Source organism: Hyperolius riggenbachi, chromosome 4 (genome assembly GCF_040937935.1).
Source record: "Hyperolius riggenbachi isolate aHypRig1 chromosome 4, aHypRig1.pri, whole genome shotgun sequence".
NCBI classification, from domain to species: Eukaryota; Metazoa; Chordata; class Amphibia; order Anura; family Hyperoliidae; genus Hyperolius; species Hyperolius riggenbachi.
In genome coordinates, this window is record NC_090649.1 from 464,731,666 (window position 1) to 464,803,754 (window position 72,089).

Sequence of the window (72,089 nt, forward strand, 5' to 3'; positions counted from 1 at the left end):
TTTAGTACACTACTGTGTATATGTATGTGTTTGTATATATGTAAATGTGTAAAATTATTTTATAAAGCACGCACGCACGCACGCACGCACGCACGCACACACACACACACACACACACACTTAATTCTTTTCTGTAATGTACTGATAAACATTAGACTTTCATATATTTTACATTCAAATACACACAACTGAAGTAGTTCCAGCCTTTTATTGTTTTAATATTGATGATTTTGGCATACAGCTCATGAAAACCTATTAAAAAAAAAAACAAAAAAAAAACAACAACTATATCTCTATCTCTATCACACACACACACACACACGGCCCCCAACCGCCCCGTTTTCCGCGGGATGGTCCCGATTTTGGGGGGCCGTCCCGCTGTCCCGCGCTGCCCCCCCCCCCCTGGTCCCGGCCGCTGGGGAGTGAGGGGGAAAAAAAATCGATCGAGGCACCAGCCCGCCCGGTATGCGGCATGGATGGCCGCCGCCACCATCATTATCCTTCTCCCTCCTCCTAATATGTCCCCCAGTGTCCCCTTCCCCCCGCACAGTAATATAGGCAGCGGAGCGGGCAGTAAGTCTTATCACTGCCTCTCCGCTGCGTACCGGGATCTCCTCTGATCTTCCTGTGACGTCACAGGAAGCGAGAAGATCAGAGGAGATCCCGGTACGCAGCGGAGAGGCAGTGGTAAGACTTACTGCCCGCTCCGCTGCCCATATTACTGTGCGGGGGGAAGGGGACACTGGGGGACATATTAGGAGGAGGGAGAAGGATAATGATGGCGGCGGCGGCAGCCATCCATGCTGCATACCGGGCGGGCTGGTGCCTCGATCGGCTTTTTTTCCCCCCTCTCTCTGCCTGGCCACCCCCCTCCTCCTCCTCCTTCTCCTCACCACCACCACCCCGGCACCCTCCCATTTGGGAGTAATTTAATAACAATTATTTTAAAAACTTTTTTTTTTCTGGGGTGGGCGTGACTAGGGGTTGGGGGCGTGGCCAGGGGTGTGGCCTAATTGTCCCGTTTTGGGACATTGAAATGTTGGGAGGTATACACACCACACACCACACACCACACACCACACACCAACCACACACCAACCACACACCACACACTAGACACACACACCACACACTAGACACACACACCACACACTAGACACACACACCACACACTAGACACACACACCACACACTAGACACACATACACATACACATACACACATACACATACACATACACACATACACACATACACACATACACATACACATACACATACACACATACACACACATACACACATACCCCAAACGAACGGTCAAACAAGCGTATCAGAGAGCCAAACACTCCAGAAGGGAAGAACTCCTATATGGAAAGAAAAAACGGACCAGCTCTGTGGTAAGGCTTTGCACCCCATATATTACGAGGTGGGATGATTTAAGAAATATTTTGGCTAAACATTGGCCAATTCTACACACTGACCCAGTTTTGGGGAAATTCATTACAAACAGACCTGCCTTGACAGCTAAGAAAGCGCCTACACTGAAGGATCGTCTTTGTAGGAGTCATTTCCAACAACAATCTAATACACGTCTAGAAACCAAGGGAAGTTTTCCCTGTGGACGGTGTAGTATTTGTCCATTGATGAGACCTACTAAGGAAGTAGTTAGCCCCAAAACATTAAGGACCCATCGCATTGAGGAATTCATTAACTGCCAGACAGAAGCAGTTGTATACCTGTTGAAGTGCCCATGTAACTTGTATTACGTGGGTCAAACCAAAAATAAATTAAAAACACGCATTCAGAAGCACCTCTCAACCATTCGTTTGGCGGAGAGGGACTTTTTAGAGGGTAAACCTCTGACCTCGGTGGCTGATCACGCATTGAAAGCACATGGGGGACTGACAACTGGTTGGACTGTATGTGGCTTAAAACGTGTGTTTGTGTCTTCTAGGGGCGGCAACATAGTTACGTCATTACTGAGACATGAGACAAAGTGGATCTTCGATCTGGGCTCAAAATCACCGGTAGGTCTCAACGAGGATTTCTCCTTTTTGGGTTTTCTACACTAAAATCTTTTTTACACTGAGATCTTATTTGACCACTGGGATCCTGGGTGAGTGGATCCCTTGGTCTTTATTACTACACCCATGGTGTTGATTTTTTCCTTTTCCTTTCCCCCTCCACTCCCCGTTTTCTGGTGACCGGTTGGCTTTGCCCATTGAGGTTATAGTTTTATGGTCTGGAATTTGTGAGTAGTTCCAGTCATATGTATCATGCATTGGTCCGTCTGCATCTGGCGTGATTTATTCTGCTGATTTGGGGATTCTGGTTTCCTCATATGGTAGTCCTTAGTGTTTGTGCTAGATGAGGGGTTCACTACATTTCTGTTGGTGCAGTATATCTACTAACATGTGTTGTCCTATTGTAGGAGTTCTGGAGTTTTGACGTTTTTGCCTCTCTTAATATTGGATATCCGGATCTAACTTCAGTACATTCCTTCCCCTCTATGACGAATTGGAAAAAAGAAAAAAGAGAAGAAAAAAAGCTTCCTGCTTCTCATTATGTGAAATTGATGTATTGTTTTAACTGGGCTTGCAGTATTATTCAGTCTGGCCACTAGATGGCAGCATCTGATTATTGTCTATTTGCTGTGGAAGTTCTTTACCTGTTGTATGTATGTATATATATATATATATATATGTATATATATTTTTTATTATTTGCAATAATTGTACTGTCAGCCTTATTGATTTGTATTGGCCACTACAGGCATGGTTCTTCTTCTTTTTATTGTTTACCTGAGGGATTTCCCTGGTTTTCTTTAATGGGGCAATCTATCCCCGATTTATTTCTTTACTTTGTTTCCCTTGTACGCTCTGTACCCAACCGGCACTACAATTCCCATGATCCCTGAGGACAGCCAGAGGAAGCGGGGCGGCGTCTATTGACGCGGCTTCCGGTTTCTCCTTGTGCGCGGCCGCGCACACAACATTGAAGCATAGGGCTTTCCCTGTCCCCGCCCACACAGGTCCTCTAATAATAAATAGCCGGCTACTAACATAGGTCCTACAGCCCAGTCGAAGCTGCGCATTGGAGGCAGCGAATCGCGACGGCGTTCTCGGGGCACCCCGTTTCCCTTGCCTGTTACTCCATCCTTGGTAAGCGACAGCCTCATTCTTCTACTATATATTTTTGTGCACAGCACTTTTCAGTTTGTTGTTTCCATTTGCACGCTTGTCACACTTTTTCCTCTTGGATGGCTGACATTATCTGTCATCCTCATTCCTGCACCATGCACTTTATTTGCTTCTTTTTGCACATATCAGGCTGATGTCTTGTCAGAGGGATGTATTGACTGTTTCCTCTTACCTATTATCTGATTGGCATGTTTTCAACATGTTTAACTATATTTATATATAGTTGAGGAAGTACTTTACAGGCATTGTGGTTATATATATGAATCATTTTGTGTATTTATTATCATTATCATGTGCCCCAATATCTATTGTTTTTAGTGTTTTTATCTCTTTTGTGTACTGAATAAAGATTGATTATTGTTCATTATTGGAGTGAGTGGTGCGGTTTTTAGGGAACTACTTTTTCTTGGTTCAGTATACACATACACATACACACACTAGACACACATACACATACACACACTAGACACACATACACATACACACACTAGACACACATACACATACACACACTAGACACACATACACATGCATGCTTGTGTATATATTTACATAACTCATGTTTGTATATGTGTGTAGGAAGTATGTATACACTGTGTTTGTGTATATGTAGATATAGATATAAATACATATTTTGTATGTGTAGATAGCGCTGCCCATAATTATTCATACCCCTGGTAAATTTTGACTTAAAGTTATTTGTATTCAACCAGCAAGTAATTTTTTTTGACAGGAAATGACATGGGTGTCTCCCAAAAGATAAGGCGATGTACAAGAGCCCTTCTTCAGGGAGGTACAGTACTGGAAAGAAAAAACAAAGACAAGCGGGAGCCCAATTGGCGCAGTATATCATGAGTATTAAGTATTGGAAAATACTTCTATAGAAATGTACTCGCAAAGGTGGGTTGCACAAGGGGGCAACCGACCACTTTAGGCACGTGGAGTGTCTTAAAACCTGACTCCACTCAGGTTTCCCAGAGATCCTGGACTCGCTCTCTTAGCAAAAAAACCTGCGCTCCTTAGGTGGGTGCGCAAGGCCGCCCCTCCAGGGAGGGCGGGGGGAATAGTTACATTAGAAGGTAAAGAGGCGCCCAATGGATATAAAACACTTTAAAATCAATAAAATGAAAAGGATTGAGGTGGCTTACCTCATAGATGACAAACTCACTTTAGGTAAGGAAGTTTAATAGAATAATAAGCACAGGCAACGCGTTTCATGGGTCTATGCCCACTTCCTCAGGCCAAAGTGCCTTACCAGTCTATATGCCGCACTTGGGGCGCCCCAAGTGCGGCATATAGACTGTTAAGGCACTTTGGCCGGAGGAAGTGGGCATAGACCCACAAAATTTCTGTGCATTTTATTGATTTTAAAGTGTTTTATATCCATTGGGCGCCTTTTTACCTTCTACTGTACTTCCTTAGGGAGGGGAATTTTTATTACCATAATTCTTAGACGCATATATGCACATCCCTATCTTTGGGCCACTTCAAAAGTTTGAGATTTACAGTTAGGTTGGGTTCCAGCATCCATAATTTTCAGTTCCAGGCTCTTCCCTTTGGGATAGCCTCGGCTCCTCGCATCTTCACAAAGGTTATGGCAGAGGTGATGAGGGTGCTAAGGCTTCAGGGGGTCTCCATTATCCCTTATCTGGACAACATGTTGATCTATGCGCAGTCGGAACAGCTTCTGGCGCACAGGGATCTAACTGTGACAAGCTTACCTTCCAGCGACAGGTCCTGCGACCACTCCGGCGTGGTCCGGGCGAGCAGCGGGACTGCCACACTGGAATCCTCTGGCGGCATCCCTGGCTTCCCTCCGGCGGTGTCTTCCGGCTCGCGGGCGACACAAAGGTTGCAGTTCTAGTGAGCCTTATAGGCTCAGGAGGAGGATTTAGAATGACAGCAGGTGATGTCATAAGTGACATCACCAAAATGGGAGTGGCTACTGATTGAGGAGTTTTGTATTTAAAGCCAAGAGCATTCTGTGCTTGCTGACCTTGATACTAATCAGTTAGCTGGTTCTTGGTCTAGTTAGCTACTTTGAGCTACATTACTATATTGTGTAGACGCACAATATATATGTACTCCAGATAGTCAGTCTTTGTTATTTTCTATATATTTGTAATTCTTTTAATATATTTCCTCCTGATATTATTGAAGTAACATCTTACTGTATATTTATCTGTGTACTGACTTCTTGCTTGTTTCCTGACCTCGCTCTAGTCTAGTCCTTCTGTACCGCTGCCATCTGATTTACGTTTCTGACTCGGCCTGTCCCTGACTCTGTTACTGTCTGATCCTTGCAATACGACTGACAGCTGATACACGTGTGTGTGTGTGACCCCAGGCTCGTACTGAGCCGCCAATGTTTCCATCGGTGGGCCCCGTCCACCCCGCCTCCTGGGGGCCCCAGTGCTGAACAGGAGGGGGCGTAGGAAGAGGGGGGAAAGTGGGCACAAGCTTATTTATCTGACGTCTTCTTCGATTCGTCCCTCGGCGCCTCCCACGATGCGGTCCACGCATCACGTGACTACAAACACTTCCTCCTGCAACCCGGAAGGAGGAAGTGTTTGTAATCACGTGACTGCTGCATGGACCACATCGTGGGAGGCGCTGAGGGACGGACCGAAGAAGACATCAGATAGGTACGCTTGACCCCCAGCCCGCACAGGTAACTGGGTGAAATCTGGATAGCAACTATCCGGATTTCACACGAATTCATAGTTGAGCATCTCTGGTTGGCAGCGGAGCTTACACTCACCTGTCCACTGGTGTGATACCATGTGTGTCCTCTATCCATCCCAGCTGGCTACATGTTCCCCAGTGGCAGTTACATAGCCACATCTATGCTGTTAGCTCAGGGGGAACAGGTGCACCGGTGGGGATGAAGACAGGACACAGGAAGAGAGCGCCGGAGGATAGGTGACTGAAAGCTGCATTGCATTGCATTGCTGTCTTAAATGTGAGGTGAAAGCCACAGTCTTCAGAACAAGGAGTACAATTGTTACTTCAGTCCTAACAGGGACATGGGATTCTCACGTCACTAAAGAAATACAATATCACAAACTGCTATAGTGAGATCGCAATTGGTCAGTGATGATCTATGGTGACAGAAGTACAGAGGGGTGTCCATGTGACAGTAAGAATGAAAAATTACAAATAGGGGTATACAGAGGTCTTCATGTGTCAGTAAAGATGTATCGTGACAGAAAGGGGTAGAGGGGGATTTTGCATGTAATTTAAAAAGTACATAGACACACAGAAATAAAGGGGTCTTCACGTTGCATTAATGACATATGATGACAGATAGAAATAAAGAGGGTTTCTATAAGTCAGTAAGCATGTATCATGACAAAAGAACGGTACAGGTGATCTGCACGAGTCAGTAAGGATAACAGACCTAGGTACAGACAGTTTAAATGCACAATGGCAGACAGAGGTGGAGGGGGGTCTCCATGTGTCAATAGGCATATATGGTGACAAACAAGTGATGACTGATGTGTTAGTAAGGATGTATGATGACAAAATAATTTGTGTTTGATGACAGGCTGGGATAGATGGGGGGGGGGGGGGGGGGGTGTATGATGGTGAAAGTCAGGAATACCACCACAGGGACAGACATGCACAGTACACATAGTGCTCACATTAGGCAGGATATAGTATCCATGTGTCAGTAATTATTTGACAGACTGGGGGGCAGGGGGGGGGAGGGGGGGGGGGGGTAAGATGGTGACTGTCAGTGAGACCACCACAGTGACAGACATGCACAGTACATACATTATGCAGCATATTTTAGTATAGAAATGATGCACAGCATAGTCTGCGGCAGGCTGCTCTCTAGCACCCCCAGCGCAGCCAGGCTGGACAGCTTCTTCCAGGAGGAAATTGTTGCATGCAATGTCTTTAACCCGCTAAGCTGCCAGCAAATTTTCTAAAAAGCTGCAGCCCAGTAAGTAGGATTTATCCAGCAGCGAGGAACACAGTGAAGCATCCATCATTCCAGTCACCAGTGACCTCCCCCATGATACAGGAAGCACTCTGCAGCCAGCCAATAACAGTGGAACAGGAAGCACTGCACCCTCAGCCAGCCTGTGCAGCTCGGGTGTTATGTCTGATTACGCTGCCTGTGGATTTGCGCTGCCCCACATGCGCAGTAGAAGACTGTGCGGCCACATTTTCTATTGAATGTTGCTGCTGGAGGTAAAATACTAAATATCTCCACTCCCACACCTCTTACACTCCCCAAATTTTCAGGGTAGGGAGGGAACCCCCAGATCTAGCTCTGTGCCGAATTGTAGCCCCTGAGACCCGCTGGTTCCCGAGTTAGGTTTCTGCAATCTATCTCCTGAACCAACAGGTCTCGGGGGCTGCAATTTAGTATAGAGGTTGTTATGGGGATCCCCTCCCTACCCTGAAAATTTGGGGAGTGTAAGAGGTGTGGGAGCCGAGATATTTAGTATTTTACCTCCAGCAGCATCATTAACTTCACACTGAGCATGCGTGCTACTCAATGTACAAGGGCACTGGTGCACGGAAGAGGGTGTTCCGGGTGTCTGGAACACCCACCCCTGCACCGAGACCGGAAGTGGGGCTGCTGTATGTGTGTACGGCGGAGGGTCCGAGGGTCTGACGGCAGCAGGGGCAATCGAGGCCTCACGCTGCGGGGGGCCTCGCTTGCTGCACCAAAGCTGCGGGTAGAAGACTTTACACTTACCTTCCTCGATCCTGCCAGCTTCTATCTACATCCTGTCCCAGCCGGCGTCTGTCGTTATGGTAACAGCGCCCCCTATGATGACGTCATCACATGTCATCACAGGGGGAGCTCTTACCGATGCGCCGGGAGAGGATGAAAATAGAAGCTGCGTGCAGGATGAAGACAGGTAAGTGGAAACTCCTCTCTCCCCGCCTACCTATCTAATCTATACTGGGCATATACCTATCTAACTTATACTGGGCATATACTTATCTAATCTATATTGGGGGACATATTATTATTGATTTATAAAGCGCCAACATATTCCGTGGCGCTGTACAAAGTATACCTATCTAATCTATACTGGGGGGCATATACCTATCTAATCTATACTAGGGGCATATACCTATCTAATCTATACTGGGTATATACTTATCTAATCTATACTGCGGACATATACCTATCTAACCTATACTGGGGGCATATACCTATTTAACCTATACTGGGGGCAACTATATGGGCTACCTATACTGGGGGGGGGACCTATAGCTGGCTACCTATACTGCGGGCACCTATACCTGTCTCCACGTTGGGGGCGCATTTTACTCCCTCACCCTGGGTGCAGTTTAGCCTAGAAACTGCTAGTATTTGGCTTCACCCTCACCATGTTTTGGACACGCCCACACGCCGCTTTCAGGAATCCCCCCCCCCCACCCCCCCCCCCTTGGAAATCCTGGATTTGCCCCTGAAGGGAGCGTCTGGGCAGCACAATCAGACATTACAGGGGCAGCTTAAAACTACTGCATCTGCGCCTGTGCCAAACCACCATGGAAGAAATCATGTGAGTGTGTAACTCTACACGATTTTGATACTGCGCATGTGCGGCAGCGTAATTCTTAGGGCAGTGCAATCAGACACAACATAGGCAATCCTGCCTCCAGAGCCAGTGCTGTGACAGAACAGGTCTGAGAGAAGGGTTGTCTATTGCATAAGGTGGGAGGTGATTGGGGGAGGGTCAGCAGCCAGCTCAAGGGCCCAGGAGGCAAATTTGGCTGCAACAAAGGGCCTCTAATGACGCTTTTTGGTCGGGGGCGTCTGTTGGGGGGCCCCCAGGCTAATTTTGCCCTAGGGCCCAATTGCTACTTGAACTGGCCCTGCCGGGAGCACCTGAAACACAGCTCTCCCAGCAGAGTAATGATTGGTTCTCACCTCCAGTAAAGTAGCTGTATGTATAGGGGGGGGACTTGGGAATTGTAGCATCTATTTTTCTGTGACTGGAGAGGACGTGCTTGATGAATAGAGGAAAGACATTCGTTCTAGTGTTGTCCAGATGATGAACGATTCGGATCTTTGATCCAAATCTCTTTTGTGAGTCGAATCATCCGAATCATCAAAATGAGTGATTCGGATCGCAAAGGGGGCGGGGCCAGGAGCAACACGCCCCCCTCTCAGCGGGCAGCGGGGGTCCTGGAAGCAGAGCAGAGATGGATCGCTCTGTTGGAGGGGAGCCAGCCTTGCAGGGACAGGTAGATGAGAGAGGGGACATCGGTGCCACTGCCAGATATGTGTAGAGCACACGTACTGGCTATAATGTGCTGCTCGTTATAGGCTGTCTGTTCCGTAGTTGTGCACAGTGAACAAATTGGAAACTTTTGGCTCAGCTCAGTAACTTTGCAGGCAGCGTGCTGGGCTAGGATAGGGCAGGCACAGGGCATTGCTGTGCAATATGATCCTCCTGCACTGCTCTAAACAGCTGCACTTCACTTCTGGGAATGCATCCTTTCACTGTGGGACGTTTGCATTCAAAGTATACAGTCAGATGAACATATAGATGAAATATATGTAAAGCATATGATTGCAGCATGTGGGTATTGTGTGCAAACAAACATTTCTGCTCTCTGCTCGTCCCTCCTCTGTCCACTCCCTGCCCTCTATCCATGATCTTCTTCTCCCCTTCTCTGTGTCCACCCCCCTCCCCTTCTCTGTCCACCGCAAGGAAAGTCCTGTCCTGCTAGTCATTTCACCCCCGAATGCTTCCCTAGTAAAATTATCCGAGATTCGGATCAAAGATCCGGATCTTTTCAATGATCCGATTCGAATCATCCGGATCATTGAAAAGATCCGAACTTCGCATCTCTATCGTTCATTATTATATTACAATAAATTGCGTGGTTCTGATGTAACTGTGATTTATGCGTGCGCCCCGTGTGGCGGCTCTCGGTAAGACAGGCAGAGGTACTCCTCCAATCAGTGCATGGGAGTACACGTAGCCTTGGCAACGTATACCCCGCCCACCCGCGCTCATCTGCTGCCGGAGGAGGCTGTCACGTGACGCGCTGGCACAGAGGTTCCTCCGGGTCACGTGGTGCTGCTGAGGGAGCGGTGGCGGCGACTGGCGGGATGGAGGCACCGCTCTTTATCTTCTCGCTCATAGACTGCTGCACCCTCATCTTCCTCGCCGTGTACTTTGTATCCTTCATGTCTGAGAGGGCAGTTGCTGGAGAGGGAGGGGTGCTTCCTGTGTGTGGGGTTATCAGGTTCTGTGGGATAGGGAGGGATCAGTAGGCTTAGGGGGCTTCCTGTGTGTAGGGTTATCAGGCTCTGTGATATAGGGAGGGATCAGGGGGCTTCCTGTGTGTGGGGTTATCAGGCTCTGTGGGGTAGGGAGGGATCAGTGGGCTCAGGGGGGCTTCCTGTGTGTGGGGTTATCAGGTTCTGTGGGATAGGGAGGGATCAGTAGGCTTAGGGGGCTTCCTGTGTGTGGGGTTATCAGGCTCTGATATAGGGAAGGGTCAGGGGGCTTCCTGTGTGTGGGGTTATCAGGCTCTGTGAGGTAGGGAGGGATCAGTAGGCTTAGGGGGCTTCCTGTGTGTGGGGTTATCAGGCTCTGTGGGGTAGGGAGGGATCAGTGGGCTCCTGGGGGCTTCCTGTGCGTGGGGTTATCAGGTTCTGTGGGATAGGGAGGGATCAGTGGGCTCCTGGGGGCTTCCTGTGTGTGGGGTTATCAGGTTCTGTGGGATAGGGAGGGATCTGGGGGCTTCCTGTGTGTGGGGTTATCAGGTTCTGTGGGATAGGGAGGGATCAGTGAGCTCTTGGGGGCTTCCTCTGTGTGGGGTTATCAGGCTCTGTGAGGTAGGGAGGGATCAGTGGGCTCAGGGGTGCTTCCTGTGTGTGGGGTTATCAGGCTATGTGATATAGGGAGGGATTAGGGGGCTTCCTGTGTGTGGGGTTATCAGGCTCTGTGGGGTAGGGAGGGATCAGTAGGCTTAGGGGGCTTCCTGTGTGTGGGGTTATCAGGCTCTGTGATATAGGGAGGGATCAGGGGGCTTCCTGTGTGTGTGGGGGGTTATCAGGCTCTGTGAGGTAGGGAGGGATCAGTGGGCTCGGGGGCTTCCTGTGTGTGGGGTTATCAGGCTCTGTGGTAGGGAGGGATCAGTGGCCTCAGGGGGGCTTCCTGTGTGTGGAGTTATCCGGCTCTGTGGGGTAGGGAGGGATCAGTGGCCTCGGGGGCTTACTGTGTGTGGGTCACTCTACTCTAGGGTCTCTGCTTTGTGTAGGTTCATCATGCTCTGTTTGTTAGATCGGGAGGCATCAGTGTGCTCAGGGGTGCTTCCTGTGTGTGAGGGCAATGTACTCTGGGGCTCCTCCTCTCTGTGAGATGGAGCCTGATAACCCCACACACAGGAAGCCCCCTAAGCCCACTGACCCTCCCTACCCCACAGAGCCTGATAACCCCACACACAGGAAGCCCCCCTGAGCCCACTGGGCTCTTATAGCGAAATTCAGGTAAAGTGATTGGGTGGTCAGCACCCTCTCAAACTGCTAGGTTTCAGATAGCTTGTAGTAAACTGAACCCACACAACACTTCGTACTGTATAGGGTGCTGTGATCAGAAAACTGTTTCCTATGAGCTTTCCTGCTGGGTCCCTAAAGTAGACTAGCGCCATTGCTAGTAGGAACTGGGCTCTTGCTGTAGGTGGGGGGCGTACCTATAATTCAGCTGCCAGGAGATTTGGGCGCAGAGGAAAGCCGATAAACTGTTTACCCTGCTCCTGCACAAGTCGCGTTAATTACTATACTCCCATCCAGGACGCCATGGATAGCGGGGAAAGATGTAATTGCTATTGCTGGCGGCCGAATTACAGTGTTTTTTGTAGTAATTTTTGTTCTGTGTTTTGACGGCGCCCAAATTACTTACTGAGCACCACTATAGCCGTAACTCCTATTACGGTCTATGGCGGTGCTGGCTGCGCCCAAATCTCCTGCACTCTTTTTACAGCACTGCAGGTGGGGTCATTGGTCTATGTGTGAAGGAAAGTGGCCATTGAGCTGTAGGGCCCTTCCTTTGTGTAAGGTCAGTTTTATCCAGGTTGACTTTCAAGTACCTGTAATGCTATTCATGATGAGATATCTGACAACGAAAAACTTTATTCAGGATACAGGGAGACAAGTCAGGTGGATAGTTAAATTTGGATGTCCTTGCATAAAAATAATATTGGGGGGATATGAGTTTGCTGAAGGAGGTGTTTTAAAGGACATGATGAGATAGACATGGGTATGTACAGTGCCTAGCACACAAATAACTATGCTGTGTTCCTTTTTTTTTTTTCTTTCTCTGTCTGAAAGAGTTAAATATCAGGTATGTAAGTGGCCAGGGCAGTTTCTAGGCTAAAATGCACCCAGGGCGAGGGTGTTAAAATTGCGCCCCCCCCCCTGCGGAGCCAGGTATACATGCCCACAGTATAGGTTAGCCAGGTCTAGTTGCACTCAGTATAGGTAGCCAGGCATAGTATAGGTAGCCAGGCATAGGTGCCCCAGTATAGGTTAGCCAGGTAGGTGCCTCCAGTATAGGTAGCCGGTATAGTTGTCCCCAGTATAGGTTAAATAGGTAGGTGCCCTCAGTACAGGTTAGCTAGGTGGGTGCCTCTAATATAGGGAGTCAGAATAGTTGCCCCCAGCCTAGGTTAGATAGGTAGGTGCCGCCAATATAGGTAGCCAGTATAGTTGCCACCAGTATAGGCTAGGTAGGTAGGTGCCCCCAATACAGGTTAGATGGGTAGGTGCCCTCCAGTATAGGTTAGATTAGGTAGGTGCCCCCCAGTGTGGTTAGATTAGGTAGCTGCCCCCCCGGTATGGAGGGGGTAGTCGGCCGCGGGTAGGGCAGCCCGACCTCTCCCTCCCTTCCTCTCCGCGGGACGCCCTCCGTGCTCCCCCCCCCCCCCTCCGAGTGTGACTGCAGGGAAGCGCTGTGTACAGTGCGCAACTCACCTCCCTGGTTCCAATCGCAGCCGGTCTACTCTTCTCTTCATAGCCGCTGATACACACGCTGCTTCCTGTTTAGCCGGAACAGGGTGTGTATCAGAGGCTGTGAGGAGAAGACAGAAGAGGAGACCGGCGGCGATTGGAACCAGGGAGGTGAGTTGCGCTCTGTACACAGCGCTTCCCTGCAGTCACACTCGGAGGGGGGAGCACGGAGGGCGTCCCGCGCAGAGGAAGGGAGGGAGAGGTCGGGCTGCCCTCCCCGCGGCTGACTCCCCCCTCCATTACAGCGCCCACACTCCTTCAGCGCCCAGGGCGCCCGCACGGCCCTAGAAACAGGCCTGTAAGTGGCTGACTCAAGCCTCATACACATGAGACACAAAAGTCACAAGAGACCAAAAAAAAAGCATCGACAGCTCGTCGCCAGGTCCCTGTTGCGGGGACTGCTGTTGCCGGCGATTGGCCACGTCAATTGCCTGGCGACAGCTAGGACTGGCGACGGTTCGTGTTTGTGGCGACAATTGTGCCATCAGTCCTGACTCAGACAGGAAGTGATTACAGTGTGACCCTCACTGATAAGAAATTCCAACTATAAAACCCTTTCCTAGCAGAAAATGCCTTCTGAGAGAAAGAAAGAAAGAGATAAAAAGGGGCATTTCTTATCAGTGAGGGTCACACTGTAGTCACTTCCTGTCTGAGTCAGGACTGAGTCAGCCACTTACATACCTGATATTTAACTCTTTCAGGCAGAGAAAGAAAAAAAGGAACACAGCATAGTTATTTGTGTGCTAGGCACTGTACATATACATGTCTATCTCATCATGTCACTTCGGGTATCCCTTTAACCTCCTTGGCGGTAACCCCGTGTGTGACACGGGGTAAGCCGCCGGAGGTTGCCGCTCAGGCCCTGCTGGGCCGATTTTCATAATTTTTTTTTTGCTGGACGCAGCTAGCACTTTGCTAGCTGCGCCAGCACTCTGATCGCCGCCGGCCCGCTCACGATCGCCGCTATCTGCAGCGGCGCGCGGCCCCCCCCCCCCCCCAGACCCCAGCGCTGCCTGGCCAATCAGTGCCAGGCAGCGCCGAGGGGTGGCCCGGGACTCCCAATGACGTCCCGACGTCAGTGACGTCGGTGACGTCATCCCGCCCCGTCGCCATGGCGACGGGGGAAGCCCTCCAGGAAATCCCGTTCTATGAACGGGATTTCCTGATCGGAGATCGCCGAAGGCGATCGAAGCGGGCGGGGGGATGCCGCTCAGCAGCGGCTATCATGTAGCGAGCCCTCGGCTCGCTACATGATAAAAAAAAAAAAAAATTTTAAAAAAACTGCTGCGCTCCCTCCTGGCGGTATTTTTCATACCGCCAAGGAGGTTAAAGGACAACTGAAGTGAGGATATGGAGGCTGCCTTTTGCATTTCCTTTTAAGTAATGCAGATTGCCTTGCTGTCCTGCTGACATTATTGCTTGTTTCTGGTGTGATTCAGACACTACTGCAGCCAAACAGATAAGCAGGGCTGCCTGGCAACTGGTATTGTTTAAAAGTAAACAAATATGTCAGCTTTCAAATCCTCTTTACTCCAGTTGTTCTTTAAATAGTCTTTCTGTAGAAGTGACAGTACCAGTTTTAATAACTATTCTCCAGTGACACACCCATAACACACTAGAGACAGCAGGACAAATGGTGCTTGGTCGCTGCTACAGACATGTCATTTTATTGCCTTTATTTTATTGCAAGCAGATCTTCAGAAGTTGAAACTCCTTAAGGCTGTAGACGCAGTATGAGCAGTAAAATTGCCACAATCGCAATTTTTCAAAAAATCGTGATCGTGTCGATTGTACCGCAGTTCTAATGCAAGTCAGAAAGCGCTCCTAGTGTGTCTACAGCCTAAATGTCTACATTTGTCTACAGTGTGTCTACAGCCTAAATCAGACCTGAACTCAGAACTTCTTCTCTGCTCTAAAAAATGTGCAACATAATAACCTTTAAAGGGAAGGTTCAAGCAAAATAAAAAAAATTGAGTTACACTTACCTGGGGCTTCTACCAGCCCCATGCAGCCATCCTGTGCCCTCGTAGTCACTCACTGCTGCTCCAGTCCCCCACTGGCAGCTTGCGGGCCGCATTGCGTACATTTTTACGCATTTCCACTAGTGCAGGAACATTAACACATACATTTTTACGCGTTACTGGTTCAATGCGTAAATTTAGCAGAATCTGCTGCAAATCTATAAGTGTATGGCCGCCTTTTGACCCTACTGACCAGAAAGACCAGCTGCACTGCCAGGAACTGGTATTGTTTAAGAGGAAGTACATATGGCAGCTTCCATAGGTCTCGCACATGGGGTTCCTTTTGAAAAATAAATGCTATGCGTTTCTGGCATTCACTAGTGTGTGTTCCCTCCTGCAACTGTTTTGTGTGACTGACTGCCAGGCAAATACTATGCAAATGCCAGACAAGGGCTGTTGCTTAGTGATGAGCTGTAGCAATGTGGAATCGTGTGACTCCTAAAAACTGACTCTGAAGAATGGTCAAGCAAACTTCTCTAAATAATTGTATTTATTATTTTTAGGCTTGTATATTACAAATGTTGTTCCTTTTCAGTGCCCAATCCACAGACCTCTTCATTAATAAACTTGAATTCAATTTGAAGTGAATACTGTATACAAACTTATGGCATTTCTTGAGGAGTAGAAAGAGACTGGCCCTAGATGCAGCTGGCAGTATGGATGGATTACAATGTGCTGTAGAAGCATGCTCACCAGAAAAACATGTCTGTATTGCAAGCAACAGATGGGAGGCATTGCTGCTAACAATGCAATCACTCGTTACATAGTTAGTTTGGTTGAAAAAAGACATCCTGGGCAGCACGGTGGCGTAGTGGTTAGCTCTCTCGCCTTGCAGTGTTGGGTCCCCGGTTCGAATCTCAGCCAGGTCAACATCTGCAAGGAGTTTGTATGTTCTCCCCGTGTCTGCGTGGGTTTCCTCCTGGCACTCCGGTTTCCTCCCACATTCCCAAAACATACAGATAAGTTAATTGGCTTCCCCCTAAATTGGCCCTAGACTATGATACATACATACATACATACATACATACATACATACATACATACATACATACATACATACATACATACATACATACATACGACTATGGTAGGGACTAGATTGTGAGCGCCTCCGAAGGACAGTTAGTGGCAATACAATATACTCTGTACAGCGCTGTGTAATATGTCGGCGCTATATAAATACTAAATAAAAAAAATCCGTCCAAGTTCAACCAGGAGAAAAAAAACAAAAACAAACACATTCCTCAATCCACATATATACCAGTTGATCCAGGGGAAGGTGAAAGACCTTACAAGGCCTGGGCCAAGTAGCCTTAAAAGAAAAAAATTCCTTCCTGACTCCAGATGGCAGTCAGATAAATCCCTGGATCAGCCCTTCTGGGAATTACCAGTAATTATAGCTGTGGATGCCCTTTGATGCAAGGAAAGCATCCAAGTGCTTTTTAACCTCTCTACGACTGCCTAACGCTGATTGGCGGCAGCAGAGTGGCTCCTTTGTTCCTCCACAAAGCCACATGGCGTCATCTCATTTGACGTGAGTGTGAGCTGTCGTCACTGTAAACAGGTGGCTGCAGAGATCAGCCTGCAAGCAGCTGATTAGCGCTGGCAGGCTGTGTTTCGTATTAACAAAATAAATATTTATATAGCACTGGCATCTAACACCGCGCTGCACAGAGTATTGACTTGTCGCTTAACTGTTCCTCGGAGGGGCTCACAATCTAATACCTGACCTAGCCATAAGTCTCTGTATGTAATGTAGTGTAGGGCCAATTTGAGGGGGAGGGGTTGTTTCGTTTTTTTTTTTTTTTTTTTTTTTTTTTATATAAATGCAACAGCAATCAGATAACACCAAAAGAAAAAAAAAGAAAGTTTTATTGGTGAGAAGAAAAAGAGTTAAATTTCATTTAAGTGCTAAGTTGTATAACTGGGAAATAAACTGATAAAGTTGTAAAGTGCTGAATTGTAAAAATATGGCCTGGTCATTAGAGGGGTATAAACCTCTGGTCCTCAAATGGTTCGATGCAGATATAGAGTTTGCTGTAACTACTTCCTGAGGTAAGATATTCCAGGTTTTAAAGAGACTCTGAAGCGAGAATAAATCTCGCTTCAGAGCTCACAGTTAGCAGGGGCATGTGTGCCCCTGCTAAACCGCCGCTATCGCGCCGCTAAATGGGAGTCCCCTCACCCCCAAATCCCCTCCCCCCCCCCCCCCCCCGCAAGACTTGGTCGTAGATTTGGTCGCTCCTGGAGGCAGGGCTAACGGCTGCAGCCCTGCCTCCAGTCGCGTCTATCAGCGGCGCATCGCCACCTCTCCCCCGCTTCTCTCAGTGAAGGAAGACTGAGAGGGGCGGGGGAGAGGCGGAGATACGCACTGACAGACGCGTGTGGGGCAGGGCTGCGGCGGTTAGCCCTGCCCCAACCAGGAAGCGCTCCCCCGCTGCACCGAGGGGATTTGGGGGTGAAGGGACCCCTGTTAAGCCGTGGGATAGCGGCGTTTTACCAGGGGCACACATGCCCCTGCTATCTATGAGGTCTGAAGCAAGATTTATTCTCGCTTCAGACTCTCTTTAACCACTCTCTCTGTGAAGGACCCCTATCTAAATAGATGGCAAAAACTCTTTCTCCATACGCAGATCATGTCCCCTTGTCCGTAGAGACCAAACGCTAATCTGCCAAGCTTTTGTATTGTCCTCTGATGTATTTATAGGTGTTAATCAGGTCACCTCTGTCGCCTTTTTTTTCCAAGCTAAATAAGCCCAGTTTGTCCAACCTTTCTTGGTAGGTGAGATCTTCCATCATTAATTAATTCATTTTGTTGCCTGTCTTAGTACCGTTTGTAGCCTCTGAGGAAGCAGGTAACTGCGGAATGTCTGTCAGGCTCCCCTAACCGCCACTGCTTACACTTTTGTCTGTACCCAGAACAAAAAGTAGGGTTTTTTTTGTTTTTTTCCCTTGCTTGCAATACAGATTGGTGGGTGGATGGTGTTTGCTCTTTGCTCTATATATTCTTGAATGAAGTCATAAATCAGTTGATTACACAGTGGCTGTTCCACTTGTCACTGTGCCAGAGTCTTTAGCATTGCACAACAAGGCCGCCTGTACTTTGCACATTCCAACGTTCTTATCCTTCATTCCAGTGAACGAGAACTGTCGCCGTCCATAAAAGAAATATTGTCCTTCACTTTGTGTTTCAGATTATTACCCTTTCAGATTTAGAATGTGACTACATCAATGCCCGCTCCTGTTGTTCCAAGCTAAATAAGGTATTTGTCACGGTGAATGTATTCCGGTCATTCCCACCCAAAATTCATTCATGTGTTTGAGTAGTGGCTATATAGTGTACTGGTTAAAGGGAACCTTAACCGAGATTTTTTTTTTTTTAAAAAAAGTTTCACTTACCTGGGGCATCCCCAAGCCCCCCTTTTAAATCTCAGTTAAGGTTCTCTTTAGGGGCTCTGCCTCTGACACAGAAGACTAGGGTTTGAATTTCGGCTCTTCCTGTTCAGTAAGCTAGCACCAATTCAGTTGGGCAAGATTCCCTAATAGTGCAACTGCCTACTGAGCGCACCCTAGTGGTTGCAGCTCTGGCGCTTTGCGTCCACCAGGAGAAAAGAGCAATATCAATGTTATTTGTCTTGTTTTGTCAGAGGCCTCTTTTCTACAGACCGATAACCGTTTACCGAGCAGGTAAGCCGCCCAGCATCCGGATACAAGCGCCATTTGCTGCCAAACGTCAGCATTCGGTAACGTGGTGTTACCGAATGCTGACGTTTGGCAGCAAATGGCGCTTGTGGCCGGATGCTGGGCGGCTTACCTGCTCGGTAAACGGTTACATTCGAAATCGGCGCAGGATACAGCCGGTATATGGCTGATCCTGCTTCTGCACAAGTCCGGGCCGTATTAATTACTATTCCCCCTCCAGGCCGCCATGGATAGTGGTGAATGATATTCAGCTTCCAGCGATTGCTGGAGGCCGAATAATTTTTTTTTTTTTTTTTTTTTTTTTAAGCAACCTCGGCTCCGTCTTCTGACGGCGCCGACGTTACTCACTTAGCGCTGCTCAGTTGTGATTCCCTTTGTACTCTATGGTGGCGCCGGCTGTGCCCAAATCTAGCAGCGCCGAAAAGCACTGCTCCGACACCACGTGTGCTATGTTTGACTTGCAGCGGCATAACCCAGCAGCCAAAAACCATCTCATGTTGCATCTGAGCATGGCAACCGTTCTCAGATACAACTTCATGGAGGGGCGCCTGTCACCGCCTGTGCCGAGCGTTAGCCTGGCTGGTTGAGGTGAGTAGCTGACAGGCGGTGAATTCACCAGGGCTGTGGAGTCAGTTGGAGTCGGAGGTTTCATAAACTGAGGAGTCGGTTTATTTTAGTACTGATTCTCCAAAGCCTTGGAATGTACTACCTTCAGCTGCTAGTGAACAGAGGCTTAAGTTTGTCTGTTTTACCATTAAGCATGGTGGGCTCAAGTTGCTTGGGCCTCTCCAGAGGTCTCCGAGGATCTCCTTGGGGATGTCATAAACCAGGGGTGCCCACACTTTTTCGGGTCGTGAGCTACTTTGAAATTTGCCGCAACCAAGAGCTCTGCCAGTATAGGGGCCCAGTACATGTAGCAAATATAGGTGCCCAGTACATGTAGCAAGTATAGGTGCCCAGTATAGTTAGCTAAATATAGGTGCCCAGTATAGTTAGCTAAATATAGGTGCTTAGTATAGTTGCCCAGTACGTGTAGCAAATATAGGTGCCCAGTATAGATGGCTAATTATAGGTGTTTAGTATAGGTGCCTGGTGCATGTAGCAAGTGTAGGTGCCCGGTGCATGTAGCTAGTGTAGATGCCCAGTACATGTAGCTAGTATAGGTGCCCAATAAGTACAGTTATCACTTACCTCCCTCCAGTTCCAGCGTTGGTGTTGCAATCCGGTCTCCCCTCCTTCAGCCACGGCTCCTACACGGAGGGTGGACAAAACAGAGGCCGTTCGTTTCCGGCGGGTGTCAGATGTGGCTGCATCCCGTCAGATTCTGCTGCGGCCAATCAGGGAAGGGATGGAGATGGGGAGGGGAGATGGGCGGCTGAACGGAGAGGCCCTCCCCTTTAGCCGCGCATCTCCCCTCTCCATCCCTTCCCTGATTAGCCGCGAGTAGCGGCAGCCAAATCTGATGGGATGTGATCTACGGCAGCCGGCTGCCAAATTTGATGGGAAACGGCACTGTGGTTGCGGTCTACCCATCAGTCGGTCGCGATCTACCGGTAGATCACGATCGACCTATTGGGCAGCCCTGTCGTAAACCATCCAGAAAATCTAGACTGGATTGATTAAAAAATATTTGCTATTGTGAGACAAACAATAACTGGGGTGTGGCAGAAACCACTTGCTCCATTTGAGGAAGTAAAAACCAGTGTGAATAGTTTTACGATCTATGAATAAACAGCTTCTTCTTGTTAGGATAGCCATATTTAACGTTTGAGTTCCAGGTGACTAGTACTTACTGACGGGGACTGGCTGGGTAGCACACATGGGCGAGCAGCCTGCGCTCGGATGGTGTTGCTGCAGACGGGCCAATAGGATCCCCAGTTGGTTGGTCATGTCCTCACATTCCCCGGAAGAGCAAATGCTTCATATTTACCTGATCTGGTGCTGTTGTGCTGACATCCTCGTCCGGGTCCTGATCACATGATGTGGACCCGAAGGGAGGATGTCAGCATTACAGTGTCACTCAGAGGTAAAAGAGGAAAATCAATCCTGGGGGTGGAAGAGGAGACCCAGTCCAGCACAGATCAGGTAGATATCAAGTGCGCCCTGCACCACTCTGCATTAGGCTCGGACTAAGAAATAAGTTGCACTGCCGCGCACTGGAAAAAAATGCAGCTGTTAAAGTTGGGCGCAAATATAATAATACCTTTTTTTTGTATAGCGCTTTTCTCCTGTCGGACTCAAAGCGCTTGCGAGGCAGCCACTAGAGCGCACTCAGTAGGCAGTAGCAGTGTTAGAGAGTCTTGCCCAAAGAACTCCTTACTGAATTACTGGCTTACTGAACAGGCAGAGCCGAGATTCGAACCCAGGTCTCCTGTATCAGAGGCAGAGCCCTTAACCAGTACACCATCCAGCAATAAAAAAAAATCTATCTCAGCTGATTCAATCACTTTCCGTGAATCGGTAGAACATCTGTTTCCTCTCACAGTCTCTATAAGTGCTAGCATAATTGCAAACTGTTAGGCCTGGAACCCACTGAAATACGCAAACGCAAAACGCAACCGCTAGCGTTTTGTCTGAGCGGTTTGCAAGCGGATTCATGCGCGTTTTGGGTTGTGTTTTGCAACATTGTATTTTTTTCCCCAGCGGGTGCCTAGCGTTTTGCGTTTTTATCCTGATTGGTCCTGTGAATTATTTTTCATTTTGTTACAGTGTGCTGAACCGCAAAACGCTAGCAGAACCGCTCAGTTTAGGTTTTGCTGAGCGTTTCTGCTAGCGTTTCAATACTTTACATTGAAGCGCTAACGCTCCCAAAATGCTGCATGTCCTGCGTTTGCGTTTCTGGGAAACGCAAACGCTCCTGTGGAAGTTGCCCCATCCATTAACATCAGCTGAGCGTTTTGGCAAAACGCTAGCGTATCGCAGCGCTGCCAAAATGCTCAAAAAAACGCTCTTGTGGGTTCCAGCCCTTAGAGGTGATTTACTTTTTTATTTTTTATTTATTTATTTATATTAGCGATACTAGGCTTGTTCCTAGCGATTTTTTTCTTTTTACGCCTAGCGATTTTTGGAGTGTTTTGATGTAGCAATTTTTTTTTTTTTTTTGTACAGTGGAGCTGGAAGTGAACAGCTTTTGTTAGTAAAAACGCTTGGAAAATCGCTCTGTTGTAGCGCTTTTTAAAGTGATTTTCCACTTTTCCTATACTTATCATTGAGGCTGAATCGCCTCACAAACGCTGCAGGACCCGCGTTTGGGGGAAAAAAATCACATCGCTCTGGTGTGATCCATCCAATAGAAAAACATTAGCCAAGCACTTTTCAAAATGCTAGCGGTTAAAAAAAACGCTCAGAAGCGCTTTAGGTGTGCACCAGCCCTAACTCTGGGAGTCTAGCAAACCACTGTGAGGTAATGTCCAGCGCTGGTGGCCCAAGGGTAGCTGCCGAGCAAAATGACTTCTAGAGTGCCTAGAACCAGGGCTGTGGAGTCAGAGTTGGTGGCTTCATAAACTGAGTCAGATGATTTTTGTACCAAATCCACAGCCCTGGTAAGTATTAGACTAAGGAGTCGAGTTGGAACTATTTGGGTATCTGGAGTTGGAGGTTTCATAAGCTGAGGAGTTGAAGTCTGATTTTTGTACTGACTCCACAGCCCTGCTTTAGAACACTTGTTTAGAAGGTCACAGAAGAACTCAGATGAACATCTCATGCTGGGAATACACTGAGATTTTTCAGCAGATTTACTGTCCAATCAGTTTTTCCGATCATTTTTTCTGATCTATTTCCATAGAAGGGAAAAACAATCGAAAAAAATGATCGGACCTGTTGGAAATTATCTATCGAACCATCTATCTGCCAAAAAATCTTAGTGTATTCCCAGCATATGGTGCTTCAGGCCTCTCTATCCGATCAAGTCCCTGTTAATGGTTCCACCATTTATAGAGTGACAGGTGGTCTCCTCCCAAGAACTGTATGGAGAAACCATTCTCTTGGTGAAGGGGGCTGTACTTGGAGGGAGAGTAAGTGGTTGGTACATTCCATTCGCCCAGCAGTCACACCTCTGCTGCAGAGCGACCCTGGACCTGATTGGAGTAAACTCTCTGGGCTTGATTCACAAAGCGGTGCTAACTGTTAGCACGCTTGTGAAAAGCCCCTCTTCACGCCTAAACTCAGTTTAGGTGTGTTAAAACGAACTCGCGCGCAACGTCCTGTGCGCAAAACTGCTGTGCGCGCGAAACGTCGCACCGCGATGTGACAACGGTGCATCCGATGCGCCTATAAAGCCGCAATGCGACCTTTCGCGCGCACCGTGTTTTGCGCACGGGACTTTGCATGCGATTTAAATGTACAAAACTGTGCTAACCTAGTTAGCACCCTGGTTAGCACATCCAAAGTCTTTAGGCGTGCTAATTGGGTTAGCACCGCTTTGTGAATCAAGCCCTCTGTATGAATGAGAAGTCTCTCTTGTAGCCTAATGAAGCCATATTGTGTTTTTGCAGTGGATAGTGCCAGAGCTGATCGCTCACACGTTGGTAGCGGTGCTGATGTTGGTGTCGCTGCACTGGATCATCTTCTGTCTAAATCTCCCTGTAGCGGCATGGAATATATACCGGTGAGTATACATGACTTTACTATTTCACTAGAGCAGTGCTGTACAACTCCCGTCCTCGAGGGCCGAGGTCCTCACACATTATTGTCCCAGCTCAAATTCATTGAGGGGAATGAATCGGGAAAGGTGTGCTTCATCAAGTAGAACACATTTCTCTGTCCATCCTAAACACTGAAGTGAGAGTGATATGGAGGCTGCCATATTTATTTCCTGTTAAACAATACCAGTTGCCTGGCAGGCCTGCTGATCTCTTTGGCTGCAGTAGTGTCTGAATAAAGCACCTGAAACAAGCATGCAACTAATCTTGTCAGAAATGCCTGATCTGCATGTTTGTTCAGGGTCTATGGCTAATAGTGTTATGTTTGGTACACACTATGCAATTTCCTGTCAGATAGATGGGTCAAATTGATTGTTTATTTCCGACAGGTGCAATCTAATTTCTGGATAAAAGGGGAGACACAGAGAGCCCAATATAGTGTAGGATGTACTGGAATTTATGGACATGAAGGGGTAAGTATAATGTTATACTCACAAGTCTGGGTTACTATCCAGCAACCGCTGTATAGGCAGGTAGGGAGTATTAAACCTGTCCCCACTCAGGAATAAGTCGCTCTCAGTAGACTGGAAGAAAGGGGCCAAATCCCCTCCACCAGGGGTGGACACGGTAATTGTACAGAGGTGCCAGAAGTGTAAAAAATAGATAAGAACTTTAATCCTGGGGGGTTAGTGGTGGACTTGCCTCCCCACGGTAGACACAAGATGCCTTTTTTTTTTTTTTTTTTTTTTTCCCCAACAAAAAACAATTTACATACTCCAGATAAGTGCAATGCGTTTCGTGGGCATATCTCACTTCTTCAGGCTATAAAAAGGTGCATACAACTTATGCAGTCTGGTAGAAAGCTTAGCGCCTCTGTGTGCAAATCTGATTTCTGATCGTTTTTCATTGGGGCCTGTGCACTCTGCAGTGATTGGCCCCAATGACAGAGAAGTGGTCCTGCACTCAAGACATCACTTCGTATTAGAGAAGCTGCGAGCAATGGGCAGCGTGATTGGCTGTTGGGACCAGCCTGATTGGTCCATTTGTGCACAAAGGTATGCGGGACTTTGTTATGTAAAAAGCTACGGCAATACCGGGGGACAGGAGAATGTATTGTATTATACACCGGGGGTCAGCGCTGTGATTGAAGCGGCAGCGTGGGTAAGAGAATGTATTGATTGAAGACACGAGGGGACAGCACGGTGTTCAAAGCAGCCGCGCTGACTAGGGAACATATTAAAGACCCCGGGGACAGCTGAGGAAAGCTGCGGCTGTATGTAGTATGTATTCAATGCACAGGGGACACGTAGACTCTAGGACATGTAGGATGGAGGAGGACACATAGACACTGGACACAGGGGGAAGGAGGCGCAGGTACCAATAATGTAGTATTCGGACTATAAGACGCAGTAACTCCCTCCCCCCCCCCCCCCACTTTTGGGGGAGAAAAAGTGCATCTTCTAGTCCGAAAAATACGGTATGTATTCTTCATGTGTCAAACACCATAAGTTAACAATTGTTTCGGGGCCACTCAGGGTCCCCTTCCTCAGAACAGTGCAGACAAACGACACTGCACTGTCTGCACTATTCTGAGGAAGGGGACCCTGAGTGGCCCCGAAACAAATTGTCAACTTATGGCGTTTGACACATGATCGAAGAATACATAAAAGCTGGTGTGCTAACCAATCCTTCCTACTGCTTGTTATGGAATGGTGCTCAATGTCCCTGGTTATGCACCCAATCTAATACGGTAAGGTGTGCCTCTCCTCGCCCTCTAATTCTATTTTGTATAGAAGTGATTGGAAAATGGGTCAGAAAAAACGATTGGATTTCAGATCGGACCTGTCTGAAATAATCGATGCAACCCTTCCATCTGATGTGTACCAGGCATTAGAGGCAGAGCTACAGCAGGGCTGGCAGGCAACTGGGAGTTTAAAAGAAATTCAATATGGCAGCCTCCATATCCCTCTCACCTCAGGTTCCCTTTATGCTCTGTACAACCAGTAGATTTTGTTGAATATGTTCATGATTGTCTTGTGTGAAAACGTATGCAAGTTTAGGACAGTTGGAATTGGACCAATCAAATGCAGAAACATCGATTTGAGAGAGCAGCTCACTGATTCTGTTGTTGCTGTTATCCAGGTTTATCATGGTACCAAGTGGAAATTTAGGGGTTTTTGATCCAACCGAGATCCACAATCGGGGGCAGCTGAAGTCTCACATGAAGGAGGCCATGATCAAGCTGGGATTCCACCTGCTGTGCTTCTTCATTTACCTGTACAGGTGAGTCCATCTTCCTGATAGCCGTGAAGAGCTGTGGCCTGCCATGTACACTGGAGGGCGCTGTTCTGTGACTTGCTCCAGTGTTCAATAGAATTCGGTCCCTTGGGAACTGGTGATGTCACGGGGCCGCGGATTTCATAAGCTGAATTCTGGTGTACCTCACTTATGCCTGGTTACATAGTTACATAGTTATTTTGGTTGAAAAAAGACATACGTCCATCGAGTTCAACCAGTACAAAGTACAACTCCAGCCCGTCCCCCACATACCCCTGTTGATCCAGAGGAAGGCGATAAAACCCCCACCAGGCATGGTCCAATTAGCCCCAAATGGGAAAAATTCCTTCCTGACTCCAGATGGCAATCAGATAAAATCCCTGGATCAACATCATTAGGCATAACCTAGTAATTGTAGCCATGGATGTCTTTCAACGCAAGGAAAGCATCTAAGCCCCCTTTAAATGCAGGTATAGAGTTTGCCATAACGACTTCCTGTGGCAATGCATTCCACATCTTAATCACTCTTACTGTAAAGAACCCTTTCCTAAATAAATGGCTAAATGGTTCATGCTAAGAGCGCGTTCAAAAGCAATAGCGGTTCAGAAAGCATTTGGCTAATGTGTTGCTATGGGCTAGCTCACTCTGAAGCGATGTTATTCTGAGGGTACTGCAGCATTTTACGCTGAACCTAAAATTCACCGAAATGAGCAATTTTCCAGCGTATTTAGCCAAAAGCTCTTCACATCTAGATCAGTGTACTTCCTGTTTTGACCCAAGAACTACTAAATAGCTTAATGCAAATGCTCCAAAATCGCTAGGTACATGCTGAGAATCGCTTCTGCAAATTGCTACAAAAGGCGCTTTTTTGGGGGGGGGGGGGATTTGTGAACTAGCCCTTAAAGAGGAACATTACCCAAAGATAGAGAAAAAAAACATAAATCACTACATTGCAACGTGAGAAGTTTGTAAATAGAAGAAAGATGAAGAAATGCTCGATACTAGTCATGTAATTTGTTCATGTTATTTGATCCTCCATGAGCCTGCAGGTGATCATGTTTACTACTGGCGGAATAGAAAAAATATAAACACCTATTAACACCCAAATAACTGTTTTTTTTTCTGCCTGAAAGAGTTAAAAACGCAGGTATGCAAGTGACAGTTGCTGTCAGGGTTGAGACAGGGTCAGACTGTAGCGTAACACTCACTCACTGATAAGGGATTGCAACCATAAAACACTTTCCTGGCAGAAAATTGCTTGAGAGCAGGAAAGAGATAAAAAGGGTCAGTTGTTCATAGATTTTAGTTCTGGCATGCTTCAATGCATATGCCATTAACTAGAGACAATGGGGGAGATTATCAATGCATTACCAACAGTTTTACCGACAGTTTTTTCTTTATAATCTGTTTTAACAAGCAGGGAGAACAGTTATGCATTATAAGAACCTTCTTAAATCCTAGGTAATAGTGGCAATTTAGCATGAATTTTTAGAGCTGCACTACAGTTAAGAAAAGTGCAAATCCATCCCTAAACTGGCGCAAATTAAAAAGTGCTTGATAGAAGTTCTACAGATGTAGAACTGCAGGTTCTACAACCGATGAAAATAATCATAACGTGGCAATGTTTCAGCATAAGATAAAAGTAATGCGGCAATCTTTCACCAGAAAATAATCATAACGCAGCAATGATTCATCATAAAATAATTATAACGCAACAAGGATTCACCATGAAATATTCATAACGCAGCAATGATTCACTAGAAAATAATCGTATGTGGCCAGCGTTCACCAGAAAATAATCGTATGTGGCCAGCGTTCACCAGAAAATAATCGTAATGTATAATTACCTGTAAAAAAAAAAAGCATTTACTTACCTGCTGAAGACTCCTCTCCATGGGCACAGTTCCCCCGACTATCTTCCTGCAGCAGCGCAGCCAGCCTCCGAAAGTCCCATGCTGATAGGCAGAGCAGGGCTACAGGAAGATGGCGCCCGAAGCCCTGTACTGGAGACACAAATAGTCTCTAGTGCAGGGCTTCGGGCGCCAACTTGCTGTAGCCCTGCTCTGCCTGCCGGAAGACTATGCAGGCTGGAGCTGCGGGGATGAACTGGCGGACAGTTCACCACAGGGGTTCCACAGTCTGGCGAGGGAAGGTGGGCACTCCCTCCTCCCATTTCCCCCCCCCCCCCACCACTCCCGGCGCCGGCACTCCTCCCCCACCAGCCGCTCCAGGCCACCGTTTGTCTTTGCCTGGTGGCTGGGATTCCTCTGAGGCTAGACATGATTTGTGATGTGCTCCTCCCACCTGCTTAATTCCTCCTCAGAGTCTGCTGCTATCAATACAGCAGGTGTGTTGGTTACCTCAGCAACAATAATTCCCCGCACACACTGCACTGTCTGAGAGACCTTCCTAGCGCCTCCTATTTTACAACAGTGCAGATTCCTTCTAAAACTATCTAGTGACTTCTTAACCTGCTGGGCGGTCTGGACGAGCTCAGCTCGTCCAGTACCGCCGGAGCCTGCCGCTCAGGCCCTGCTGGGCCGATTTGGCTCAAATAAAAAGCAGCACACGCAGCCGGCACTTTGCCAGCTGCGTGTGCTGCCTGATTGCCGCCGCTCTGCGGCGATCCGCCACGAGCAGCGGCGAGGGTCCCCCCAGCCGCCTGAGCCCAGCGTAGCCGGAACAAAAAGTTCCGGCCAGCGCTAAGGGCTGGATCGGAGGCGGCTGACGTCGATGACGTCACTCCGCTCGTCGCTATGGCGACGATGTAAGCAAAACAAGGAAGGCTGCTCATTGCGGCCTTCCTTGTTTATTCTGGGCGCCGGAGGCGATCGGAAGAACGCCTCCGGAGCGCCCTCTAGTGGGCTTTCATGCAGCCAACTGAAAGCCTCCCGCAGCCTCCCTGGCGATCTTAATAGAACGCCAGGCAGGTTAAGATGCCTGAGACAGTTCTGCACGGATTTCTAAAAGCCTACCAATATTTTGTCTCAGACACTCGTGATAAATCTGGCCCAATGAAACAATAAAAACTTAAAAAGTCGATTTCAAAATAAAATAAAAGTAATTTTAGAAGGGGAATAGCAACAAATGTTTCTCATCCGTTTATTTTCACCTCATGTTTCCTTTAAGCATTTTTTCGTTTTTAACCCCATGTGGCCTCTTTGCTTTTGCAGTATGATTTTGGCCCTAATAAACAACTAAGACCCACACGGAGCCAAAGAGCAGGAGAAGACCCTCGGGAGGCCACTGAAGGGCAGAGCCAGGAGGAACAAGGCACACAAGAGATTTCGCACTGCTAGAAGCAAAGTATTTTCTTTTTCCTATATGAACTTCTTATTTTTTGCTGTATTTTTAACATAAAATATTTAAAAAAAGACCAAAAAAAAAACAAACTTTTCATCACTTGTGTTCAATTTTTTGGGCCCCCTCTCCTTTCCTTCCCAAAAACGTTTAGAGGAGCACGACAAGTCGTGCCTTGCAGAGGATGCTGGGACTTGATCTCTGGCCAGCTCTACCCAAAGGAAACGTTTGTTATAAGTCTATGTAAAGCAGGTTTAGCGACATTCATGGATCATTATAATCGATAGATGGAAAATATCAGAGCGCAGACACGGTGTAATATTTGGCAGTACACAGCTGATTTCATGTCTGGTGACAAACGATTGACTATCATCTTTTACTTCAATCCATGGCAGCTAACCTAGACCTCCACTATGAGGATAACGCAAATCTGTAACCGCACAAAGCGTGACCAAGTAATGTTACCTGGAGATCTACTATATCAGAAATTGCCATACTCCAGCACAAAGTATATTATAGCACTGTATCTTATTTCAATCAATCATTAGTAATTTTTTCTTTTCAGTGTGTGCACAGACCGCGGCTTAGCTAGATAAAAATGCACCGTGCTCAATATGCAAGGATTTAAATGCAATAATCATGCAACATCTTGCACAGGCAGCATAGAGCTCACCAATTAATGCAGGTACAGTACTGATAGCGTGCTCCTCTGTCCACATTTCTGTGCAGCCTGGATGATGCTGTAGAGTTGCAGCCATGCACAAGCAAGTCAAAGGTGATAGGCAATTCCTTCAGTAATCAGGCAGCAGCTTACATAGGAAGTATAGGTCTCACCAGTAGGTGCAGCTTGCAGTCTTTAGCCTATGCATCAGCTTGTGCTTTTAAGATAATCCATACGGGGCGAAAGTAGCAGATAGCGAGCAAGCTACAAGTGGCTGCCAGCCCGCTCATGGGTCTCCAACTGACAAATGACACATGTTCCCACCCACTTTTCACTATAGCCGAGTATGGAGCACCGCAGGGGCCAAAAAGCAGGTTTACGATAACCGGAGTTCTATTATATCAGAGATTACTATACCAGGTGTTACTCTCATATACTTATAATTGTGCTTGGCCATGACCTGGACATTTAGTTTACTATATCTGTAGTTCCACTTTATCAGAATTTACTATACCGAGATGATATTGTACTTCTGTCGTCAGTCATCTTCTAAACGAGTGATCTTGACAAAAAGTGAATAGGACGGGATCGATTCTAAAGCCTGGTGTCCATATCCAATTTTGATTGGCCAATTTTACCACCTCTTTGTGGGTTTGACGGCAAACACATATTTTCAATAGTATTGCGTAGATGATCTCTCATACTACATGGAGGTGGTAACATCGGCCAATTAGAATTGAATGTGTGTACGCACCCTTATGGGGAAGGAATTGTGTAACCATGGCAACCTGTGTGGCAGCGAATAGACAAACTCCATTTTCTGCAGCATCAGCACACCGGTGGCCGAGGTCTGCTGGCTGAAGCCGGCCCAGTATGTCCCTATCAGCAGACACTGTCTATTTAGCAGTTTGCCATAGCGGGTTGTTAAATGACGAATTAACCTCCCATTTGTCAACTCCTCCCCTCTCCATAAAACAGAATAGGCTGTAAGAGATCTGTAGACAAGCAGCATGTCTGTACAGTGATTGTTCCTAAGATGGTCACACAGTATAATCAATCCAGGTGACAGTAATTTAGTGTCTGTATGAGCCTCAGCACTGTGGAAGTACTCTTGGTCACGCTTTGAGGCTAACACTTTGTACACATCAAATATCTGTTTCTGTGCTAATGTCAGACCATTTCCATATATGCTGTCACTGTTACTTCAGCACTGTTCTGCATACATGTGTGTGTTGCCATATATTTGGGATGTAGTTATCCTGTAAATGTAATAACCAGGCAGTCGGGGGGTCCTGTACTGCAGCACTGAAAACCACAACTTACCAGCCTCTGCCAGGTTAAAGATTTCACTCACTTTAAAGTGTGCAATGTCATTTTCTGATTTGAAAAGAAACATCAGGTGTGTTTTTTTTTTTTTGTTTTTGTTTTTTGTTTTTTTTTGTTTGTTTTTTTAAGCAGATCTACTTACCTGGGGCTTCCTGCAGCCCCTGGCAACTTGTGTGTCGCTCGCCACAGCTCTGTTCCCAGCAGGCCGCCTGGGGTCCCCTCTGTAGCTGTGCACAGCTGCACCACCGTGGACAGGCGCGTTCTGCACAGGCGCAGAAGTACTGTGCCTGCGTAGAACGGTCCTGGTGACGGAAGAGTGAAAGCGATGTGGCTTTTTTTTTTTTTTTTTTTTTTTTTTTATGCCCCGATTTTTGCTTTTAAAGGACAACTGGAGTGAGCGGTATATGGAGGCTGCCATATTTTTTTCCTTTTAAGCAATACCAGTTGCCTGGCTGTCCTGCTGATCCTCTGCCTCTAATACTTTCAGTCATACACCCTGAACAAGCATGCAGCAGATCAAGTGCTTCTGACTTTGACAGATTTGACAAGATTAGCTGCATGCTTGTTCCTGGTGTGATTCAGACACTACTGCAGCCAAATAGATCAGCAGGGCTGCCAGGCAACTGGTATTGTTTCAAAGGAAACAAATATGTCAGCCTTCATTTACCTCTCACATCAGTTTCCCTTCAAAGGAGACTTGGAGGTTTTGCAGCCATTTGTCCTGCTGATCTCTTTGGCTGCAGCAGTGTCTGAATCACACACCTGAAACAAGCATGCAGCTAATCTTGTCAAACATCAGTGATTTTATACCACATTTATTTTATTGTATGTATCACTAAAATAAAAGAAAGTTTAAGTAGAAATATAACATTGAAACGATTATGCTTTTGGTGCTCCACCTGCACCTGGTAATGGGCTGGTTTATTGCTGCAGTAAACAAATGCAAAGCCCTCAGACTTGGTAACTGATAACCAGCCTCTGTTGTTCTGATTGTGTCCTGGCTTATGCACTGCTCATTCTGCCTCTGTCACAGGTCCTCTTTAAAGTGACTGAAACCTGTTTACACTGACTGTGACCTGGCTCTGATTATAAGCAGATTTTACAATCGAGGGGAGAGATTTTGTAGTTTGTGATATTCCTGTATTTAGGGTGCCATATTTTTGATAATGCAATGTAGTAATGTTGCACTGAACGGGCCGGTCCTCCAATCACGGCTTGGGTAGCCTTCTGTGACCTAACAGCATATTCCCTCCACTTTGATTGGATGACAGGTCCACTTTTAGGATTGTTTTATTTTTTTTCATTGAGGGGGTGACGAGGTGGAGATATATTTTTGTGTGGAGGGATGATGGGTGGAATATTTGTAATACGCAGGTGAATGTGAAAAATATTACATTACTCCTTTTTAATGTCTCTCTTGTGTTTTTCATTAAACTCAGTCTGTCTGTGGTGCAGATGCCGCCTGTTAAACCCGTGTGTGTCGTGACTGCTGTGAGATTCACTCGGCGATCGTCTGCTTCACCTGCCTGTGCGTCACTTCATCCAGCATCATTGGAAACTCGTCTGAGCTTCCCTGTCTGTATGAATGAATAAGGTTCAGGCCTGGTACACACAAGAATACCTGCCGTCAACCTTCTGGGCAATTGATCACTTTAAAGTCAATGGGAATCTATTTTAAAAAGAAACCAAATACTTACCTAAGGAGAGAGAAGGCTTTGGGTTCTATACAGCCTTTCCAGTCCCCTCTGTTAAGTGATGGCATCCTTTGAATCCTCTGCTGTGGGGGACTTCGGAAGTCTTCGGGAGCCAAGTCCTCCTGAAGATAGGCAGCGCCGTACTGTGCGGAGAGAGGGCGCTTGTGCATGCGCAGTTTGGAGTGGCCCCTCTTTGGGAGCACTCTGGCTCCCTGAAGATTTCCGAAGCCTCCTTTGGCGGCAGAGAGAGTAGTATTTCACCAGATTGGTTGAATACCACTATGGGGGAGCCAGTGCTGGAACGTGGGGACTGTGAGAGGATCGGGAAAACTCTATTAGACCCAGAGCCTTCCCTCTCCTTAAGTGTGTGTGTTTTTTTTGTTTTTGTTTTTGTTTTGTTTTTTGTTTTGTTTTTAAACCTTCCTGGCACTATGGATGAGCTTGAATTGTCCAGGTAAAAATGGCTGTAACTAGTATGGATGAGTCTGGCTTTTCCAGCAGTACTAAGGCAGAGTTTGCCTTATGGGAACATTTGCACACAAACGCAAATTTTAATGCAAAAAAAAAAAAAAAGCTTGCGAAAAACTACATATTTCCGGCCAAAATGCTGAATAGTGGGGATATTGTGGCCGGGCAGAAAGGGAAAATTACTGTCTTCTTTTTTTGGCAACCCACCAAACTATCTAAGCTACACTAACCCCTGCTGCCCCCACAAACTTCACTACACTAACACTGCCTATTAGCTACATACACTACACCTCAGTGGAACATCTTAAAGAGGTGCTGTCAGCCATACGATCGTGGAACCCCCCCCCAACTTATATAAGTAGATAAATGCATGTTCCACTTACATAACATAAGTATTGCACTGTCCATGTTCTGATTTTAGTGATTTTTCTATAGTAAAAAAAAAAAAAAAAAAAAAAAAAAAAGAATCCTTCTTTGGATTCTCCATTTTAACTGTTTATCTTCAGGCCAATCCTGATGTCATTTCCTCCCTTACTCTGCCTGATTGTGTATGCATTGCCCACCTTCCTCCCAGTCTTCAGGCACTCCTACCCAGCTCTGCAATAGAAAGTGCATTGTCACAGCATGAGAAATATTGGCCAATTAGAGAGGAACAGAGGTGTGAGAGGGGGAAAACAGGAGGGAAAGATGCTTCAGCCAATCAGGCTGCATTAACCACTTCGGGACCGGCTGCCTAACCCCCCCCCCCCCCTTAGGGACCAGGGCATTTTGCAGGAGAGGGGGGTGCGTGCGTTTGAGGGGGGGGGGGGGGGTATTTGGGCGGCCGGATCCCATCTGTGGCTGGCTGGGCAGTGCCCAGTGCCCCCCCCCCATGGTGGCAAGTGTCTCGCCTGTAGCTGGCAGCCATCACTTACCTTCCAGGCTCCAGCAATGAGCCTCAGTAGCCCCCTTCTTCTCTGGCCGGCATCTCTGCTCCAAATGACGCTCAGGTCGGGTCGCGTCTTGATGACATCATCAAGCTGGGACCCGGCCCTGACGTCAGACGGAGCAGAGATGCCGGCCAGAGCAGAGGGGGCGCCGATCGTCGCTGGAACGGCAGGGAGGTGAGTGGAGCCTCTTCTTTTCTGCCGCTGTCAGTGATCACTACGATCCGACAGCGATCGTAGTGATCACATGATCAGCAGCCATACGCGATGGCTGCTGATCACTGAGGGGAGATGACAGCTGTCATGACAACTTAATCTCCCCCTCCGGGTGTGCACGATCGCGTCGGGAGCGGTTCTTTAGCGCGGACGTTGAATCAACGTCCTGTCTGAACTGTACCACCCCCTGCCGGACGTTGATTCAACCTGTGGCGGTCCCCAATAGGTTAATTAAGTCTGAGGTGAAAGTAAATAAGCAAAAAAAAAAACCCCACAAAAACAACCCAGCATGCCCTGCAATTAATTTCCTTTGTGTGGCAATGTACTAAATAACAGGTAGACGGGCATGATCATTTATCAACAAGAAAACTAATAGTGATGTTACCTTTTGGATTGCCTGGTTAGCATCTGTATTACTTGTTTACCAGATAAAAATAAAGAATTGATTTTTATGCCTGACAGTTACACTTTAACCAAACCTGCGTTCCTCTCCTCCGCCTCGCTCTAGTCATCTGTCCTTGAGGATGAAGTACCATTCAATTCACAGCCCCAGAAACCCATGCAGAGCCATATAACAGGTGCAAAAATAGCCTACCACCATGGTCTGATTTTAAGGTAATACTGAAGGTAATTTTAAGGTGGTACTGAAAAAGACATCCTGGATATCCTCTCAAACCTTCGCCAGACTACCTGCGATCTGGACCCTGGCCCCACTAAGTTCATGTTGAAATGCCCTGAACTATTTACACCGGCATTCCACAAAATAGTCAACGGCTCCTTACAAGAAGGGTGGTTTCCCTCTACTCTGAAAGAAGCAATCGTCAGGCCTCTACTCAAGAAACCATCCTTAGACCCAGATGCTCTAAACAGCTACAGACCTGTCTCAAACCTCCCCTTTCTGGGAAAAGTTATTGAAAAGGCTGTCTACCTCCAACTTGAAGCCAGGCTCTCCAGAAACAACATCCTTGACCCTCTTCAATCTGGTTTCAGGAAATATCACAGCTGTGAAACAGCCCTCACCCAGATTTGCAATAATCTGCTCATTGCAAGAGACAAGGGTCAATGTTCCATCCTGATTTTGCTCGACCTCTCAGCGGCTTTTGACACAGTCGATCATGAAATCTTACTCAACAGGCTACAAGAGTACTGTGGCATAGATGGCATTGTTCTCCGGTGGTTCAACTCCTTCCTGGCTGGCAGAACACAAAGGGTAGCCTTAGGGCCCCTCCTCTCCAACCCTGTACCACTAAAATACGGTGTACTTCAGGGCGCAATATTATCCCCTTTACTGTTCACCATATACATGCTGCCACTTGGAGAAATCATACAAAAACATGGCCTGACATATCATTGCTATGCTGATGACACCCAGCTATATTTGTCATTCAAACCTGACGTCACAGACCCTACTCCACAAATAAACGCATGCTTAGCTGAGCTTCAGGAGTGGATGAATAATAATTGGCTAAAACTTAATGCTGACAAAACTGAGGTTCTTGTTATCGAGGGCCAGGGCTCAACAGCAAAGCAGCTCCAGTCTCAACCAACACCGCTAAGGATAGGGAGCTCAGACCTGAACAACTCAGACTGTGTGCGCAGCCTGGGAGTACTGATTGATGGGAAATTAAGCTTCAGGAATCAAATCTCAGCTGTTGTGAAACATTCCTTCTTTCACCTAAGGAATATTGCAAGGATTAAACACCTAATTCCTTCAGAGGATCTTCCAACCCTAGTTCATGCCTTCGTCACATCAAGGTTAGACTACTGCAACGTCCTCTACACAGGCCTGCATAAGAAAGACTTACGCCGCCTGCAATTAGTACAGAATGCCGCCGCAAGGCTGTTAACGAGCCAACCCCGCCATTGCCACATAACACCAACCCTGAGCTCACTCAACTGGCTACCGATAAAATGGAGAATTCTGTTTAAGATTGGCTTACTGACATTCAAATCCTTGCACAATCTGGGCCCTGGATACCTGAAGGACTTGTTGCAACTACATCACACCCCCCACAATCTTAGATCAAAAGGACGTAACACCTTGGTCACCCCTAGAGTCCACCTCAAAACCTTTGGAGACAGAGCCTTTTGTCATGCTGCCCCTACACTTTGGAACTCCCTGCCACACCCAATCAGGACAGCCCCATCCCTGGAAACATTTAAGTCTAAACTGAAAACCTACCTTTTCAGTCTGGCATTCATGAACATCTGACTATCTCCTCTGTAACACAACCCAGCCTGAAACCCTGTATTAATCTGAGACACAGCTATGTGCTTTGAGTCCTATGGGAGAAAAGCGCTTTACAAATGTTATTGTATTGTATCAGGAACCGAGCTGCCATGCTCCCCCTCTCCACAGTCTGTCTGTAAGTCCCGCAAGCTGGGATCAACATAGTAATAGGGGTACTGTAAGCAGGAAGTGCAGAGGAAGTATGCTGTAACCAGCGAGGATGGTGGCGGCTGCAGCCTAAAGTGATGGTGGTGAAGAGGAGAGTAGCGACTGGGGTCTTGATGTGCTGCATCCTGAAGGATGGATGACCAAAGCAAGACATTTGGGTTGTGTGAGCCGTTTGCTAACTGATGGCAAAACAGAGCGGTGAAACTAGACGAGCGAATTCACACTTGTCCAATGAGACTATTTATTTCTGGACGTATCCAGAAATCCATAGCTTTAAAGAGCTATGACTAAGGACTAGAATGTCCAAAAACATGTCGGCTGTGTGATGTATATGTACTTATGGATATATCCACCAATAATTTAGTATCAGACAAGTGCGGTCCATCTTGTTTTGTTGCTGGCTAGGGGTTGCTAACCAGGTCACGCACTGTCCAGGGACTTTGTGGGGTAAAGCAGTATCCAAGGGGATGACGACTACTGTGTTTTGATCCCTCTGCGGTGGTGGCTTATCACCCAGGAGTAGGAAATAGAGGTGTAGAAAACGCTGGCACTGCAGTTAGTGGACTCCTGGATAGGTGGGAGGGGGAGGAGATGGCTCAAACCACACGGTCAGGTACGGATAGGTGAATCCCAAGCGTGCTCAGGCAGCAGTAGACAGCAGTGCCGGCGCTTTCCTTTCTTCCTTACTGATGCAGACATCCCCCAGGAGTGCAGCACGGGGTGCACAATGTAAACTTTTTGTAAGAGATATATTTAGCATTATGTTCGCTTTTTGAATTATTATTTCAGGGTATTCCTATTAACCTCTGGTGAAAAGGAAAAAGAGATACAGCTTATTTTGGATACATTATTATAAAAAGGATTCATCTCTCTGCCCCCTCTGTTTTACTCCACCTTCCCAAGCATGACGACTGATTCAGGCAGGTCTCATTTAGTGATGCTCATGTCTAGAATTCATGGAGAAGCATGTGATCAGTTTGGTCCGGTGCAGAGCCATTTCTAGACTTTCTGCTGCCCAAGGACCCCCTGCCTGTTTGGAATAATTGCACAGCACCCGCCAACTGGCACTGCACATTATATCCACGGTGCAAAAAACCCCAAAACACACACTCCGTATAGGGAGGTAGCCAGCCTGTCCTCTTCTCAGTGCTCAGGGAGCTGCTAGTAATACTCTTGTATTCAAATTTAGGGCTGAGCTGTATTAATTATGCATGAGTCAGAATTGTTAATATTTCATTAACCATATATATTCCATAGTCTCAAAGGAGACAGAGGAATATATACCGTATATACTCGCAAGCAAGCCGAATTTTTGACCCCCCAAAAGTGGGCCAAAAGTTGGGGGGTCGGCTTGCTTGCGAGTCATGGGTGGGTGGATAGGTGCTGGGAGCTAGTCTACTTTAGGGGACCCACCGTAAATCCCCATAGAGAATTTGAGCTGGGCTGAAAACAGAACGAATCTCCGCTTTCAGCTCTTTTAAACCCCCACAAGCCATATATCTATGGAAAGCTGAGAATCTGCTCTACCAAATGATGTTACTTTCGGTGAGCAAAAAGTGAAACTCACCGTGTACGAGCCGCCGAACGTCGCGGCTCCGTCGGCCATCTTACATCTCTACTGCTCCTATTTTTCTCCCTCCTCATTGGAGGGATTGTTAGCTGGGGGGGCGTGCCAGAAACTGCTGACCCTTCTCCCCGGACAAGGCTCAAACCCACAAGTAGCTACTGACTGTACTTTCCCTCCCTGGAAATATCAGCAACTTCTGAATAAGACTGAATAAGTGCTAGGCATTGCTAGGATTAGAAGACTCACAAGTTACCACCTCTACCGGCCTTCAGGGCTGAGAAAATAATAGTTTGGCCGACTGAAATTAAAACTGTACCGAACAGAAGAAGTTTACATTTCACGTTTTTTTTTTTCCTCTGGCACGCCCCCAGCTAACAATCCCTCCAATGAGGAGGGAGAAAAATAGTAGCAGCAGAGATGTAAGGCCCGGTTCACACTTGCGGTTGTTTGCCAAACGGACCGGATGACCTGACCGGATCCGGATCGGAACCGTACGGTTCTGATCCGGATCCGGATCGGAACCGTACGGTTCTGATCCGGATCCGGTCAGGTTGCATCAGGTGTTCATCAGGATGCGATCCGGATCTGTTTGGCAAAAGTAACGTAAAAAACAAAAAAAATGTTGGGGTCTGGGAGGTCAGCAGAAGGGGGACCTGTGGAATCAGGCCCTCTGCTGTTTAGCACTCACCTCCACCTGCAACATGCTGCCAACATCTCCGGATCCGGATCCAGCTGTGCTGCTCCACTCCAAAATGCTTGCCCATGTGTCCCCATCCAATATCGCCGCAACAATCCGCATAGGAAGTGGGGTAGAACATCCGGATTTCTCAGCCAGTGTGTTGTGCGCTCTCCGGTTCCCATTGGTTTGTATTGGCCGGATGGTGCAGTCCGGCTCCGCCCCGGATACGGCTGCCGGAGGAGCCGGATCAAAAAATAGCGCATGTTGGAACGGAGGCCGGAGTCCGGATCCGGCCCGGATCCGGTCCGGCTCCGGTCCGGCAGAACGGACGCATGTGAACGGACGCATAGGCTTTCATTGCTATGCCGTGCGTCCGTTCCGTCCGTTCTGCAAGCGGTGCGGCTCCGGCACGGCGATTCCGGACGGCCACCGCTAATGTGAACCGGGCCTAAGATGGCCGACGGAGCCGCGATCGGCGGCTCGTACACGGTGAGTTTCACTTTTTACTTACCGAAAGTAACATCATTTGGTAGAGCAGATTCTCAGCTTTCCATAGATATATGGCTTGTGGGGGTTTAAAAGAGCTGAAAGCGGAGATTCGTTCCGTTTTCAGCACAGTTTAAAGTCTCTATGGGGATTTACGGTGGGTCCCCTAAAGTAGACTAGCTCCAGGTGCTGTCCCTCCCCGCTCCCCCCTCGGCCGCCGCCGCTGCTATTACCTTAGGCGGCGCCGCTTCCTCTATCCCCGTCCTCCGGTAACTCATTCACAGCAGCGCGCCCCCCGCTGCTGTGATGACGCAGGAAACCATAGAGAGCGGTTCCCATAGTAATGGCATCGCCGCTACAGGAAGCCGCTCTCTATGGTTTCCTCGTCATCACAGCAGCGAGAGGCACGCTGCTGTGAATGAGTTACCGGAGGAGGACGGGGATAGAGGAAGCGGCGCCGCCTAAGCTAATAGCAGCGGCGGCGGCCGCGGGGGAGCGGGGAGGGACAGCACCTACCCACCCACCCATACTGGGGCACTATGCTAGCTATATTGGGGCACTATACAAGCTATACTGGGGCACTATACTAGCTATAATGGGGCACTATACTAGCTATACTGGGGCACTATACTAGCTATACTGAGCACTTAGCACTTCACTAGCTATACTGAGCACTATACTAGCTATACTGAGCACTATACTGGGCACTATACTGGCTATACTGGGCACTATACTGGCTATACTGAGCACTATACTAGCTATAATGAGCACTATACTAGCTATACTGGGGCATTTTACTAGCTATACTGAGCACTACCTACCTATACTGGGCACTATACTAGCTATACTGGGACATACTGGGGGGATCACGCGGCCAGCGTTTCCTACCCCCGGCTTACATGAGGGTCAATCATTTTTTCCTGTTTTTTTTGGGTAAAAGTGGGGGGGTCGGCTTACATGCGGGTCGGCTTGCTTGCGAGTATATATGGTAATACTTAACCACCATTACATCTTTGCATACGGCTGCTGACCTATTGATTGCTAGTTAGACTAATGAAGTAATAGAGGTTGTTGGAATTGTTGAACAGTGCAAGTGAAAGGGGGGAGAGAGAGAAATCCCTGTTCCATCGGCAACTCTAATAACAGATGAGTTTAAAAACACAAAAATAAATCTGTGCCTCGCAGTAGAGACACTATTGTCCCTACAGATTACTATTCCTGATTTACATGATAGCTTCATCTTCTGAAGAACTCTACAGAAGACGGCAGGTTTCATACTACTTCAGATTCACATTTGCAAAACTGTGATGACTCCACATGCAATGGATGTTGGAGACTCGCATTTCTGTTTAGAAATTTTGAAAGATTGAAAATATCCAGTAAGTGATAGTTGTGTGGATAAAAATGCCTTGTTAATATTAGAGGACAATAAGCAGACTGGTTCAAAAAGATTGCGCCAGTAGCTCAAATAAAAGATGAGTGGGCATATGCTAAATGCAGGCAAAACTAAACCTGACTCTTTAAGGCTCTGTTCACATTTTAAGGAGAACTGTAGTGAGAGGTATATAGATGCTGCCATATTGATTTCCTTTTAAGCAATACCAGTTGCCTGGCTCTCCTGCCTCTAATTTAGCCACAGACCCTGAACAAGCATACAGCAGATCAGGTGTTTCTGACATTTTTGTCAGATCTGACAAGATTAGCTGCATGCTTGTTTCTGGTGTGATTCTACAGGCAGATAGCTCAACAGGGCTGCCAGGGAACTGGTATTGCTTAAAAGGAAATCAATATGGCAGCCTCTATATACCTCTCACTACAGTTCTTCAAAAACGATAACACTGACAGCAGTGATTTTTGATTTTTTGCACATTTTTTCCCCTCCCGGTGCTTCACTGCATGCTACAATTTTGTGCAAAGTGCTTTTTCAGAGAATCGGTTTTTTCACTTCCTGACATTAGTCACTCTGACCAGGAAAATAAATACAATGTATTCTTAAAATTGTGAACACAACCACCACACAAAGCGATTTTGCGCTCTTCCTATACCTTCCATTAGACCAAAACCGTCCCAAAAATGGTACAGGCACTGCTTTGTGGAGCACAAAGCGGATGAAACGCACTGATTAGGGATGATCACAGATATGCAAATAATTCTGAGTTGATGCAAATTTTTATGCAAATATATGCAGCCTGAACATTGACCTGGGTTTAAACTGATTGGCTCATTTTCAAGCTCGATACAGTATTGTTCAGAAATTTAACAGAGGCGCCAATCAGAATAAAATAATTTAAAATATCATAAAAATGGGGGGTCTTGGATGATTTACCACCCCAGAAATCAGACACTAATTTTGGTATAAGTAATTCACAATTTATTAATTTGACTCCCAAAATTTCGCAACGCGTTTCACGGGTCTGTCGCCCGCTTCCTCAGGCAGTATAAAACATGCCTGAGGAAGCGGGCGACAGACCCGTGAAACGCGTTGCGAAATTTTGGGAGTCAAATTAATAAATTGTGAATTACTTATACCAAAATTAGTGTCTGATTTCTGGGGTGGTAAATCATCCAAGACCCCCCATTTTTATGATATTTTAAATTATTTTATTCTGATTGGCGCCTCTGTTAAATTTCTGAACAATACTGTATCCACCTGTTGGATGGGTGTGATTACCTAATCCTTCTACGGAGAGCGACTTCTTAGCCTGAGAGGGGACAGGCCTAACATCCCCGCAAGTGTTTCTAGTGGTTGCCTATGCTCGGCAACCCATTTTTGTGAGTATTATCTCTCTTCGAAATTTTTATCGATTGTGTTACAGTACGCACTATTGGGGCTCTTGATTTTCTTTTTGTTTTACATTTTCAAGCTGCATACGTTTGCATAATTTCAGAATTTACATCTTATTGATCATCCCTAGCACTGAGATGAAACTTCTCATAGAGACTCATTGCAGCGTGTTGTGGACAATTTTGAAAATCACCTGCGCTTGAAAAAAAAAAAAAGAAAAAAAGGCTGAAAACCCCCTAGATGTGAATAAGCCCTCACAGACCAATGGCCAATGTGAAAGAGGAAGGTTGGAGCACACCGTTCAGAGACCGCAATGTAGGTGGGTTAACCCCCTCTTGCTGAGGCCTGTGTGAGCCAGAAGTCAGAATCAGTTGCAACTCCAGATGAAACTGCATATTGCATCCGCCTCCACATCCTTACAAATAATCGTTACAACCAAGGTATACAGAATTACATATCTGAACACATCAGACATCAAAACTTGAAGCAGATGGGCTACAACAGCAGAAGACCACATTGGGTGCCATTCATGTCGGCTAAGAGCAGGCAACAGAGGTTACGGTTTGCACAGGCTCATAAAAATTGGACAATGCAATAGAAGAGAAAAAGTGCCAGCACTAAATGTACTGAGCAGGATAGCTTCTGCAAATTCCAGTCTCCACTTGTGCTATGCTAGTACAGCAATGATCAATATTCCAGCCAAGACATTCGGGGACCAGGGGTTTTCAATTAAAATCCAGGCTGCATTAAACTTGCATCTTTAAAAAAGCTTAGGCAGACAAGGTGAAGTCAAAATAAACACACACATACTTACCTCCCATGTAGTCTGCTCATCAATCTTTTTCTCCTCTCCTGCTTGTCCACTGTGATTAATGAAATTCTCCATCCTCCATTTTGAAAAATGGCCATTACCCCATAACAGCTTCCTGGTCAGCAGGGATGCTCGGGTAGTACTTTTTAATACCCAAATGAATCCGGATCCGGATATCCGAATTTGACATTTTTATACCCGAACTGAATTCGGGTATCCGACCCTAGTATCCAACCAGATTCAGATATCCGGATTGAAAACCGGAAATGGTCTTTTCAAGGCTTCTTATCCCGTTTTAGAAGCTAAAAACATACCACCACCTCTCTCTCTCTCTCTCTCTCTGGTCTTGCAGACATTTGTATTATGTCAAAAGCAAGCTCACATGTACCTTGGCTGGGAATTGAACCCAGGTCCACTGCTTGCAGGGCAGCTATGCTCACCACTATACCAACAACCACGCACACAGCGAAGGACAGCACTTTGAAGTCTGGAAGATTCCAGAGCAATGGTGGGAAGGATGAAAAGCTAGGTGGCCATGCAACCATTCCTGCTAACCTAAAGCTTACTTATAGATAGTCATAAGAGACATGCCAGGTGCAGGGCTGTGTGGTGAGTAATCATATAGACAGTCATACGAGACACATGCTGGGTGCAGGGCTGTGTGGTGAGTCAACACATTGGCTTAACCCTCTGGGCGATACAATTAGATCGCCCAGGAAGGGGCACAGCACTTTTTTTTTATTTTTTAAATCATGTAGCGAGCCCTGGGCCTTCGGCGATCAGAGTAAGCAGGAAATCCCGTTCAGAACGGGATTTCCTGCTGGGCTTCTCCGGTCACCATAGCGACCGGGCGGAATGATGTCACCGACGTCATGGACGTCAGAGGGAGTCCCAATCCACCCCTCAGCGCTGCCTGGCACTGATTGGCCAGGTTGCGCAAGGGGTCTGGGAGGGGGAGGGGGGCGGCACGGCGGCGAGCGGAAGTTACACGCAGCTAGCAAAGTGCTAGCTGCGTGTAACAAAAAAAAAAATTATGCAAATCGGCCCACCAGGGCCTGAGAACTCCTCCTGCGTGACATACCCCGAGCTCAGCTCGGGATTATCGCCCAGGAGGTTAAAACTTTACCAAATCCAATGCTCCAATATGGGGAAGCTTTTCTGTTTTTTTTTTTTTTTTTTAAGTGTGGTGTCACAGTTCACTCATCTCTTCAACTACAAGAAAGGCCCAGGAGTAGTCTTAGCTACCGTAATGTCTGTTACAGCAGGGCCCTTATAACACTTTCTCTTACAGGGCTATGGAAACCGTTTTGCCCATGCGATAAAGCGAGGTGCAAAAATTAAATCATACATAGCAGAGGATGGTTTTGATCCATCAACCTCTGGGTTATGGGCACCGCACACTCCTGCTGCACCACTCTGCAGTCTGCTTACATTTGTATATGTTACGGCCAGAACCCACAGTGTGGCCACTTCGGGTTCTGGCCGGGCCAATATGCGAAGTGGCCGCAGCGCAGCGGCCAATGTGAGAAATGTTTTGTTTACGCCGTCTCGCTGCGGCCAAATTGATGACAAAACTTGCTTAATTTAATGAAATATAGCCGGCGGCAATGTAATAGATGAAGCCACCGGCTTTCGCACTGCCTCTCCCTGCCTCCCATACAATACGTAGCAGCCGGCGGGGACATGCAGCCGGAGAGTCGTTCGTCACGGCAGGGGAATCCTGCCGTTCCTGCAGAGCGGGTGCTGGCAGAAGCGATGTCTGCAGCCTCCCCGCTCTGCTGCCCCTGCCGCAACGAACGACTCTCCGGCTGCATGTCCCCGTCGGCTGCTACGTATTGTATGGGATCGGGGAGAGGCAGTGCGAAAGCCGGCGGCTTCATCTATTACATTGCCGCCGGCTATATTTCATTAAATTAAGCAAGTTTTGTCATCAATTTGGCCGCAGCGAGATGGCGTAAACATAACATTTCTCACATTGGCCGCTGCGCTGCGGCCAGTTCGCATATTGGTCGGCCAGAACCCGAAGTGACCGGCCAGAACTAGAAGTGGCCACACTTCGGGTTCTGGCCGTAACATATACAATCTTCAAGATTAAGAAGGGTCCATTAGTTCCCTTCACAAAACCATCCCTGGGTGGGCATGAACCACCAACCTTTTGGTTAACAGCCGAATGCACTAATCAATTGTGCCACAGAGACTAGTTGTTGCAGTTAGATCATTTTATGGGGATGTATGTGTGTCTTTTGGAGGGAGGAGGTAAGTCTGCTCCAAGAAGTTTAACACCACTTTTACCTACAACTAAGCATTTCCTTTGAGGCAGTGCCATGGTGTGCGGAGCGATCCGATAATCTGCAGCATGCTGCAGATTCTCGCACGGCCGCAGCCGTGTCCCATCTCCTCAATACACTTCCGCATCGGAGATGCGGAAGTGATGCGGCCGGCAGCAGAAGTGATACGATGCGGCTGCGTAGCCAAACTCGCACCACTTTGCAAATGTAAACCCTCCCTACTAGCAACTGATATTTCAGTTGTCAAAATCTTGTCAGAAGAACTGGAAGGAATCGTAAGAAGAAAATGGAGAGCTTCTGAGAGGAACTGACTGAAGTGTGCAATATTAATTTGCAGGTACATTGTGTGTTTATTTTGAATATTTTTACTCTGTTCAGGTTCCCTGTAAAGATGCAAATTTAATAAAAATCTGGATTTTAATTGAAACTCTGGTGCTCAAACTTCTTGGCCGAAACCAAAATTGGGCAATACAATAATGGTAAATTATTGTCTTATCTGAAAAGTCTCCATTTCACCTGTGACATTCAGGTGAACTTAGTGTAAACAAGAAAGCATGGATCCATTATGCTTCCTGACACCAGCTCAAGCTGCTGGTGGTGTAATGGTGGGAGGTATCATTTTCCTGGCATGCTTTGGGCGCCTTAGTAGAGGCTTGCACAGGTCTAATTTTTCAGACCCGCAACCCCGCTATCCACACCCCGATTAAATCAAAATGGGTACCTGAACCCGACCCACATTTCAGGATACCCGCAGGTACCCAACCTGATGCCCTGTACGAGTAATTTTTCAGACCCACACCCCTGCTACCCACCTTATGGTGAATTTGGTACCCACACCCCCGCATATTGAGTAACCAGCAGGTACCAGACCCCATGCAGGCCTCTACCACTTAGTACCAATTTAATATTTAAACAACAGACACTTAGGGCCCGTTTCCACTAGTGCGGTGCGGAATCGCCGCATATCACCGCTGACAAAATCGCATGCGGATGCGATTCCGCATGCGTTTTTTGCCACGATTTCACAAAGGCAGGGTATATGCGATTTTAACCATGTCACTGCCTGTGTCAATTTACATTACTTTCAATGCAAAATCGCACGCGAAATTGCGGGAAAACCGCATGCGATTTACCTATTAAATACATTGCCTGCGATTCGCCTGCATTCCACACGCAGGCGAATTCTGCAGGGTCTACCGTGCAGAAAAATCCTGCACATAAAAACGCAAATGAAAACTGACAAGTGGAAACAGTCCCATCCACTTGTATTGCCTATGCGAATCCGCATGCGTTGTCTGCATGCGAATTCGCGCTAGTGGAAACGGGCCCTTAGTATTGTTGCTTGGCATGTCTATCTCTTTATGAGCACAGTGTACTGACGGCTACTTTCACCATGTCTCAGATCTCACATAGGGATGCTCATTCGGATTCCGGGGAAATGCAATTTCCGAAATTCCGATCGGAATTTGCATTTCCGTATCGGAATGCGGAAATAGGTAATGCAAGTGTGTTAGGTGGATTTCCGCCGGAAATTGCGGAAATTTCCACCGGAAATCGTGGAAATTCTGCCCGACTTTAACATCGATTTTCTCAAAAACTATAAGGTCTTTTTGAAAACTTTTTTTTGCATCTTGTTCACAAGATTCAGTTTAATAAACCCTGAAAATGTGGTGTTTCTAGGACTTACGGGGGCTTTGCTATTAACCGCTAAAGTCGGTGGATTTTTACTGTAAAGTAAAATGCAGAAAATCTGCATCTGCCCATTTTCTGCATTTATATTACAATGGAAATCCGCCGACTTTAGTGGTTAAAGGGAACATCCAAGCAAAATAAAAAAATGAGTTTCACTTACCTGGGGCTTCTACCAGCCCCATGCAGCCATCCTGTGCCCTCGTAGTCACTCACTGCTGGTCCAGTCCCCCGCTGGCAGCTTTCCGACCTCGGAGGTCGGCGGGCTGCATTGCATAAGTTTTTACGCATTCCCACTAGTGCAGGAACATTAACACATACATTTTTACGCATTACTGGTTCAACGCGTAAAAATGTACGCATTGAACCAGTAACGCGTAAAAATGTATGTGTTAATGTTCTTGCACTAACGGGAATGCGTAAAAACGTACGCAATGTGGCCCGCCGACCTCAGAGGTCGGAAAGCTGCCAGCGGGGGACCGGAGCAGCAGTGAGTGACTACGAGGGCACAGGATGGCTGCATGGGGCTGGTAGAAGCCCCAGGTAAGTGAAACTCATTTTTTTATTTTGCTTGGACGTTCCCTTTAATAGCAAAGCCTCCGTAAGTCCGAGAAACACCAAATTTTCAGGGTTTATTAAACAGAATCTTCTGAACAAGATGCAAAAAAAGTTTTCAAAAAACCTTATAGTTTGAGAAAATCGATGTTAAATTCGGGCGGAATTTCCACGATTTCCGGTGGAAATTTCCGCATTGGAATACGGAAATTGGTACCAGAAAGCGGAATCGTGGCAATGGCGGAATGCGGATTTACCACGGAATCGGAAATTGGCATTTCCGACCATCCCTGATCTCACATCATCTCAAACTAGTGTCTTCAATAGGACAGTGAGTTATTAGTCTAATTGCCTCCACAGTCACCAGATCTCCATCCAATAGAGCATGTTTGGGATTTGGTGACTCGCATTATGGATGTGCAGCCAATAACTCTGCAGCAACTGCGTGATGCCATCATGTTAGTATTGACCAAAATTGGATGGTTTCCAACACCTTGTTCAGGCTGGGGGCACACTTGGCTGTGCAAAATAAAACATGAATTTTCTGCATTGTCCGGCAAGTTTACGTTTTTTCAATATTTTCCCTTTTCAAATGGAGTACCATTTTATATATATATATATATAAAAAAAAAAAATCTTCTGTGTCTCCAAATACAGTATGTGCAGTCTTACATACATTTTAAAGAACTATGCAGCAAGTACCATATTTTTCAGCATATAATGCTCCAGACTAGAAGTCAAACTTAGGTTTAGAGGGCATAAAAAAAAAAAAAATACTAAACCTGGTGCGTCCATGGTCCAGAAGTGTCTGCAGATTGTTCTTCCTCAATTACTGTCCCCCACTGCCCCTGAATAAACCAGGAGGCCGCAATAGCAGCATAGGGGGCGATATACAGGCTGGGAACGCGAACAATCACTCGCGTTCCCATCCGTCGGCCGGTGACGGCCAAACCGGAAGTGCTCGCCGGCGGGTCCTGGGACATCGGAGCGGAGCTGCGAGGGCACCGATCGTCTGCAGGGGGCTGAGGGAAGCCCCAGGTGAGTTAATCTCGTTTTTTTTTAAGTGACTTTAGGTTCACTTTAAGCAGCGACAGCATAGCTCAGTAGGCACACCTCATCCTGCAGTGATCAGAGACCTCTCCACTCCCTCACGACTCCCCTAGTGCCGGCTACTGCTGATGACACAATCAACAGAAGCCAGCACTAGGGGAGCCGAGAGAGAAGGTCTCTGATTGTCGCTGGATTAGGTGAGCCTACTAAGCTATACAGTCGCTGCTTTACATGCAGGGGGAGCAGAGGACGCAGTACAGGGAGTTCATGACATCGCAGCAGGTCAGCAGTTAGTATCAGCGGGCACTCACAAGTCTGGGACTCTGTATTTGGTATACGGGTAGAAAGTGCGTCTTATATGATGAAAAATACAGTACCGAGTCAGCTTGGTACATTGTGAATCTAGTCTGTCTTCATCCTAAAAAGTATTGCTGGCTAGGGATGGTCAATGGCATTCAAATAGTAACAGGAACGCAACAGAGCGGGAATGTTGCGCTGCACATTATCTGTGCGTTGCATCGCTGTTCACTGTTGACAGTGAAGTATGCTTCACTGTCAACGGCCTAGTGCACACTGGAGCGTTTCCGCTGCGGTTTGCGATCTGCTTGCGGGTGCAGATCCGCTAGGGCAATGTATTTCAATGGGCTGGTGCACACCAGAGCGGCAGGTGTTTTGCAGAAACGCATACTCCCGGGCTGCTGCAGATTTTGGATTGCGGATGCGTTTCTGCCTCAATGTTAAGTATAGGAAAACCGCTCTGAAAAACGGCACTTCAGAGCGGTTTGCCAGGCGTTTTTTGTTACAGTAGCTGTTCAGTAACAGCTTTACTGTAACAATACATGAAATCTACTACACCAAAACCGCTACACAAAACCGCAAAACGCTAGCTGAAACGCTGCAGAAAAATAAGAAAAAGCGTTTCAAAATCTGCTAGCATTTTGCGGATCTGCTAGCGGTTTTTGGTGTGCACTAGGCCAACATGTGCGTTTTGTGGTAACGTGAGATGCCGCACTGTGGACTTTCATTAGCTGATGCGTTCCAATGGGACAGTTACAAATCGCATACCACTGAACGTAGCCTCAATCTGGCCAGTTTTATCCTTTCTGCAAAAATGCAGCTGTATATCAAGAGAAGTGCATCATGTAAAATAAAAGTACAAACATAAGAAAAGGAGACAAGCAAATAAATAGACAGTACAAGTCCTGTTATTCATTCTGTTTATTGACTTGAAATAAAGGGAATACAAATGATTTTCTTGAGTGCAGTGCACCAACATGGAAAAAAAAAAATAGTTAAAAATATTTTTTTCTTTAAAATAAAACAGTATTTGACCTGAAAAAAAAAAAGTTTAAAATACTACACATTTATTAAAACAAACTGAAATAAAAGGGTGTTCCCTAAATTAGTAAAACAGTGAAAATAAATATTGTAGACTTAAAGTTATATTTTAATGTGGTAATATAAAGAAATTGAAACTGCGTAATATAATTCAAAAGGAAAAAAAAAAAAGTCAAAAATATTTAAGAACGCAAAATCTTTTTGAAACATTTAATATCAGTCCATAGCAAATAGTCATTAACATACCAAAAATGCTCTACGTGATAACTACTTCCACCACAACTCCATACAAATCTTGACAATTGAAAAAAATCTCGAGATCAATTAAGAGATTTGTCTTGATCCCTGCAGCTTGGTTCGAAACGTACGTACTCGACATGCTTTTTTTATGGCCCAACATTTCCCAAAACCTTCCAATTTTTTTATATCCTGTTTTTCACTCTAACGGGACTCTTTAGAGGCCTGTTCTTAATACTAAAAACGAATGACATTTTGAATAGTGTAACCTAAAAAAGGAGGGGGTACGGAAATGGGGAGACTGGGAACAAGAAAAAAAAATGTTGTAAATAAAGTTACATTTCTAAAAAAATATATTGCAGCCACTGTGAACATGTAAACATGGCAGCTGGTTCCGTGATTGCTTTTTTTTTCCTTCCTTTTATTGCACAGAAATTTTAGTTACTTGTAGGTTGGATAATCCACATTGCTTGGGATATATTTTATAAAAGGGTAACGGCGTTTTTTGGCAAGCTGTGGGGGCAGTTTTATGATCAGTAGGGCAAAAATTGAAGCCGACCTTCAGACATGCTTCATAAACTAAAGAGTGAACATTTCTGGGAGAATATTGTTGGATTGCATCGCCAGTTACCAGAGATGTAGGGAAAGTAGTAGATGGCCTGATTTCTTAGCCCGATGACCCATGTGGTCTAATCCTCGCTTAAAGGACAACTGAAGTGAGATGTATATGGAGGCGGTCATATTAATTTCCTTTTAAGCAATACCTGGCTGTCCTGCTGATGCTCTGCCTCTAATATTTTTAGCCATACACCCTAAACAAGCATGCATCAGATCAGATGTTTGACATTTTGTCAGATCTCACAAGATTAGCTGCATGCTTGTTTCAGACTGCAACTGCAGCTAAATAGACCAGCAGGATCCCAGGCAACTAGTATTGTTTAAAAGAAAATATGGCAGCCTCCATATCCTTCTGGCTTCAGCTGTCCTTTAAACTCAAACTCCACTTTCACTGAAAAGTGCCGCAAACTTATCAGGGCTCCACAAGACTGTCTTTAGAAATTCATGGATGACTGAAAATTAAAATGTAAATATTACAGACAAAGCTAAATTGCTCTTTGCAAGTCTGGAATTTGCACTCAATTTGGATTATTATCTGCCTAGAAACCTCTCTTGCTGCAAGAGTAATTAGCTGCACATAGCAATAGCCCTTGTTACTCATTGTCCACACCTGGACTAATTATTGACTAGCAGCAAACTTAGACACTAGCATATCAGTCTGTATGGGAACTCTGTGGAATAACTTTTTTCGTAGTTAAGTAAATACAAAATAAGGTCATCGTATACAGAGCAGTTGTGAAGAAGTAGCTTTTTTCGTGACCATTGCTCGAGTTCTACCATAAAAAGGGGGCTTGCTTTCATGCCTGGGCTGGCAGCTTTCCAGCGTGGGAAGACCTACTGGGGAAGGGGAGTGAGAAGTATAGCGCAAAGGACCATTATTAGTGATCCAAAATAGCTGGGTTTAAGCTAGCAAAAAAAAAAAAAAAAAGCTGGTACACCAAGCTTTGTTACTTGCAATTCCTCAATTAGGCCATAAATCTTACCTACCCCCACACCTAAGAAATCATTTACGCCCAAAATGTAACAAGTCTAAATCTCAAAGCACTTGTGCTTATCCATAGTATCTTAAGACCTCAGTTGTCTGGCTAGCTTCCATTCATCAGTTTGTAGTATCTTAAGACCTCAGTTGTCTGGCTAGCTTCCATTCATCAGTTTGTAGTATCTTAAGACCTCAGTTGTCTGGCTAGCTTCCATTCATCAGTTTGTAGTATCTTAAGACCTCAGTTGTCTGGCTAGCTTCCATTCATCACTTAAAATTGCCCACTACCGACTTCCTGTGAACTGCTAGTCCCCGCCTCTCCATGTGGACAAGTAATAATGCAAAGCTGCTGTGAAATGTGGTGAAGCTTATACCATTCTTCCCAATTTTAAATTCAGCCAGTGGGTGCATCATGCTCAAGTATAACCATGTTGCAGGTGCAGAGGCAAGCACATTTGGGCCATAAAACAGGTATGGTCTACTACTATGGTCCGGTTCCCTGCTTCAATCTCAGGTGCAGTTTAGTTTTAAAGGACATGTCCACAAATCCCGGATCTGAAGAGCTAGGATACAAATCAATTATACTATAATACAGTGAGGTGGTTACCGGCATGCGTGCCCTCTCAATCTGCTGTGCAAATTCAGTATTCGATGTGAATCCATAACCCAGAGCAGCCAACGGGGGCGCATGTTTATGAAGAACAAAGCTACCGCGCAAAGTAAACTAGTCTTGCTTTGTAGTACTTAAACGCCAATTTACCCAGAACTGGAGAGGTTTTCTTCTCCCTTTAAAGGCCAAATGGATTTAGACAAATGTAAACCAAGTTGATTGTATTAACAAGTCACATGGAGATGCATTGCTCCCATACAGCTCCTGAAACATGATTACATATGCAAAGTTAGGCTGTCACATGGGCAGGGCTTACTTTCGTGATTACATATACAAGGTTAGGTTGTCACATGGGCTGGGCTTACAGGAAAATAATAGAATATCCATCTCCATTGGCTTTATTATGTACAACAGACATTTACAGTCCACTTTGAAAACTGCAACGGCCATTTCTGACATAAAGGGGGTAAAAAGGGCCATACCCAATGACACGGCAAGAAAGAACTTTGGAAAATGTGGGTAGGGCCAGAGGTAAGGAGCCATCAACCCCCCCCCCCCAAAAAAAAAAGTGTGATGCAAAGAGGGGGGGGGGGGGGGGTTAGAGACCTAAAGCAGAGGCTCATCTGCTTTGCACCTACTGCATACAGAGCTTTATTTCTGGCTAGGTCATAGAGGTGAAATTAAATGCAACAAGAAGTTAAAGCCATCTGGATGATGCCTGCTGCTTAAAGTACAGCACCCTGGAACTCCTGAAGTGCCGGGCATCTCGTGTCTTCACTATATGAAGGAGGGTGGGGCATCTCATATCTGACTATATTAAGGATGGTGGGGGATCTTCTCAAAGCCACTGCAGGTGGCAGGCATGACAAGGGGCCATCAGGACAGACTCTGGTGTCCCAATGGTGAAGACGTGCGGAGAAATGAAGTGTAGGACTGGGAATTCGCTGGAGCTTTCCTGGAGAGACATCCCCCTCCACCCATGTCTAATTTTCACTTTTACGTTTCAGAGAGTGCAATTATGGCTGGCTAGTGTGGGCTAGTTTATTAATAAACCCCTACCATATTCACCAGAAACTCAATTTTAGTTCTAGATATGATGGGCAAAACAGAATCATTGTTGGCTTGCCGGTGTTATTTCTTGTCCACTTGGAGAACTTCTCTCAAATCATGTCCTTCATGATACAGGGAGACTTGGTGGTGAGTGGTTATGGCTCTGCTGCAGTTAAGGTAACCCCACTTCCTCTACCTTGACACCTGAGGTAGAAACAGAACTGAAGTCATCCCTCAACCCAGACAAGGATACAAGCCTGGCAGATGTTCTACCTAAGGGTTGGATTTTGATACGTTAATAATTCTGAGTTTGCCAATTCATGCAAATACACGCAGTGGCAAATGGACTAGGCAAATGCAGTCTCATTCCAAGCTGCATGCAGTTGAATAAACTTAGCACACTATTTGCATTAGCGCAAATTTGCATTTCATAGTCTATTCCTAGTTCTGGCCAATTCTTGCTCTAACAAAAAAAAAACAAAAAAAAAAAAAAGAATTCCCTCCGGAATTTACAAAAACAGACAGATTGCTACTGGATTGGCCCATAATAAAGGTTAGAACATTTCTTTGCCCTAAATCTACCCTTCTCGCTACAAGCTTGACCCAAACTTGAACAAAGCAAGTTCTGAAAGCAATCACATTGATTACTGTAAATGATAAATATCACCATTAAAACTGGACTTTTCAAATAATAAAAAAAACCTAAATAAGTATCTCTGTGTGTTGCTTCTTGCCTGTAAACCTATCCATACAGGCTTAAGACCTCTGCTGCTTGGTCAATTTCCTGTTGGTGCACTGAAGTCTTACAACTGTTTGTCACCAACTTCCGATGATCTATAAGTCTGCCTTGCCAGGTAGACATTGCTTCTATTGTAAAGGGAGGGATGCTGGCACTGGTATTGGGCATTACACCTGACCAGTTCAGTAGTTGAATCCAAATAACAGAGGAAGTAATCTTTACTGCAGTAACCACATATGGCCCATAAAGAAGGTACTCTGTCCAGCATTTTGCTTCTACACAGAATTTGTATCCACTTATTCCTAATGCATGTGGAATGTGCCATTTTCTAGTTTAGCTTTAGTTAGCCATTAAATCCATTCTGATGACCATTAATACACAATTTGATAATATATTGAAAACACTGGACTTTAAAATGTCCTCCCCAGTTAAAGTGGAATTTGCCATATCATCCTCTGACTAGTAGGCTGACACTGGACAGGTAATGTATAAATGCACTACACACATTTATACCAGGTAGCGGCAGCAGCGAGTGTTTAGTCGTCTCGTCGCAAATTAGCCGCCGTACCGCTGCACACCCGACCAACCAACCTCGGCCCGAAATTTTCCCAACATGCACGATCGATTGTGCGGCCAATTTCGGTCCCGAAATTGGTCGCTTTGTCGGTCGGGCATACACATGGCATCACCAATTTTCATCCGATTAGATTATAACAATTGAATTGGATGGTCAATTGGTCACCTAGTGTATGGCCCCCTTTATGCTGACCACAGTGGCAGAAGACTTCTGTTGGGCTTGTTCTGGGTCAGAAGAAACATGGATTCTGGACAATTTCACATCAACAAACATGCAATAAGGATCGAACGCTGGTATTGTGCTTTCTAGCATGTTCATCTCAGGACCTGGTCCCAAGAATCTCGACATTCGTTCAAACACAATGTAATTTAATGTATTAAAAGGGAGTATGAGGAGGCTGTGGAGTGGGCCACAACAAGGAATTGCTTGAACATTTTTTATTCAAATTTAACGTCATCCTGAAATTGTGCAGAAGGTGGGTTATTTTCAGAATTTGTTTTGCATTCTGGCCTCTGACATCCCCACCTCAGGAAATCACAGCCCCATCAAACCACAAATCATTAAAAGACAAATGACCATGTAGCACTCCATGCATTCATTTTCAGCTGTGTAAAACTGGAGTTTTCCTATTTGTTCTGAAGACTCCATGATGCTCTGTGAATCAGATCTCTGCAGTACACCTGGGGCAGCCATCAACTGTGCTAACTACACTTTCCTGTGCTTTATTAACAAGAACCAAAAAATGTACATAAGGCCCCAAGGTAAAAAGTTGGAGAGCTCCAAACAAATGTACTTGGGTTGTCCAGTGGTCAGACAACGGCATCTCTCGGTAGTCAGTCTTTCCTACAAAGCTGTGAAGAACATCTCTTAGGGCTGGTGCACACCAGAGCGGTTCTGAAGAGTTTTTTTAAAAACGCTTGCAAGGTGAAAACCGCTTGGCTAATGAAAGTGAATGGGTTGGTGCACACCAGAGCGGTTTGTTTTTTCCACAAGCGCAAACTCGGGGACTGCCGCATTTTTTAGATTTCTGAGGCATTTTTGCCTCAATGTTAAAGTATAGGAAAGTGGAAAACCACTCTGAAAAACGCTAGATCAGAGCGGTTTTCCAGGCGTTTTTGTTACAGAAGCTGTTCAGTAACAGCTCTTACTGTAACAATATTTGTAATCTGCTACACAAAAACGCTCCAAAAACCGCTAGGCACGTTTAGAAAACCTCTCTAAACATGCCTAGAATCGCTCTGAAATCTGCTTCAAAAACCTCTAGCGTTTTGCAGATCTGCTAGAAGTTTTTGGTGTGCACTGGGCCTCTATTGGAGACGGATGGATTTGCGGGTCTCTGAAAACCCTCAATCAATTTTTTCCCCCTTTTTATACGTCCTTTCAGCAAGCACTCATTCACTAGAAAGCAATTCCATGGGTGTAACTGTCAAAGCTCAACTCTTTGCTGTTGGGTAAGGCGATGATCCCAAAACAGAAAGTAGCAGCAATGTTCTATCAGTTACTGTCACAATCAATGATAAAGGTCCTGCAGGACTTAAGCTGCTACTTATGGCCCGTACTCACGGGCTGCAGAAGTGGCCTGTCGCCAGCACACGTGAGCGTGCTAGCGACAGGCCGGCGACAGCTTCTCTCCAGGTCCCTCCGCGTACACACGCGGAAGAGGGACCAGCGGCGAGACGGAAGCTGTCGCCGACGTTCCTCCTCCCCCCGCCGGAAGCTTCATTCACCTCAATGGAGGTTGCTGTCGCTAGTCCGCGTACTCACGCGGACTAGCGGCAGTTGCGGCGGAGGTGCGGCGGCGACTGTTGCCATGCGATTGAAACTTTCAATCGCATGGCGACAAGAGCGGCGGGCGACAGTTCGGGGTGCGCGCGTGTGCAACGGCCCATACTCACGGGCGACCTGTCGCCGCAACACGCGTGCGCCGCGTGTTGAGGCGACAAAAGTCCCTCGTGAGTATGGGCCTTTAGAAACATCTACAAGCAGCATTGACAGCCTGCAAGACACAAGAGCCATTTAGAAATGGCTGCAGTCCGGCAGAAACACGTGAACTGAAAAGAGACTCCACCATAGACAAATCTCCATATAACCCCACTCAAAATGTGACTAGTCACCACAGGATTATGAACAAAGGACGGATTCACAAACGTTTTTTTAAACTACAATCCACACATTACGTGACAAAATGGCTTCAAAAGAATCACTATGCCCAAATTCTAACTAAAATAACCTTTCAAACTTAAACATTTAGGCATATATGATTGTGGTGCTTTAATCATTCAGAGATGGGCTTTCAAAGTGTACCCGAGGCGATATGTGACATGATGAGAAACGTGTATGTACAGTACAAAACATTAATAACCAGGCTGTTTTACTTGCTGCTGCCTGAAAGAGTTAATATCTAGGCATGGAAGTGACAGCTTCTGTCTTGGAATATAGTAAACATCACCGATAAGCAGATTACAGCCATAAACGTTTTCCCAGCAGAATGGAACAGAGCAGAGGGAAATAAAATACATGAACTATTGACCTTTTTTCTAATTTTGGGACACTTAATAGGCTGCCACTGAGCAGAGGAAACAAAAAACATTCAATCTAGTTTGTAAATGTTTAAATATAAAATAAAACTATGTGATATCGAAAAAAAAAAGTAATTTTTAGAAGTAGGAGCATAAATACAGTTATCTCATCTGTGTATTTTAACCTCGGGTTCACTTTAAGCTGCACAAGCACTGGATCTTAATGGTAGACTATATATAAAGACTATCAGCTTTAGTAGGTTTCAACTGCAAACATGTGAGGATTACAGTTACGATGTACTGCCTGTATACTCAACGGATGTCTACTGTTCATCCTTTATGAAGACCAGAAGTGCAAATATTCAGGATTTAAAGCCAAGGGTTGAAAGTCCTTATCCTCCCTGTCAATTGCTAAATGTGTTAAAGGCAAATATAAAAAAAGTATCAAAAAAGTGCATAAATGTTTATTTTCACAATGTAAGGTTCCAAATCCTTAAATGCATTAGATCGCAGTTCTCGAATCCTCATCACGAACGATTCTTCCTGCTCACGCTCGCCCACCTCCAGTAGTCAAATCAAGGTCTCTCTCGGGTCACGTGGTAGGCAACCATGAAGAGGAGGACCGTGTCGCTGGTGGGACACATTTGACTGCTTCCTGTGGCAGTAATGCATTTGTAATGACTAACAGCCAATGAATAGGAAAGGAGTTGCTAAGTGGATTGCAGGCAAGCCCTGCCCCTCCATGATATGGAAACACTAGTGCACATGACAGGCCGGGGCCCCGAGCACTGCCACTACTCGGGACCCCAAAACCAGCATGTAACAATAAGGGGGCGCAGCAAGCCCTGGAGCTGCCATCACCAGGAACCTGCCCCCAACACTCCTTCAACTTACCAAACACCAAATATGGACCAGGGACGAACCTAAGTTTAGGTACAGGCTCAAGTGAGTAAGCAAGAAGACCGTTTATCGGTTTGTGGTGAAGAGATGGTCACCTGTGTACCACTGAAGCAGGTAATTTGGGGTTTTGTCGCCTTTTCCAAGGTGTGTGTGTGTGTGTGTGTGTGTGTGTGTGGGGGGGGGGGGGGGGGGAAGGGGAGGGAAGGGGGGGGGGGGGGGGAGGCTGCGTGTGTGTGTGTATGGGGGTGTGTGGTATAACAGATCTAGGGTGCCAATTTTAAAAAGTGTAAGTCTGAAGGCCTAAACAGGATGCAGACTTCTCAGCCAGACAAAAGAAATGGATGTGAGATACTTGGTCACAACCGGGGAATCTGATCACATTCTCTAGAAGTTCTACTCCAGAAGAGTCTCTGGAGGATAAATTCTCCTCCTATTAATCAACTGCACAGTGAGTATCTGGACAGATGAGGGAAAAAAAAAAACACATGATCCTGCATAGAAATAAAAACTTCTGTATTAATGGGGATCCTGCTATGGAGAAAAAGCCATTTTATGATAAGTTTTTTACACATAGACCAATCACAGCAGAGAATTTATTTTTCACATGCTGAACCAGTTTTTTTGTTATTTTAGAAGAACACAACCTACCAATGATATTCAATGAACAGGCTGACCATCTAACCAGGTCACGGTTACCCGTGGTGTGCCCAATAACCCTATAAAATTAGTTGCATTCAAGGTGTCTGCAATGGTCTGGCACATTAGACGGGACTCATAGCCAAAGATTAAATGACTGATCCGAATGAGCTTCCAAATTAGAGTATAAAATTAAACAGAGCCTTTACAATTGCAGGCCATGGGTCAACTAACCTTTATCTGCCTACTGCGCTCCACGTCAATCACCATCATTCAGATACTTCTTCCTTCAAAGCAGGGAGGAAGTATCGGAGTGATGCGTAAGACGATTTAGAGTGCAGTGGTCAGAGGCAGCTACAAGGATTTGTTAACCCTACTGCCGCAGCCCACTTGTAACGTCCGTTTCATTCTGCACCAATTCAGAACCTCATCCCTAATGACTTATGCTCTGATAGAAGGTTACTCTCCACAGCAAACTGCCAATGGCAGCAGCTAATCCTAAAGGGCCAAATATCACTTGCAAAAAGGATAACACAGCATAAGTGTCTAAGCCTGGTGAAAAAAAAATTATGGAGGGACTGGTAGAGCACATCTGGTTTTATGAACACATCTTTGCATGAAAATCCACAGAGGTGGTTTTCACCTACAGTTGAAAGGTAGCCCCATTTTAATTTTAACACAAGGACCCACCATGGACATGGCCCAAGGTACTTTAATTGTCAAAGCCGAAGAGTCAATTTTAGGTTTCACCTGCTAGTTCGCTTCAGTCCTCTGATTAGAGCTAAACCACCGCATCTTCGCCGCAAAACTAGTGCTTTAGATCCCCCAAATCCCCAGGGGCAATCCAACCGGCGCTTCATGGAAGTGGCAGAGCTTTCAGCTGCAGCTCTGCCTCTCCTGATGTCAATCACCGCCTCTCCTTGCCCCTCTCACTCTTCCTTCACAGAGGGGCGGGGAGAGGCGGAGTTCTGCACGACGATTGATGTCAGGAGAGGCAGAGCTACAGCAGAAAGCTCTGCCTCTCAGGGCAGCACAATCTACGACCAAGTTGGTTGTGGATGTTTGCCCGGGGATTTGGGGGGTCAAAACCCCTCATTTTGCGGCGGTTTACACCTAATGAGACTTCTGAAGGTAACTAGCAAGTAAAAATAGCAATTTTTGCTCGCTTCAGAGTCTCTAACGCTTTCCACTGGAGGGCCAGAAACCTTGCTTGGGTTGTGTGCTGCCAGCTACAATCCTCCAATATATAAATGCCACAAATTGTAAATTCACTCAGCTAATGACTAGAGATTGTCGTGTATCAAAGGGGTCGGTTATCAATTCCAAACTAGTTAAAAGAGAAGTCGAGCCAAAGTGGTGCAACTTGTCCAGAGCAGCCAATCAGGTTTCAGCTCTTAAAACTATACAAAAATTTTATTAGCTGCTGTGATCTACTGTTCCGCCTCTGATTCAGAGAGACACTCCCATAGATCTCATAAACCTTGCTAGACATTTCCTGTCAGACTTTTGAGACTGACCTATGCACAGCTCAAGTAGACACTCTTCAGCTTTGTCTTCTGCCTCCAGATAGGTTTTTCACATATCCTGGACAGCTAAGCAGCCAAAGGTGCAGCCATGCTGGGAGCCGGCTAACAGATCTCTACTGGTGACTAGTGATGTCATGTCTAGGAGAACTCGTGGAGAAGCACGTGATTAGTTTGGTTCAAGTGAGAGGTATGCAAGTCTCTGATTTGCTAATCATGATCATGTGCTAAAGCAAGTGATCACAGCAAATCAGAGCTTTGCAAATCTATCAGCTGATAACAAATCACATGCTTCTCCACGAGTTCACCTAGACATGGCCATCTGTCAGCTGAAGCCCAGTAACCCTCCATTCAACTAGTAGCCTATTGTGAGAGATTCTGCTTTGAACTGGCAATTACCCCTCTGACCCATGATGGGGGTAATTATGAAAGAAACATAATGCCTACTGCCATCAACTAATTGTAAAAATCGCTAAACCAGTTCTGGATCCAGGAAATGTAACCCCAAGAGTGCCTCGTTACCCATGAACAAACAACTAGGAGGACCCCTTCTAAATGAGTTCTGCTATTTGCAATGCCCCCTCCACCATGGAGGAGACACCCGGCTTTGTGTAATGATACTGTGTGGTATGAGGTGTAGGCAGAAGAGAATATACGTCAACGGAAACAATAAAACAAAATACAAAGAAAAGCAATAAAAAGCAGAGTTTAATCTGGCTACAGGTAACCAATGAAGGCAAGGCGGGAGAGTCCAATTTCCCTGCTGTAACACCCGGAAGGACGTGCTCAGTGGTCTCTCCCAGTTATGTGACTTGTAAACAGGGGATGTAACATGTCTGGTAGGACCAATCCACGATCACGCCAAACAAAACATGGACACGGAGCCCGCCAATTAAAAAAGGACAATACGGAGCTTGGCCTGCTCACTTCTCTAAAGCTGGTGAGTCTCTTGCCATTTCATTGGCCAGATAGTGTTCCATCCCTTACCCCTCAAAATAAACATGAAAAACTGCCAGGAGCGGTAACCTTTGCAGACAGACCTCCCCGTCTGATTCTGCCGAAACCAGTTAGGATTTTAAAGAGAACAGTTCAGTAATACATACTTACCGAAGAAGAGGGAAGCCTCTGGATCCTAATGAAGCTTTCCTCGCCGGCCACCGCCACTGCCCAGGACCTTCCAGCTGATTGGGCGGTGCTCCTCTTCTGGCACAAGCATGGCCACGCCTGCACAGTAGCTCAGGGCCACTAATGTACAAGCGGCTCCTAATTACTAGGGAGGCATGACCATACTCTTGTAGGTGCAGTCAGGCCACGCTAATGCTTAAAGAGGAGCGTTGCCCCAATAAGGGCTCTTGTCAGTAATCTTTGGAGGGTCTAGACTCTGGGACAGAGGACCAGAAGACAGCAACGAAAGCCTCATTAGGATCCAGAGGCTTGCCTCGTCTTAAGTATATGATGTTGTACCCGAGCTTTAGCTCAGGTACACTTTAAAGGACAACTGAAGTGAGAGAGATGTGGAGGCTGCCATATTTACTCTTAAGCAATACCAGTTGCCTGGCTATCCTGCTGATCCTCTGCCTCTAATACTTAAAGCCATAGCCCCTGAAAAAAGCATGCAGCAGATCAGGTGTATCTGACATTGTCAGATCTGACAAGATTAGCTGCATGCTCGTTTCTGGTGCGATTCAGACACTATTGTAGCCAAATGGATCAGCAGGACAGCCGGGCAACTGGTATTATTTAAAAGGAGATAAATATGGCAGCCACCATATCACTCTCACTTCAGTTCCCCTTTAAAGGAGTTATCAGGCTAACTACCGAAAACGAGGTTTACTCACCTGTGGCTTTCTCCAGCCCCTTGCAGCAGACTGTCCCACGCTGACCGCTCTGCTCCCTGCCGCTGTCCCGGTCTCGCTGCACGGTGCATAGGCCAACCGCGGGGCCTGCGCAGTTCACCACGGACCATGTGGCGATGATTGACAGCGGCGGCTCGCACAGGCGCAGTAAGGCCGACCCCGCGGTCAGCCTCTGCACAGTGCAGCGAAACCGGGACAGCGGCAGGGAGCAGAGCGGTCGGCGCGGGACAGTCGTCTGCAAGGGGCTGGAGAAAGCCTTAGGTGAGTAAACCTCGTTTTCATTAGCCTGATAACTCCTTTAAGCTTCTGCAATAAACAGCAAAAAAACCCAAAAACTCAACTGACCGATCTCTCTGCCGGGGTTTCAGACAGCTGCAAAATCCAAGCAATTAAATGCTGCTTAAATCCCCTTAACGGGACAGAGGAAAAAAAAAAAATTCTGGTGGCGGTTGCTTTTTGAGACATATTGGAAGCGAGCCTTGCACGTCGGCCAATGAAGCTCCTTGTCTCTGTGCGTTTAACGAAAATTATCAAGTTATCAGCAGCAAAAATAGACATGACCATAACGTACTCTGAGGGATGGAAAGCATATCCCCCTTTTTATTTACGTGGCATCTCTGCTCCGTGCGCAACAACTGTTGCCAAGCTAGCAGCGCCTTCCGTGCAGCTGTTGAACTATTCTGCGCGATAGCTGGTTTCCATTTATTTTATTTTTTGTCATTTTTATTTAGTTTTAAACTCATACAAATGATGAAGTTTGATATACTCCTATAAATACTTAATTTATTTAAAAAAAATTGTGCTGTTAACCCGTTACATGGGGTGTAACACACTTAACGCTTTATAGTTTTGAAATATACAAAAAAAACTTTAATCACTATTGTCAAATGCGACGTCTTTGACGTTTCACATCGTGTACTGTTCTGGAACCGAAATCTGCCGTGAGGGGGGTGGGGGAAGAAATTTTAAAAAAAAAAGTAAAGTAAAAAACAAAAAAACAAAATTAAAGTAAAACCAAAAAGTGGGAGAGAAAAAAAATCGTAGGGATACGATTTTTTTGTTTTTAAGAACCAAGCTGGAAAGATCTCAAGCTAAATAAAGTAGAGAGCTGATGAAATGAGAGGAAAATACTTTCCTATTAAATGGATACTCAGACTAAAGCAATCTATCAAGCCTTCTAAACTGTTATTTTTTTTTTCCAAACAAGCATTTAAACTTCATTACACAGAAGATCGACAAGGATGGTTGGCCTGCCGGACAAAAAAAAAGGCAGAAGGGGGAAAATATACTGAGCTCGATGGAGAGTTGGAATAATAGCACAGTTCTTCACAACCGATGGAGGGGCGGGGGTTAAACACGGTGTCCAATAACAATCTAACGACGTGCTTCATCGGAGCTGGGTACTAGAAAGCAGGGTGGAAAAATGACCGCCCCTTCGCGGGGGGCTTCCGACTTGTAGGTTTGCTTGTTTTTTTTCTGTTTTTGTTTTTAAATCTCGAGCGTCTGTCCAGCTATCAATCTTGTTTTTTTTTGTTTGCACCAATCCCAAGCCATTTTAAAAATACGACTAATTTTAAGTTAGAGAGAAGTCGTCTTCAACGCAATCACCATCAACTGTCCATGCTACTGCATTCCTCTAGAAGAAAAGGGTAGAGAAGATTTGTAGGGTGAAAAAAGAAAAAAAAACAAAGGAAAAATGTTAACATTTCACTGGTAATATTTGTAAAATTCATGTAAATTGTCAGCGTTTTAACCTCTACAGGACCGCCTAACGCCGATTAGTCCTGGGGGCGTGTTTTGCAGGAGATCGTACACGCTGATGCATGTGCATCTACACTTGAATGATGGCGCTCCCCTCCGCCATCAGTCTCCCAGCGCAATCGGCACTAAGAGAAGGTTAGACGGCGAAACGCAGTCTATTTACTAGGTACAGCGCTGCGATCTATGGGAGACAGGAGGGCGATCGGCTCTCAGACTGAAGCCTATGACAGCCGATCGCAGTCATTGGCTGACTGAGGGAGGGTATTTTACAGAAATATTTATAAAAAACAAACAAACAAATCCTGGGAGAGCATTTCCCACCAACAGAAAGCTGTGCTGGTGGGCAGAAGGGGGGGAGGTTGGGTTAGAAATCACTTGTGTGCTGAGTTGTACGGACCTGCAGCAAGGCCTTAAAGCTGCAGTGGCCTATTTCATTAAAAATGGCCTGGTCTTTAGTGGGAGGTGGGGTGTTTAAGCCCGTGGTCCTTAAAGGAAACCTTAAGTCTGCAAAAAAAAAAAAAAAAAAAAAAAGACTTACTCACCTGGGGCTCCCCTCAGCCCCCTGCAGCTGAACGGTGCCCTCGCCGTGTCCCTCCGATGAGCCTGGACTCGCCGGCGGCCACTTCCGGTTTGGCCGTCACCGGCCGACAGGCTGGGAACGCGGCTGATTATCCGCGTTCCCGGCCGCAATAGCATTATAGAGGGCGCTATTTCGGCCGGGAACACGGCTAATCAGCCGCATTCCCAGCCTGTCCGCCGGTGACGGCCAAACCGGAAGTGGCCGCCGGCGAATCCTGGTGCATTGTAGGGACACGGCGAGGGCACTGTTCAGCTGCAGGGGGCTGAGGGGAGCCCCAGGTGAGTAAAAGTCATTTTTCTTAGCAGACTTAAGTATCCCTTTAAGTGGTTAAAGGACAACTGAAGCTAGAGGTATATGGAAGCGGACAAATTTATATCCTTTTCAGCAATACCAGTTGCCTGGCAGTCCTGCTGATCCTGTCTCTTATAGCCACAGACCTGAAACCAGCATGCCGCAGGCGTTTCTGATATTGTCAGATCTGACAAGATTAGTTACATGCTGGTTTCTGGTGTTATTCAGCCATTACTGCAACCAAATAGATCAGCAGGGCTGCCAGGCAACCTGTATGGTTTAAAAGGAAATAAATATGACAGCCTCCACATTGTTCTCACTACAGTGGTCCTTTAAGGATGAGTTGTGGTAATAACCTCCCTAACTGTATTCCTGATCCAGGCTCAGGGTGGAAAAAGACAGGCCTGGATCATGGTAACTGTGGGGCACATTACTGCAGACTGTGCGGCAGAGCGGAATTTAAAACTTCTCTCCCAACATCCGGACACACTCCATGTCCTCCGAGGCTCTCCATCCCTGGGGTGAGATTGTCATCTGTCAAAAATGATGACAGACTGCGATCTCACCATAGAGAGCGCCCCCACAGGACAGGAGGAAACAATACAGCACTGGATCCCGGGGAGGTGAATTCTGTGCAGGAGCTTCTGTGAAGGGGGTTTTCTGTTGTGAAATTAGTACTGAAATTAAGGGTCTAAAAGCAGGGAAAAAATGGACCCATAAAATCCAGAACTAGTCAGAAGGCCAAGGAGGTTAGGCATAAACTATAAACTGGATGTACTCATTCCTTGTAGGTTTTACTGCACTCACTCAACATAGTTAAGATATTAAAAAAATAAATAATAAAATCGCAGGAAACAGCTGAAGGATGTGGACTATAGTTGTTGACCTACTTGCTGCCACTAGGGGGCGATCCTAAGAAACGCATGAAAGCAGATCAATTTTTTTTTCTCTAAGGCAAATTTGAAAGGGGTAAAGAAGGGTGATAATACCTCTATAGCTGGAAGCTTCCTACATCCTCCTGCAACCAACTGCTTCAGCACATGGAACCTTCTGGAGTCGGACGAGCACAACTGTACTAGGTATGTGAGCGTTAGTGATGGTCAAGTAGATGCAAGTAACTTCGAGTTGATGCAAATATATGAAATGGTTTATGCAAATGTATGCAGCTTGAAAAATTAAATTTGCATCAACCCAAAGTTATTTGCACCTACTTGACCATCACTAGTGAGAGTAAGGTCAGTGTTTACCCAGTAGGGCTAAGCCAGTTACACACAAATGCTTCCCCTCTGCAGGGGTGCCGTGTGCTCCTAGGCATGGGTGGACCTCATCACCACTAGCCTAGTCTGAATGCATAGGTCCATAGCCAGGAGATAGTGATGAACTCACAAGTAGTGAGCTAGTCGAATTCGTGATTAACATGAGGCTTGATTGCCGCAGGTGTGCGGCTGGGAGAGAGGGTTACTTACCTATAAGTCTGTGGTCCTCTACGCGTTCCAAACGTCTTGCACTTCCTCCTTCCGTCTTGAAAGAGGAAGTGCACGTAGTAAGTCTTGCAATGCGTCCAAATAGGATGCATGCAAGACGTTTGGAACGCATAGAGGACCACTGACTTATGGGTGAGTAACCCCCTCTCTCCCAGCCGCACACCTGCGGCAATCTAGCCTCATTTTAATCACAGATCAGAATAGCTCACTACTCGTGAGCTCATCACTGCCAGGAGAAAAACATTTAAACTTGCTGATGTCAAATAGGTGTGCTGGGCTCAGAGCTCAAGGTCCTCCAACACCCAAAGCTGTGACACCAACGTGTGCCCCTCCATCCCTCCCACCCGTCACACACTGATTGCCGTAAGACTAAGAGGCGCGCAGGGGCCCCAACATCTAAATCTCTAGTTATCTGGCTTGCAGTCACTGCAATGTATCCCTTTTTCTTCTCTCTGCTTCAAACACAATAGGGGAATGATAGCTGAGCGAGTTGTGCGCCCCCCTCCTACACTGCGCCCTGAGGCTGGAGCCTCTCTCGCTTCTGCCCGGTCCTGGCTGGGCTATAGGAGGATCTAAGAAGCCTCTGGAAAAAATCAAGAGGCTTTCTGGTACTGAACCAAGTATCTAATGTTTCATTATGTCACTTTAGTTGTCCTTTAAATCATTTCCCTCATGTCTAATCTACCAGATGATTTACAGTACATTACATTAACACTATAGACATGGTAAGCGTTCAATATGCAGCATAATTACCTTCAAACTCCTGGTTTTCTACATAAGGTGCTGGTCCCCATATTCTAACAGTACCATCGTCCGAAGCGCTGGCCATCAGTGAGGGAATCTGCGGGTTCCAACTGACGCAGTTTACTGTGCGCGTGTGTCCGGTCAGCTCTGCGATGGGCAGCTCGCTGCGTTTGTGCCACACGTATACTTTGTGATCTGGGCACAAGAAAAACAAGATCGCTATTAGCAAGTTGCGGGTGGGGGTGGGGGGGCGAATGGGTGTGGTAAGAGGAACAGCCTGGTTTATAATACACAGTTCTGATCCATGGTTTACATGTATGTAGGTAAAAGCTAACTGGTGTGTCATGGCTTTCGGCCCTAGGCATAAAAATGGGTTCGGGGTGGACCTTTTGTGTGGACAGTTTTATGCACAAATATATACAGTGAATCTAAAGAAGCAACGCCGCCTAGGTAAGCAATTGCGCTCTCCCTAACAGGATACTGAGCTTCAAGCCTCTCTTATGGAGAGGTTCTTTGTTTGTTTTTGGTTAAGAAAAAAAAAACAAAAAAAAAAAACAAACAAAAAAAAAAAACACCTAAACACAACAAAGCGTAAAAGTGATGAGTGCCAAGTGCCCTTAGAGATATATAGGAACATCATACTATCTTGAAATTTTTATTTCGCTTTATGTCTGCTTCAAACAAATGCTCACACTACCTTACCCAATGCACACAAAAACCCTGTTAAGAGCGCATGTCACCCATAACCTTCAGCTGCCTACCCACTCTCCCATTTACAGTCAGCATGAAGCCCCACCTCCCTGCTACAGACCTGACAGCCATTATTGGCCAACAATCAGCAGTCTTGTGACATCGCTGCAATCACAGCCCTTCTCCCACAAGACAAAAGGGGGAAGTAGCTCAAATTGACTGGGCTGAGCGGGCAGCTGTAGGTCGCTAGAGGAGCTGCAGCTGCAGGTTTTCAGATACTCGCCTAAGAGGGAAGGCTCTGAGGGGGAAATTAAGCAAGAAAGTCGAGACAAAATATTGGTAGGTTTTTAGAAATCCGTGCAGAACGGTCTCAGGCATCTTAAGAAATCAATAGATAATGCAGATTACTTCTAAAACTGTTGTAAAATAGGAGGAGCTAGGAAGGTCTCGCAGACAGTGCAGTGTGAGGGGAATTTCTGTTGCTGCTGTATGGATGGCAGCAGGCTCTGAGGAGGAATTCAGCAGGTGGGAGGAGCCCATCACAAATCATGTCTCGCCTGCACTCTGCACTATTTGTAGAACTGCAATCAAGCACTTCTTAACCTGCAGTAGTTTAGGGATGGATTTGCACTTTTCTTAAAGAGAACCCGAGGCGGGGTTCTAACCATGCAATCCACATACAGAGGCTGGGTCTGCCTATACAGCCCAGCCTCTGTTGCCATTTCAATCCCTCCTAACTTCCCCCTGCGCTCTGTAATCAGCCATAAATTACAGTCGTGCTGCTGACTCGCAGCGTGTCAGAGCGGGCTGTGTTTACATCTGTCCTGTCAGTCTGCCGCTCGCCCCGCCTCCTGCAGAGCTCCGGTCCCCGCCGGCGTACCTTCCCTTGCCGCTGATTGGAGGGAAGGCACGTGGGCGGGGACCGGAGCTCTGCAGGAGGCGGGGGGAGTGGCAGACTGACAGGACAGATGTAAATACAGCCCGCACAGCACGGCTGTGATTTATGGCTAATTGCAGAGTGCAGGGGGAAGTTAGGGGGGATTGAAATAGCAACAGAGGCTGGGCTGTATAGGCAGACCCAGCCTCTGTATGTGGATTGCATGGTTAGAACCCCACCTCGGGTTCTCTTTAACCTCCCTGGCGGTAATCCCGAGCTGAGCTTGGGCTAGCTGCCGGAGGCTTTAAGGACAACTGGAGTGAAGCATACATTTGAAATCAGCGCCGGGAGACTTGGGCACAGGATCCAGCCACTATATGGCTGATCCTGCTGCTGCACAAGTCCGCGCCGCATTAATTACTATTCCCCCTCCCGGCCGCCATGGATGGTGGGGAATGATAGTTCGGCTTCCAGCTACTGCTGGAGGCAGAATTATTGTGTTTTAAAAGCAACTTCAGCTCAGTCTTCTGACGGCGCCGACGTTACTCACTGAGCGCTGCTATAGCTGTAATTCCTATCACAGTGTATGGTGGCGCCAGCTGCGCCCAAATCTTCCTGCGCTGAAAAGCACTGCTCCGCTGGAGTGAGGTATAAGGAAGCTGCCATATTTATATCCTTTTAAACAATACCAGTTGCCTGGCAGTTCTGCTGATCTATTTGGCTGTAGTAATGCCTGAGTAACACCAGAAACAAGCATGCAGCTAATCTTGTCAGATCTGACAATAATATCAGAAACACCCGATCTGCCGCATGCTTGTTCAGGGTCTATGGCTAAAAGTATTAGAGGCAGAAGACCTGCAGGATAGGCAGGCAGCTAGTATTGCTCAAAAGGAAATATGGCAGCCTCCATATACCTCTCACTTCAGCTGTCCTTTAATGTAAGTGAATGGAGGCAGCCAGGAGCTTTTACATACCTCCCGGGTGATCCAGAGGTAGGTAGCCCTTCAATTTCCTGTCCTCAGAGGCTCTGAGTCACTCTGGTGAGATCACAGTCATTGATCTCACCAAAGTGTTACAGCGCCACCCGGTGAATGGAGGTAAAATTGCAGAGCTGGAGCCCAGGAAGGTGAATGAGAGCAATGAGGCTGCTGCTGGCTTCCTGGCAGCATGATTGTTTCCTGATTTTAGGGTCTGAAATTTTGAGAAAAGACACTAAAATCTGGAAATAATCATACGCCAGGAAGGTTAACTGTAGTGCAGCTCTAGAAATTCATGCTAAACTGCCACTATTACTTAGGACTTAAGAAGGTTCTTATCATGCACAACTGTTCTCCCTGCTGGTTAGAACAGATTAAAGGGGCACTACAGCGAAAAACTGTAAAATTTAAAATATGTGCAAACATGCAAATAAGTACGTTTTTTTCTAGAGTCCTATGTTGCTGTCACTTACAGTAGGCAGTAGAAATCTGACAGAAGTGACAGGTTTTGGACTAGTCCATCTCTTCATATTCCCTAAAAAGGATTTAAACAATGATGCTGGCCAGCTTCCCTGCTTGCTACACAGTTTTTTGGCAGTTGGACAGAGCAACTGCCATTCACTAAGTGTTTTTGAAAATATATCCCTGAGAATCCCCTATAAAGAGATGGACTAGTCCAAAACCTGTCACTTCTGTCAGATTTCTACAACCTACTGTAAGTGACAGCAACATAGGAGAAAAGTAATTTATGGCTCATTTTACTCTGGAAAATGCACTTCTTATTTGTATATGTTTGCACATATTTTACATTTTACAGTTTTTCGCTGTAGTGCCCCTTTAAGAAGAAAAAACTGTTGAAATGCATTGATAACTCTGCCCCTGAGAGAGGACTGGAAAGGCTCTATGGGGGATCCAGTCTTCTTATTGCACCGCTGTCCCACTGGTGAAATTATTCAACCTCCAGGTCAAATAAACCTTTGGCTCCAAGTAATTCAGAAGCATGATGCATCCATACTCCGGACGCGTGAGTGCATAAGGGCTTACTCACGCAGCGTAGAAGCACCAGTCCTCTGCAGCACACAGGGACACAAATGCTTTCAATTTTGAACAGGGGACAGCAGGGGAACGAGAACCACGGAGAGGACTTCTATGGGATACAGTGCCTTCCCTCTGAATAGGAAAGTATTGCCCGTTCATTTTTAAAAGCTCACTTCAGGATTGCTATGACAGGCAGATCGGACAAGTCAACCAAAAAAAAAAAAAAAAAAAAAAAAAATCAAGTGGATAGTGATCGACAAAACCCAATTAGATTTCAGCAGAAATCAGTCATCTGTAGTGCTGTAGCACTTGATGCAATGCTATGTGGATGTGTCACCAAGATTTTACATCCTTCAGCTTTCAATTTGAATTCAGCAGTTTATCAATCCGATCAAATGGATACAGTACCTTAAAAGCAAAATATGGGTTTGGTCTGATCTTACAGGTTCACTTTAGACATCCATTCACAAGTTATTTTAAACCATGACAACTGGACAGACGTGTAGTTACCTTCACTGCCGCTGGCGATGAAGTCTTCATTGTGACCGCCGAAACACGAGTGTATTGTGTAAAAGCCCTGCGTCACGCCTTGGTATTTTCTCACTAAAACTCTGTCTTGCAAGTCCCATAAATGAACACCCTGCGGGGGGATAGAGGAAATGTTAGATGTTTGAGTCGTGGTATCTCCCACAAGCAGTATAATATGAAAGGACTCAAATGAAACCCTGTAAGATGATACGTGCAAGGAAAGAAAACCCACACAAACCCACCAAGCCGTTTAAGCGTGTTAATTTCATAGTGACCATTTCAGAGCACATATGGATATCATGACTGTATATTCCAAACTAACAAGACATTTTCCACAAACTATACTTACAGCTGTGCAATTTGCCTTCTTAAAACAGAAGGTATTTGCGATAATTCAGCTTTAAGTGAGCAAGATTTCGGTTTATAGGAGGACAAAAGCAAAGCCGGACCTTACCTGAGTAGCTACATTTAACAATGCTAGTCTTCCATTTTTTGATATTGTGAATGACATGATAGGATGGTCTTCTTGCACTCTGAAAACACACAAGGGCACAATTTTAGTTCTGCAGCACATCTGAAACCATTTGAGAATGCAGTTTACATAAGATGCATGAGAGAACAACGAATTGTATCCCCAATCCAAAAATATTCAAAACGTTTTAAGCTGTCCAACCGGAAGGTTGAATCATGAGACCTCCAAAGAGAAAAGGGTCAGTGGCTGGCTCCCCCCCATTTTAGAGGTGTATCGTTAGGTTAAGCCATGCACACATCTCAAATCAGTCATCGTTGAAAAACAACT

At 46.2% G+C, this 72,089-nt stretch overlaps 2 protein-coding genes and 1 long non-coding RNA gene across 3 annotated transcripts in view; 2 read left to right on the plus strand and 1 right to left on the minus strand.

The window, feature by feature from the left end:
* The window catches only part of LOC137570983 (uncharacterized), a 3,824-nt gene extending 1,163 nt beyond the window's left edge, over nt 1–2,661 (plus strand). The window contains exons 2-3 of the long non-coding RNA XR_011031266.1: nt 1,957–2,029; nt 2,434–2,661. This is a non-coding gene — a long non-coding RNA (uncharacterized lncRNA). The remainder of the gene's footprint in view (nt 1–1,956; nt 2,030–2,433) is intronic.
* Nucleotides 2,662–10,214: 7,553 nt separating this feature from the next.
* CNIH4 (cornichon family member 4) lies at nt 10,215–29,231 on the plus strand. Its single transcript, XM_068232851.1, has 5 exons — nt 10,215–10,364; nt 18,415–18,483; nt 23,416–23,528; nt 25,705–25,845; nt 29,013–29,231. The coding sequence occupies exons 1-5, from the start codon at nt 10,296–10,298 to the stop codon at nt 29,038–29,040; spliced, it is 420 nt and encodes a 139-aa protein (XP_068088952.1). The 5' UTR covers nt 10,215–10,295; the 3' UTR covers nt 29,041–29,231.
* A 33,657-nt stretch (nt 29,232–62,888) lies between these two features.
* Nucleotides 62,889–72,089, minus strand: part of WDR26 (WD repeat domain 26) — a 111,154-nt gene continuing 101,953 nt past the window's right edge. The window contains exons 12-15 of the mRNA XM_068232852.1: nt 71,745–71,823; nt 71,273–71,402; nt 67,190–67,375; nt 62,889–63,956 (exon numbers count right to left, since the gene is read on the minus strand). Coding sequence (XP_068088953.1) covers nt 63,931–63,956; nt 67,190–67,375; nt 71,273–71,402; nt 71,745–71,823 — 421 coding nt within the window. The 3' untranslated portion in view covers nt 62,889–63,930. The remainder of the gene's footprint in view (nt 63,957–67,189; nt 67,376–71,272; nt 71,403–71,744; nt 71,824–72,089) is intronic.

Coding starts and splice junctions, on each gene's coding strand:
- CNIH4 (XM_068232851.1), top strand. CDS start 10,296: ATGGAGGCACCGCTCTTTATCTTCTCGCTCATAGACTGCTGCACCCTC. Junction 10,365..18,414: donor TCTTCCTCGCCGTGTACTTT/GTATCCTTCATG, acceptor TTTGTGTTTCAG/ATTATTACCCTTTCAGATTT. Junction 23,529..25,704: donor GCGGCATGGAATATATACCG/GTGAGTATACAT, acceptor GCTGTTATCCAG/GTTTATCATGGTACCAAGTG.